The following is a 70,282-nucleotide window of genomic DNA, read 5'->3' as shown; positions in this document are numbered from 1 at the left end:
TGAGACACATAGTAATCAAATGGACAAAAGTTAAAGACAAAAATTACTGAAAGCAACAAGGGAAAAATAACATACAAGGAAACTCCCATAACATTAACAGCTGATTTCTCAGCAGAAACTCTACAAGCCAGAAGGGAGTGGCATGATATATTTAAAGTGATGAAAGGGAAGAACCTACAACCAAGATTACTCTACCAGGCAAGGATCTCATTCATATTCGACAGAGAAATCAAAAGCTTTACAGACAAACAAAAGCTAAGAGAATTCAGCACCACCAAACCAGCTCAACAACAAATGCTAAAGGCACTTCTCTAAGTGGGAAACACAAGAGAAGAAAAGGACCTACAAAAAAACCCCATAACAATTAAGAAAATGGTAATAGGAACACACATATCAATAATTACCTTAAACGTGAATGGATTAAATGCTCCAACCAAAAGACACAGCCTCGCTGAATGGATACAAAAACAAGACATATATATATGCTGTCTACAAGAGACCCACTTCAGACCTAGGTACACACAGGGACTGAAAGTGAGGGGATGGAAAAAGAAATTCCATGCAAATGGAAATCAAAAGAAAGCTGGAGTAGCAATACTCATATCAGATAAAATAGACTTTAAAATAAAGAATGTTACAAGAGACAAGGAAGGACACTACATAATGATCAAGGGATCAATCCAAGAAGAAGGTATAACAATTATAAATATATATGCACCCAACATAGGAGCACCTGAATACATAAGGCAACTGCTAACAGCTGTAAAAGAGGAAATCGACAGTAACACAATAATAGTGGGGGACTTTAACACGTCACTTACACCAATGGACAGATCATCCAGACAGAAAATTAATAGGGATACACAAGCTCTAAATGACACAATAGGCCAGATAGGTTTAGTTGATACTTATAGGACATTCCATCCGAAAACAGCAGATTATACTTTCTTCTCAAGTGCACACAGAACATTCTGCAGGATAGATCACATCTTGGGTCACAAATCAAGCCTCAGTAAATTTAAGAAAATTGAAATCATATCAAGCATCTTTTCCAACCACAGTGGTATGAGATTAGAAATCAATTACAGGGAAAAAAACATAAAAAACACAAACACATGGAGGCTAAACAATACGTTACTAAATAACCAAGAGACCACTGAAGAAATCAAAGAGGAACTCAAAAAATACCTAGAGACAAATTACAACGAAAACACGATGATCCAAAACCTATGGGATGCAGCAAAAGCAGTTCTAAGAGGGAACTTTATAGCAATACAAGCTACCTCAAGAAACAAGAAAAATCTCAAACAATCTAACCTTACACCTAAAGAAACTAGAGAAAGAAGAACAAACAAAACCCAAAGTTAGTAGAAGGAAAGAAATCATAAAGATCAGAGTAGAAATAAATGAAATAGAAACAAAGAAAAGAATATCAAAGATCAATAAAACTAAAAGCTGGTTCTTTGAGAAGATAAACAAAATTGATAAACCTTTAGCCAGACTCATCAAGAAAAAGAGGAAGAGGACTCAAACCAATAAAATTAGAAATGAAAAAGGAGAAGTTACAAGGGACACTGCAGAAATACAAAGCATCCTAAGAGACTACTACAAGCAACTCTATGCCAATAAAATGCACAGCCTGGAAGAAATGGACAAATTCTTAGAAAAGTATAACCTTCCAAGACTGAACCAGGAAGAAATAGAAAATATGAACAGACCAATCACAAGTAAAGAAATAGAAACTGTGATTAAAAATCTTCCAACAGGGCTTCCCTGGTGGCACGGTGGTTGAGAGTCCGCCTGCTGACGCAGGGGACATGGGTTCATGCCCCGGTCCGGGAAGATCCTACATGCCGCGGAGCCACTAGGCCCGTGAGCCACGGCCACTGAGCCTGCGCATCTGGAGCCTGTGCTCCGCGATGGGAGAGGCCACAGCAGTGAGAGGCCCGTGTACCGCAAACCATAATTCAAAAAGACACATGCACCACAATGTTCATTGCAGCACTGTTTACAATAGCCAGGTCATGGAAGCAACCTAAATACCCATCAACAGATGAATGGATAAAGAAGATGTGGTATATATATACAATGGAATATTACTCAGCCATAAATAGGAATGAAATTGGGTCATTTGTAGAGATGTGGATGGATCTAGAGACTGTCATACAGAGTGAAGTAAGTCAGAAAGAGAAAAGCAAGTATCGTATATTAACACATATGTGTGGAACCTAGAAAACTGGTACAGATGAACCAGTTTGCAGGGTAGAAATTGAGACACAGATGTAGAGAACAAACGTATGGACACCAAGGGGGGAAAGTGGTGCGGGGTGTGGTGGTGTGATGAACTGGGAGATTGGGATTGACATATATACACTAATATGTGTAAAATAGGTAACTAATAAGAAGCTGCTGTATAAAAAATAAATAAAATAAAATTCTAAAATTCAAAAAGAAATAGATATAGGCAATTCCAAGTTACAAGTGAACATGGAGAAATTTGGGACTGTCACTGCATTTCTCCCTTTCTTTCTGGATTAGAAAATATTCTTGTTTAGATTTAAAATCTAAATCTAGGTTTTAAGAAGGGCATCACTTGGAAAAAGGGAGGCTTTCAGCTAGGAAGTATCTCCAGTTTATACTCTAGTCATGACATAGCTGACTGAGAGTTTCCCAGTGGGCCATGCCCCGTGAATGCATAAATTCCAGATATGTTGACCGTAGGCAACCAAGCAGACAAGTCCCTCCTGCTAATAACATTCTATAGGTGAAGACTCTCCATTATCTGCCATCAGGAGGTGTGCTTAGCACATTTACAAGGAATAGGTTCTGTCTTTGAATCCTCCCTACTACCTGTTGGTATCCCCGGGAGAAAGAGAATGGGTTGCAGGCCAGCTGCTAATCTTTTCCTTTCTGGTGATGAATCATGCTTTGACTCTTAAAAAGGTTTCCATCTGGATATTAAGCATATCAGTTCTATTCACATTTCATTGACCAAAGCAGGTCACATGGCCAAGCCTGGAATCAAGAGGGTGGGAAGTATAATCCTTCCTTAGGGAAGGAAACCAGATATTGCTGAACAGTGATATAGTCTACCACAGGCAGCCAATCCATAGTCAGGAAGGGGGACCCTGATGTACAGATTTGCACTGTGGTAGGGTAACGCTAACTGCTGTAACAGATAAACCTCTCAATTTCACTTGCTTAACCCAAAGAATGCTTATTTCTCTTCCTTTTTCTTTTTAAATTTTATTGTTGATTACAATTTTGTGTTAATTATTTCTCTTACATATTATAATTCTATGTGATATTTGGCAGGCAGCTTTCTACATGGTAACTCAGGATACCAGTCTCCTCCCATTTAATTACCCTCTCCGGTGGCCTGAGTTCTCTTCTGTCTGGTTCACAGGGGAAGAAAGGATGCATAAGTGAGAACAGGTGCTTCCTAAGAGCTTTGGTTCATAAGTGACACACACAGCTTCACTTACATGCAAGGTAGACTAGGAAACGTAGTCCAGATGTACAGCTCCTTCCCAACCACAACTCTACACAGTGGAAAGGGAACAAAATCTCTGGTGGAAGCCAGTCACCTCTGCTGCAAGCATTAAAAGAGGGGGCTAGACAGATCTATCTTTCTCTAAGAAATTCCAACTGGCGAACACTAAATAATTTTCTAATTTGTGATAGAGCTGTAGCTAAAGGAATGTATTAGTTGGGATTGGGTTGAGTTGTGAATGGCGGGGAGGGGGGTGGGTAAATAGCAACTTAAAAAAAAAAGTTTATTTCTCATATGTAAAAGTCCCCAAATGAGCAGTCCAGGCTCTGCTCCATAAAGTCCTTGGGGATCCAGGCTCCTTCGATCTTGTTTTAGAAGACATGGCCTCCATTCCCAAGGAATGGTTTCCTCCTGGTCCTCAATGACAATTCCATGTCCAGCCAAAGTCTATAATCTAACTAATAAGAAGGAAGACAGGACAAAGAAGAGGGGAGAGGGCTCATACCTCCTGTCATTTTCCTTGAAAAGTTCCTGGAAGCTACCAGAGGACACTTCTGTCTATATTCCACTGGGCAGAGCATAGTTATATGGCCAAATCTAGGTGCAAAGAGAAGTCTTTATTCTGGTAGGCCAGAAGTTGACTGGTAGGAAGAGAACTACTCTTTTGTTTTACAAAAACAGCCTGATGGATGGAATTGGTTATGAACAAGTAGGCTCCTTGCAGATTAACCTAGATGGGAAAGAGTTAGTTAAAGAGAATTCAGTTGCTTTTCACAGTAAAATCAGAGAAAATTAGAATCTTCCTGTGTTGTGCAAAAGAGCAAGGTTGCAGGAATATAGGAGAGAAAGAGAACAGTCTTGGTAGAGGGTGGATCTGGGTACCATGGTGTATTGGTTTCCTAGGGCTGCCTTAACAAAGTACCATAAACTGAGTGGCTTAAACAACAATTTATTGTCTCACAGCTCTAGAGGCTTGAAGTCCAAAATCAAGGCACTGGCAGTGTTGGTCCCTCCTGAGGGCTCTGAGGGAAGGGTCCATTCCAGGCTTATCTCCTTAGCTTGTAGATGGTCATCTTCTGCCTGTGTCTCTTCTTATCATCTTCTCTGTATGTGCATCTGTCTCTGTGTCCAAATGTCCCCTTCTTATAAGCACCCAGACATATTGGATTAGGACCCACCCCAATGACCTCAACTTGATTTACTCTGTAAAGACATTATCTCCAAGTAAGGTTACATTCTGAGGTACTGGGGATTAGGACACCAACATGTCTTTTTTTTGGGGGGGACACAATTCAACATATAACAAATGGTAAGGAAAAGGATGGCTGGTGAGAAATTCTCTGGGGACGGATGACAAGGACCTTTAAGAATAGCAGTATTTAATATTCACTGTAATGTTCTGTGTATTTAGAATAAATATGTTCATTTAGATATAAATCCCCTCTGTTACCCCAAAATGTTAGTAAAAAGTCTGCTGCATATGAACAACATTCAGTTTAGGGGTGCTTTGGAGAATGGGATCCTCTGTCTGAGGAAGCAATCTCGCCAGCTTGTCCTCTTCTACACAAGGCAAGCCTGGAGAGTTAATGCCCTGGAAGCATCCCTTAGACACGTCCAGATAAGGTGTTAGTGAATAAATACCCCAACTTCCTTGCCCCCTGTTTGGGACAACTTTGAGGTTCCTTCCTTGTCATCTCCAGATGCCTCAGCGGCACCAACCCCCAATTGCCCACTTCCTTGCCCTCCTGACCTCATGCCCCTCACTGGTGTTTCCTGGAGTTGCCGGACAAGAAAACTACTTGTGATCAAACCTCAGTCTCGAGTTTGCTCAGATGATTCTAAAGCTAAACAATGACCGAAAATCTGAAAACTTAAACTGGAATTCAAGAGCTTTCTTACTTAGTAAGCTTAGGAAAAAGTCCTGATATTCTTTTTTTTCTAATTTTTTTAATTGAAGTATAGTTGATTTATAATATTGTGTTAATTTCTGCTGTACAGCAAAGTGATTCAGTTATACATATATATATTCTTTTTTATATTATTGATATTTTCCATTATGGTTTATCATTGGATACTGAATATACTTCTCTGTGCTATACAGTAGGACCTTGTTGTTTATCCATTCCATGTATAATCATTTGCATCTGCTAACCCCAACTTCTCACTCCACACCTTCCCTGACCCCCTCCCCGACCCCCTCCCCCTCGGCAACCACCAGTGTGTTCTCTATGTCTGTAAGGCTGTTTCTGTTTCAGAGATAAGTTCATTTGTGTCATATTTTAGATTCCACATATAAGTGATATCATATGGTATTTGTCTTTCTCCTTCTGACTTCACTTAGTATGATAATCTCTAGTTGCATCCACGTTGCTGCAAATGGCATTATTTTGTTCTTTTTTATGGTTGAGTAGTATTCCATTGCATATAGGTACCACATCTTCTTTATCCATTCATCTGTCGATGGGCATTTAGGTTGTTTCCATGTCTTGGCTATTGTGAATAGTGCTGCTGTGAACATAGGGGTGCATGTATCTTTTTGAATTATGTTTTGTCTGGGTATATGCCCAGGAGTAGAATTGCTGGATCATATGGTAATTCTATTTTTAGTTTTCTGAGGAACCTCCACACTGTTTTCCATAGTGGCTGCACCAGCTTACATTCCCACCAACAGTGTAGGAGGGTTGCCTTTTCTCCACACCCTCTCCAGCATTTGTTCTTTGTTGACTTTTTAATGATGGCCATTCTGACCAGTGTGAGGTGGTATCTCATCATAGTTTTGATTTTCATTTCTCTAATAATTAGTGATGTTGAGCATCTTTTCATGGGCCTATTGGCCATCTATATGTCTTCTTTGGAGAAATGTCTATTAAGGCCTTCTGCCCATTTTTTGATTGGGTTGTTTGCTTTTTTGTTGTCCTAATATTCTTAGTGAATGCCTATTGATGTCTTTGATAATCCCCTGCCCTGGAAAGTGATGCTGGATCAACATCTCTTGTTTCATTCATGAGCTTTCAGCATTAGATTTGAGAAGGTGGGAAACAACAAATAATTGTATTTTTGAAGTTCATTTTTATTTTGCTCTGTGCTAGTACCTTGAAACAGATGGTATCCATTCAAATGAAAATGAAGTTTAAAAGTGATTTTTATTAAGATTAACATTCAGTTTAAGCTTTGCTTTATTCATACCACAAATAACTATGTGAGTTCCCTGTAAATAGGTTGTATATATCACATAATTCATAATCATTTGTGCTCTACCAGTTACATTGAAATTATGACTGAAGTTACCACAGAACCTCAATAGTCATTACTATGTAATTTGCAGTTTTCCAGATTTGGGAGCTTTTTGGACACTGCAAGTAGCTAGCCAATTGTTTTTAGAGAGTACAGTAGTGAGTGTTATTACTGAGGAGTTGGATGAAGCTCCTTTTTATGCCCTGAAGATTACTTGATAATTACACTTGATGCTATCATTTTTTTAAAAAAGTAACCAACACATAAATAGACAGCAAACTAACTATAATAACAGTCCAATAATGTGGGCCAATATTGTTGGCTGTGAAAATTAACACACTCTTCCACTGTTTTTTATTTCTCTAATGGGAACACCTGCCTATACAAGTACATTTACCTTTAGATGGATTGCCTTGACTCATGAATGGCATTAGATGAACAATCAGTGGAATTAAAGGGAAGAGTTCTGAGATTGTGTTTATCGTGTGAAAGCACAAGAGGCCACAAAGATGACTCAAACTAAGTCAGCTCCCCTTACCTTACCCAAAACAAACCTGGTCCTGTCCTCCCTTCAAAGTTCCTTGACTATGGTGCCCACACCTACCACCACCATTTCGTTTCAGCTATCTGACCCCAGACTAGAATGTATTACTACGGCCCACATCTCAGAAAATATTTTCTATAGATGAGGCCCATTAAAAGAGTTCTAACTTTTAAGTACTCAAAAACAATATTTCTTCTCTACTTTTTTCCCTTTTAAACTAGGCCGTAGTAGACTCTCCCCAGATATTTTTTATTTGCATATGTTTTTATTATGTATATATTTTTCCATTTTTTATTGAAGTATAGTTGATTTACAATGTTTCAGGTATACAGCAAAGTGATTCAGTTATACATATACACATATATATTCTTTTTCGGATTCTTTTCCATTATAGGTTATTACAAGATATTGAATATAGTTCCCTGTGCTATACAGTAGGTTCCTTTGTTTACCTGTTTTATCTCCAGACATTTTTTTATGCAAGGAAACACACTTCTCATTCAAAACTGACCCCAGGCCAAAGTGTTAGGAATTTAAAGTTTGCTTTCAGTCCCATTAAACTCCTTTTCTGCCTTCTCCTCCTCTCAACTTTATACGTTCAATGCACATCTGAGCAAGGCCTGCTTTTATGATAGTCTCTGGTGCCAGTCCCTGTGCTACCTTTATTCGTGGTAATTGCTCTGTACATATACCTCTAGGGAGTGAATAAAAGATTCTTTCCCCATCTAAAAGTACTTCAACCAGGGGGAGGTCACATGAAATTCTGAAATCTGATGTCAAGTTACCTTCCTGCAACTATTAATATGTGTGTAGCCCGTGAAACTGCCCACCATCCTAACTTCCCTGCTGAAAGAATAGAAGTCCCTGCCTGAAAACAGCCCAGTGACGACGTTGAGATTGAGTCTTTGGTGCCCTCATTTGCTGCAGCAGCTATTCCAAAATAAAAGCTCTTGCCTTTCACTGGTAGGTCGCCCTGGGAACCACTTTAATATGTCTATTAAGATCTTTGTTCATGTGCTGTCTGGCTGCTGGTATTGGCTCCCATTTCTAATTTTAATAAGACTTACACTAGCTAACTCACTGAAACAGTCCTCTTATATTTTTATTCAACTGATTAACTCCAACTGTTTTATGACTGAACCATTTTATTTAACAGTCTCCAAAAGTACCCCATAAAATGCTCATGAGTCCTTTCTAGGGGCCTTTTTAACAAGCAGGACCTACTACACTTTCAAAATTCTTGTGATCAAACTCATCTACTTCTAGAAGGCTCCAACTGATGGAACTACTGCCTGTAGAAAATCTGCTGGCTGTGTGGGATGAAATGACAGACTGACAAGATGGATAGAAAGGCTGCGGTTAGACACTGCTGGGATGCCGCCCAGCTCTCCCTCTCTCAGGAATCCCCTTCCACAGAGCTGGGCACTGGCAGCCATGTTTATACTACAAGTCCCCACTGCCTGGTCACAGCTGCTTGGACCTGAGGGAAACTTTTAACCAAAGTCGGGCTAATCCAGTTCTCTAGCCCAGGAATTTGGAATTGAGACTGAGAACTTGGTTGGTCTGTGTATGTTTTGCAATCTCAGGAGCAGGGGCTGGGGGTGGGAGGTGCATGTTACCTGCCACCCTGTGGACAGGGGAAGCAAGAAAGCCAATCTGAAGAGGAAGGAGAATGAAGTGAACAGGAGAGAACTAGAGATAAAGGTGCAGTGTTTTGAGAGCGTTCCAGCCCCTGGGCTCAGCCCCGGCTGACGCTCAGCTTCATTTCTGCCTTCCCTAGGGTTCCATGAGCTCCCCCTGCAGCCTTATAGCAAAGCCCTAAGTTCTGCTTCAACTGGTCTCTTATCATGGCCTAAGTGATGCTTTTAAAATACATCCACAAATTCTTTGACATTCCTCCGTTCCCATGGTGAAGGATAAACTCCCTCCCCTGAAATGTGGGCTGCATTTAGTGACTCACTTCCAACAAAGAGAATGGGGTAGAATGGACAGTGTGTGACCTTCAAAACCAGGTTGTAAAGGGCATTGCCACCCACCTTGCTCTCTTGCGTCTTGCCCACTCTGGAAGACTCCAGTAGCTGTGTCTTGAGGGCACTCAAGCAGCCTATGGAGAGACTCAAGTTGAAAGGCACTGAGGCCCCCCAACCATCAACCAGCTCTTCTTGCCCGCCATGTAAGTGAGCCACTTTGGAAGCAGATCTTCCAGCCCCAGTCAAGCCTTGGCCAACACTTTGACTAAAAACTCATTAAATTCCTAGCCAGAGCCATCCAGCTAAGCTTCTCCCAAATCCTTCACCCATAGAAACCATAAGGGTAACAAGTATTTATTGTTTTAAGCCACTAAGTTTGGGTAACTTGTATGCGGCAGACTTCAAGGTCCCACACTGTCTGGGCTCCCTTTCAAACCTCATTTCTGACCCCTGCTCTCCTTGCTTTTTATGCTGTAACTACATATTTTCCTCCTTGCAGCCTTCACCCTAGTATTTCCATTACCTGAAGTCCTCTTCCCACAAATAGCACTTTCTCATCTTTTAGGTCTTAGCTTAATAGACAGTGCTTCCCAGAGACCTTACCAAGACTTTACCCAAACTATCCTTCTACCCCATTCTCTCACAGTATTCTGTTTTTTGTCTCCATAGATTTTACTGTAACTTATATATTTATTTGATTTGGGGTTTTCTTATTGATATTTGTCTTTCCACTGTAAGTCCAGGGCCAAGCACACAGTAGACTGTCAGTAGTATTTGCAGAATAAATATTGTAAATGAAGTGGGTCCCATTAGCTATGACTAAGGAGTCCTCACTAATAGCCCAACAGATGAACGCTGGGCCAGGGGACCCAGATTCTATTTCCTTGTTTTCAATAAACCAAATGCCCTTTTCAGGGTGTTTTTAGCTCTTCCAAGGTATCTGTAGGACAGGTGGATACTCACCTAATGAAGAGGGCCCCCAAGCCCAGAGGGTTAGCGGTAAGAGACCAAACTGTTAAAAAGCCTTGGATGAGCTGGCTGGCCACTGACTGAGAATCAGCGCCAGCTCTGACAGCCCTCTGTCCTCCCACTGCTTCAGCGTACCTGGCTTTCCAGCCATTTTCAGAGCAGCAGGTCTGACCCTAATCCCAGAGTGCTGGAAAGATTTCATTGTCACTGCACCTGGTGTGGGGTTCCTGATGTCCTTTCTCTCTCCTCTGCCGCCCCCCCCCCCTCAGCGCTAGAAGCTTTTCCCTCTCCTGCTGTCCTCCCTGGGTCCACAGGAGTGCGCTCTTCCCTCGTCCCTCTCATTCCAGCCTCCCCCTGCCGGGTCACACAGTGCCTCCCCGAAGGGCCTCACTCTCCACCGTGTTCTCAGACTCAGTGGTGCCAGTAATTCCCATCTCAAGTCTCTAATTTACCTCTTAGAATATTTATAGCTTCAGTGACCCCCATCCCGAGGGTCACCCACAGGTAAGGTGATTTATCCTCACAACGAGCCAGGATACAAAGCAGGGCCTAAACCTGAGGAGGACACAGGTGACCTCCTGAAGAGTAGCCATTTCTTGGGCAAAACCCATGGCTTATGTGGCTGAATAGGTAGCCACAGCCATCCCTCATCTTCTCTCTCTCTGTACCCCTGCTCCCCTTTCCCAAGACCCCTGGTCTCATCCTCCCTCTCTCACTCTTTCTCTCTGTGCATCTACTCTTCCTTTTTTTTTAGTCTCAACCAACTTCCTCTGTTAATTTATACAAAGCCCACCCTGTACTTCATTCCTACTTCATCCCACAGGTCACTGTAGATGAAGTGTACATCTGTATCCTCTGTATCCCTCTGTATCCTTCAGCTCTAATTTTCAAGACAGCTTGTGAGAATTCATATCATCTTTTCAGGCCAAGCTATGCCTATCCGAGGGCAGTGGCTAACCTCTGCACGGAGGCGTCAGAGGCCATCAGGGGCTGGCAGAAGGGTCCTCGGCAGACTGTGGGCAGGTACTCTCCCAGAAGGGTGCAGTGTGGGCAGGCCTCCTTAAATGCCACTGCTCCACCAAGACCTGCCTCTTAGGAGGGAAAGTGTGATTTGAGGGTCACCCAACAGCCTAAATACCTACTCTATCAACCTTTGGAATTCAAGGAATTTTCTCCAGAAAAAATACTGATACTGGAGGATGTTACACAAGCACAGCTTACGGTCTTACAAAATGGGACTTCAGAGACCAGGAATAGCAAACTTACCTCGTGCCAACTCAGCAGCATTGTATTACAAAGAATTGTGCCCTCATCATTCTGTGATGTTTAGGTGTGAGGATTTGCTGATATCTGCCTGAATGTATTGAGTCACTCAGCATCATTTCTTCGAGGAAACCACCCCTTTCCCAGTGTGCTGGACTGGAATGTCCCTTATGGTGTCCTGTCCCTTCCATCCTCAGTGGTGAGCACATGATCCAGGCTGAATCTGTTCTAACCTGGCCTCAGTGATTGGTACAGAGGTGGATATGGGACCCCCACAGGACCATTTAGTCTTTTCTCTGATAGATGTGTTTTGTTAAACTAACAAGCCCTGAGGCTGCCAGGTGCCCTCTTCCCCACGACGTGAGAAAGTCTGCAGGCAGGCTGAAGACAAGGAAAGTCCTGTAGAACACAGAGATGGAGAGAGAGAGAGGGAGGGAGAACCTTAATAATACAATTTGACCTACTGGATCCAACTGTGCCCAAAGAAGCCAATTCATTCCTTTTTTTCCCCCTTAAACTACAGTAGTCCCCCCTTATCTGCGGTTTTGCTTTCTGTGGTTTCAGTTACCTGTGGTCAACCTCAACCTCGGTCTGAAAATATTAAATGGAAAATTCAGGAAATAATTCATAAGTTTTCAGTTGTGTGCCTTTCTGAGTAGCATGATGAAATCTTACACTGCCCTGCTCCATCCTGCCTGGGGTGTGAATCCTCCCTTTGTCTAGTATATCCTGCCCTTTACTCACTTAGCCATCTCCCTTACCACTATGCTTGTATTCAAGTCACCCTTATTTTACTTACTAATGGCCCCAAGCACAGGAGTAGTGAGGCTAGCATTTCGGATCTGCCAAAGAGATGCTACAAAGTGCTTCCTTTAAGTGAAAAGGTGCAAGTTCTCCACTTAATAAGAAAAATTACATGCTAAGGTTACTAAGATCTTAGGTAAAAATGAACCTTTATGAAATCATGAAGGAGAAAAAAAATTTGTGAAGTTTTGCTGTCACACCTCAGATTGCAAAAGTTACGGCCACAGTGTGTGATAAGTGTTAAGATGACAAAGGCATTAAATTTATACAATAATATATTTTGAGAGAGACCACATTCACATAACCTTTATTACAGTATGTTATAATTGTTCTATTTTTTATATAGTTATTCATTTCTGTGCCTAATTTATAAATTAAACTTTATCATAGGTATGTGTATATAGGGAAAACTATAGTATATATAGGATTCAGTACTATCTGTGGTTTCAGGCATCCATTGGGGTTCTTGGAATGTGTCCCTCACAGATAAGCGGTGGGGGGGGACTACTGTAGTTTGAGCTGGATTTTCTGTCACATGCAACCAACAGAATTCGAACTAATAATCCCATTCATTTTACAGAGGAGACTGGGAGTCCAAGAGAGTAACTGATTTGCCTAAGACCACTCATCTAGTTAGTTATATGGCCAATCAGAAAGCAGGTTCTAAAAGACTGTGACATGAGCCATCTGTCCTTCTGGGTCAGAGAAAAAAACCCTGTTGAAAGCTACCTGGGTGCTGATTCTGTCACTAGCTCTCTCCTCCATTCCATGTCATTGGAAAATTTGATAAGCATCCTATAAATGTCTAAGCTACTATTAATATTCTTAAACAACACTAGATCCTAACCACAGAAACCTTCCCCCATTATGACAGTGACCCACTGACCAATCTTTTTTTTTTTTTCCTTTTTCGGTGTTAGAGCTCTTTCTTGATTCTTCTAGCAAACCTGACACCTACATAGTAATCCAGACACAAGATTTTCCACTGTATTTCTAACCTTTGGGTCTACAAACACTGAATTAAGTTTGTTTTGTTCTTTTCTGCTCCCTTAAAAAATGACATTTTTCCCATTTTTTAATGAAATTCTTTTATCCTATTTTTTTAACATCTTTATTGGAGTATAATTGCTTTACAATGGTGTGTTTGTTTCTGCTGTACAACAAAGTGAATCAGCTATACATACACATATATCCCCATATCTCCTCCCTCTTGCGTCTCCCTCCCACCCTCCCTATCCCACCCCTCTAGGTGGTCACAAAGCACCGAGCTGATCTCCCTGTGCTATGCAGCTGCTTCCCACTAGCTATCTATTTTACGTTTGGTAGTGTATATATGTCCGTGCCACTCTCTCACTTCATCCCAGCTTACCCTTCCCCCTCCGCATGTCCTCAACTCCATTCTGTACGTCTGCATCTTTATTCCTGTCCTGCCCCTACGTTCTTCATAACCATTTTTTTTTTAGATTCCATATATATGTATTAGCATACAGTATTTGTTTTTCCCTTTCTGACTTACTTCACTCTACTCTGTATGACAGACTCTAGGTCCATCCACCTCACTACAAATAACTCAAATTTTGTTTCTTTTTATGGCTGAGTAATATTCCATTGTATATATGTGCCACATCTTCTTTATCCATTCATCTGTCGATGGACACTTAGATTGTTTCCATGTCCTGGCTATTGTAAATAGAGCTGCAGTGAACATTGTGGTACATGACTCTTTTTGAATTATGGTTTTCTCAGGGTATATGCCCAGGAGTGGGATTGCTGGGTCATATGGTGGTTCTATTTTTAGTTTTTTAAGGAACCTCCATACTGTTCTCCATAGTGGCTATATCAATTTACATTCCCACCAACAGTGCAAGAGGGTTCCCTTTTCTCCACACCCTCTCCAACCAATCTTTTGATACAGCTGTTTAATTGCTTACTAACCTACGAATTGTACTATTGTGCAGTCTACACCCTTGCTATTCAAAGTGTGGAGTCTGGACTTGGGCAACATCCTGGAGCCTGTGAAAATGCAGACTCTCAGGCCCTACTCCAGACCTTCAGAATCTGCATTTTAACAAGATCCTCGGGGGATTCACTGCACAATAAAGCTTGAGAAGCATGGATCTTCCTTACCTGAGGATCCTTACCTTAACACAAACACACATACACACTTTTGCCGTATGTCTTCTGAAATTTGATGAACTTATACACACACACCCTTTATCTAAAAATCAGGCAACCCTGTTGCAATAAGGAATATAGTTAGTTTGGTGCATCTTTTTCTTACTGAACCTGTGCAAGTACATCTGGGTCCCTGCTGTTAAACCATAATTTTAATAAAAAGAAATATTGTTGAGGCTTATTGCCAAAATGCCAGAACTACAGATGAGAGCACCTTCTTTTTTTTGACTTTTTGAAAATTGGGATCATATTTGCCCATCTCAAGGCTTTCCAAAACCACTCCTACTATTCTTCCAACACATTCTTCACAGTTCCTTAAAGATGATCAATGGAGTTCAGCGATTTCATTAGCAAGTGTTTTCAATATTCTGGAACTCCTCTGAGTCAGGTCATTCAAGTTGATTTAGAGCATCGAGGTCAGTGGATTTCAACCCTGGCTGCACATAAGTGTCACCTGAGATAGCTTTAAAACTACCGGCAGTGGGACCTCTCAACAGGCCAATTGAATCAGCATCGCAGGGTGGAGCCCCAGCAGGGCATTGCTTTTTTAAGCACCCCCAGGTAATTCTAATGTGTCACCAGGGTTAAAAGCAATGGAACAGAGTGGTTTCTTTTAATCTAGCGCCCAGGGCCCATGGAATCAGAATCTCTGTGGCTGAGGCACAATCATCCAGTTTTAAGCCCCCCAGGTAACACTCAGATGCAGCCAGGACGGAGAACCACTGATGAGAAACTGTGGTCAGTTGAAGGCAGGTATGCGTATTCTTCTGTAAATGCAGCCTAACCTAACCCAAACTAATGCAAGTAGGGCTCACCATTTGGATAAGTTCCCCAGACATCCTCGAGCCCTCCTAGCCCAAGGTCCCCTGGAAAGCAAGGAGAAACGATCAATTCAAGGAAAAAGTACAAAAGACCCGTTCAGGAAAAATATATAGCTGCCAGATCAACTCAGTAACTGAAGGTTTTATCGTTATTGAGCTGAAAATATTCCTCTAACCAGCGCAAAGATGTTAAGATGGCTCTTTGCCTGACCAGAGGAAGATGATTTTAAATCTTACTGGATTTTTGGTCCAAGTCCCTGGAGGAAGCCTAAGGGGGCTGGGAGTCACAGGAAGGGGGAGGCTGGGTGGAGGGATGAGGGGAGGGTGCCCTGCCTAAGAGCTCCACCACATGTAGGCTAATCGCCCCCTATAGAGATGTAAAGATGCAGGGATCAATTCAAAGTGTCACCCAGATCCCAGAGCTGAATCAGTGAGGCCTCTCGATGTCACCTCAAGAACTAACCTCATGGCAGGGGCGGCACACATCAGTAAGAATCTCTAATTACTTTTTTCTTTTATTGATCTTAGCTGATCTGTTCATGTGATCCAACCTGCACTGAATGGAGGCTGGTCCATTTAGTCTCCTCCTGGCTGAGGGGCTGGCTTAATTATTCTTGCCATCCACTTTATCACCTTTGAGCCTTCCTTATGAAAGATGTCATTGACACCTCAGAGAAAGGAGTTCTTTATAATGTAGCATTTTTCGGGAGAGGATTTCATCTGCCAAGTGGGAAAATACAGCTTGTCAGGCAGACTGGCGGAGCATTTTTCATGCTCTGAGAGTTTTCTTTCAGCTGTTCAGCAGCCTGTGGTCTGGGTCATTTTCAAGATCTACTGAGAGCCAGTGAGTGGCTGTGCCTACAGACACACAAGTCACACAAGCCCTCCTGGCAACACACGTGTGCTCAGGCCCCCTTCAGAGATACCATGTCGCTTTAGAAAGAGCAATGAGCTGCCACTGGGTTCAGATTCTGACTCTGCCCCTGTGCGGTTGTGATGTGTAGTAGAAGTATGTATATTGGTCTCTGCCCCGCCTCCCCCACCCCCACCCCCACCCCGCAATCAGGCAGCTCTGGGTAGGCTCCTGGATGAGGGCTGGTTACCAGAAAGACCAAGCCCATGATTAGAAGCTTGGCATTATCAGCCCCACCCCCATTCTCTTGAGAAGAGAAAAGGGCTGAAAATGGAGTTAATGATTGATCATGCCTATGGGATGAGGCCACCATAAAATCCCAAAAGTATGGAGTTCGAAGGGCTTCCAAGTTGGCGAACACAACCACACAAGGAGGGTGACGTACTCCAACACCATGGGGACGGAAGCTCCTGTGTTCAGGACGCACCCCCCCCCCCCGACTTTACCCTTATGTATCTCTTCATCTGGCTGTTCTACTGTATCCTTTATCATCTCCTTTAATAAGCTGGTAAATGTGTTTCCCTGAGTTCTATGAGCACCTCTAGCAAATTAATCGAACCTGAGGAGAGGGTTGTGAGAACCTCTGTTTTGTAGCCAAATTGGACAGAAGTTGTGAATGATCTAGGGACCTACTACTTACAATTGACATCTGAAGTAGGATGGGAGCAGGCTTGGGGGACCGTGCCCTTAACCTGTGGGATCTGATGCTAGTGTCAGAATTTAGTTAAGTTGTAGGATACCCAGCTGGTGTCACAGAGAATTGCCTGGTGTGGAGAAAAACTTCCACATATTTGGTGACCAAAAGTAAAGTATTCTGGGTGAGAGTAAAGAAGGACACAAGAGTAGAGGAGAGACATATTTTTTTGAGGCAGGAACCCTCTTTGTCTCCCTTTGCCTGGCAAAGTAATAAAGCTATCCTTTTCTACTTAAAAAAAAAAAAGAGTAGGGGAGAACTGGATTTTTCCCAGTTCCTAAGAGGGGAAAATTGGGTGGGTTTTTCCTTTTCAGCCCCTCACTCTGACTTGGCCTCTAGGTGACACTTTTGGGCAAGTCAGTTAATTTCCCAGGGCCTCGGTCCACTTATTTGTAAAATAAGAAAAAGTATTCTTTAAGAAAGCTTTCAGCTTTAAAATACTATAATTTTGTGGTTTTTCTTATTAGAAATAGAAAAATGAAAACATCTATATTTTTCACTACACATGAGCAGTTATTTTTTATTACTCAAATAGCACACATATTTTGCCAGAAAGTAGAAATACTATTAGCAGAAAGATTAAACTGTAAATCTTCCATACTCTTACCACCCTTAATATTTTGTATATATCCTTCCAGACTTTTACCTAACCAAAACATGCTAGAAATCTTTCTGCGAAAATATGATCCCATCCAACCAACTGTTCTGTGGTCTGCTTTTTCACTGAGTACAATATATAAAACATCTTTCCATGTCAAAAAAAATATATGTATTTATATGCTAAGGATTACATAGTATTCTAAGAATGTAGCAAAATTTATTTAACCAAATTCCCATTTTTGCTATTATAAATATTGTTGTATTGAACATCCATGGATATACACTTCATCTCATTTCTTTTTCCTTAGGAAAATTCCTAGAAGTGAAATTCCTGAATTTAACAGTAAACTTCTTTTAGGGATATTATACATAAAATTGTCCTTCAGTAAGTTGTATAAATTTACATTCCTCAAACATGATTTTGCATTTTCCCCATCCTCTCCCTCAATCGTTTTACTTTTTGTCTTTTGTAGGTATATCCTATTACTTTTTTTTTTTTTTTTTTTTTTTTTTTTTTGCGGTACACTGGCCTCTCACTGCTGTGGCCTCTCCCGTTGCGGAGCACAGGCTCCGGACGCGCAGGCCCAGCGGCCATGGCTCACGGGCCCAACCGCTCCACGACACGTGGGATCCTCCCGGACTGGGACACGAACCCGTGTGCCCTGCATTGGCAGGCGGACTCTCAACCACTACGCCACCAGGGAAGCCCTATCCTGTTACTTTTAATTTTGCATTCTTTGATAACCAGTGGAATCTGTTCCCTCTGTTTATTTTTCTTGGAGATTTGTGTATTTTCCCCTAGAAAACTGTCTGTGTCCTATGTCCATTTTTCCATTGGGACTGTCTCTGGACGCACTTGTATAGGCATAGCTGCTGCCACCTTAAAAGTGACGGATGAGACGTGACAGGTGAAGGGGTGAAGAGGGAGGGAGTCACCATGGAAGGTTTCTAGGGTACCTGGGGCTAACAGATAGGCCCATGTGCCCCCCACAGCCCCACCCTGTACCCCTAGCACCTGGGTGACCCACAGCAGAACACAGAGGAGGGGATGCAGAGCTTAGGCTCCTGACGATGTGGGGGGAACTGAAGCAGCTCTCCAGGTGACTAATGGAACCTTGGCTGTCGTAGCAGGATCAGGGCACAGAAGGATCCAGAGCAGTCCAGGAGGCATCATTGAGAAAAGTCACCAGAAGACAATGAGTGATGCCTTGGGCTTGCGGCATCTCCAAAATATCTAGCTGCATCGCTGATATCCACCACACATTTCTGCTTTGGTTATTTGATAAATATTTATTGAGCATTTACTATGAGCCAGGGACTGCACTTGCCAAAATAAATAAATACACAACAGAAATATTGTTACGTATATAACTATTTGGTTTTTGTTTCTTCAAAGAGATTTGATTTTCAGCATTCAGGAGACTAGGGCTATTTCATTTGAAATAGTTAGAAAACATAATCAGAACACTAAAGGGAATAGGATCTGAATGGATGGAAATGGACTCCTCTGATTGATACATTGTTTTTATAGAACCATGTGATTAGACAGGACCTGGAGATGGCATGCCTTAAATGGTTTCCCTGGAGCAGGAAGAAGTGATATTACCTTATTCCCAGCCAACTCACCAGAGGGGAATATGCTTTCACAAAAGGCAAACTTATCAAGAGTTTGTGCTGGGTAGTGATGGAAATAGTACTAACAGTGGTAATGGAACATCTATCCGTTTTTACAGTGATGTGTGTTACAACTTTTTAATGTGAAAATCTCCAGACTGCTGACATGAGAGAAATGGAAACTTCCGGATGTTCCCTGTGGCAGCTGGCTAGTAATTCACTACGACTGAATCAGATTTCAAAGTCAGTAGAGTTCAGCCCCTCTTCCTTGCCTGCCCCCAAATATCCGGCACAATCCAAAATCAATAATTCAGTTATGTGGATTATCTCAAAGGTATGAAGTAGTATAATAAGCAAGTCCCTCATTTTGTGTGTCTCTGTATTTGTAAGGCAAGTTTCACATTTCACCCTGGGCATATCACTTGCCTGACCAGATTTTCCTTTCTGTGTGTTTTGTTCCATAGGACCAGCGGCTAAATACCACAGCTTGCAGGAGGTGGGAGGAGGTGGGTGGAGGTGGGAAGCAGATTTTGCAGTATCTGTAGCAATCTTCCAAATAAATAATAGCTATTCAGCAACATAGACCTTTGTTTCATCCGTTCAGGAGAATTCATTCTCAGTAGAGAAAACTCATTTGCTGGGGGCAGTGATTCACGCTGCTAACTTCACAGAGAATATTGCAGGAGCCAAATTCTTTCTCAGTTATGGAGGTCAGAGGTGAGGCAACCGTGCTTACAGGGCAAAGCTCTTTTATGGATTCCCTTAAAAGAAGCTTTCTGCTTTCTTCTTTACAGCTGATTAACACCCAATGGCCATTTCTTTAAAAAAGAAAAATTCAATTCCTCAGTTTAATTAACTTTCCTAATGCAGTATTCACCACAGCCTGCCAGAATTCAGATGATAACTTGAGAGACTTCATAATACTTGATTTCAGTTCAAGGTATATGGTTGCTGTAGTTCGCTAAATTCCAAATACTGTTTCAAGGCTGTGTGGTCAAGATCAGGCCTGGGCTTAACTTGTGGCTGGCCCATGTGAGGACTCCTGAGTAGTGCATCCATTGTAGGTGATTTTTGGAGAGCCTGAAACTTTTTGTCTTGGTTTGACATTTTACCTTGACTTCATGGTCAAAGCTTTTTTTTTAAAAAAAATTTATTTATTTGTTTGTTTGTATGGTGGGTCTTAGTTGCAGCACGTGGGATCTTCATTGCCATGTGCGGGATCTTTAGTTGCGGCATGTGGGGTCTTAGTTACGGCATGCGGGATCTAGTTCCCTGACCAGAGATTGAACCCAGGCCCCCTGCATTGGGAGCTTGGAGCCTTAACCACTGGAAACAGGGAAGTCCCCAAAGCTTTAAGATCAGTCTTCCAACCCTCTCCAACGCATTCACTGCCAGCGTGGGTTTTGTTATTGTTCATTTTAAAACACTGTGGAGTACTTTTTTCTACCGCGTTCTTTGAACTATCAATAAACAAATGTTTATTGAGAATCCAGGGAGCATGGTTTACTTTGTACATTTACTGAGTAGCTGTGTATTTAGACAATCATATGCATTTTTATTCTTTTAGTATAGCTCTTCAGTATTATATGGTAGAGGCAATAAGGTATAATGGTTAGGCTGCATGAATGCGAAGTCGAATTGACTGTGTTCAAATGTAGCTCTGACATTTCAAAGGTGTGTGATCCTGGGCAAGTTAATTGACGGCTCTGTGCCTCAGTTTCCTCATATGTAAAATAGGGATAATAACAGGATCTACCTTGGGGTTGTGAAGTTGTAAATTAGTTGATAAATGTAAAGCAGTTAGAACAGTGCTCTGGCTTATAGTATGTCTTCATAATGCTCACTCATAGTGAGCATTTATTAAAGAATATCACTACTGAAAGATCATTATTTCATTGAGAAGGGAAATTGTAAATTGTCTACAACTAATTGTCCTGTCAACTATCATTCATCTATTACCTGTTTTGTGCAAGGCATGAAGCCGGAGGTGAATCCTACATAAATTCTACCCTCAAGTTGGCTGGGAATCTTGCATGTACATCACAATTGTGTAATGAGTTGCTGCGTGAAGAAGTCGCTCCCTCGCACCAGCTGGGCTATGACTGAGTCAGGACCCTGTACATCACACGATAATATGAAGTGTCACGGGGCTCTGATATCTAACTCATTATTTCCTTTAAGGCTTTCTAAATTACCTTACCTTTGTTGGTGATCTCTGCTCTTGGGGAAAAAAAGCCTGGGGCACAAGAAAAGAAACAATTCCTAGTGACCTTTAAAAAGGTGTTATTGTATGTCACTGATTCTAAGGCACACATTTTTTTCACCTTTTTCACCTCTGAAATTGGATGCAGCTAGAAAGCTTTGCCATTGCCTTCTCATGAGCAACGGTGATCAAAGGAGCTCGGCTGTCACTTCAGTTCAGTTAGGTACGTTGTCAGTACCATAAGGCTTGAAATTGATCACTGTTAAAATGTCTTCAAAAAGATTACACTATGATTTAGATCAAAAGTTACTGTACAGGGACTTCCCTGGTGGTCTAGTGGTTAAGAATCTGCCTTCCAATGCAGCAGATGCGGGTTCGATCCCTGATCAGGGAACTAAGATGCCACGGGGCTACTAAGCCCACGCTCGGCAACTACTGAGCCTGCGCTCTAGAACCCACACGCCATAACTAGAGAGCCCGCGTGCCGCAACAAAGATGTGACAGAGCCAAGTAAATAAATATATATATATTTAAAGTTACTATACAAACAGGAAGGCACAGAAACAGAGTACTGCAGTGTATGATAAAAAAAAATTGTACCTAGCAAGAATAAAAGAGAACTTTCACTGAATACAAAACAAAATTCCAAGTGCTAAGAAAGAATGGGCCATAGTTTAGTTAGCAGCATTCTCTGTTTCTTCATGATATATTATATAACGGTTCATTGTACAATTAAAAGCTTCTTAGATTTGATGAAATGTAGTACATTTCAAAGCCCTGGAAATAATTAGAAGCTCCTAAAATAGTTACCTTGAAATTTTCCCCAACATTCCAAATTTTCAATTTGGGACAGAACCGAAATTCCACCTATATTACTATTTAATTAATTTTTAAACTCATCTCATTTTTTAAACCTGAATACATTATTTTGAAAAAAAATATTATAAATATGAAATGAAGGTTTTGATGTGCTAGTCAAATGGTTTAAATATGAATTACAATAAATCCATAAACATTAAAATGAAAAAGACACATTTGACTTTTTACCACCTAAAATCATCTTAAAATAGAATGCAGGATCCCTTGGGGGAAACCCCACATTTAGATGAGATTCCACCTGCTCAGATTCGTCACTTCCTCCCAGCCACTGAGCCATTGCCAGACTTCATTTGCATTTGTTTCCAAGAACTCCACACTGAAAAATCATGCCCAGTCTGAACTCACAGAGAGCGGCTGCCAATTTAGTGTTTGACTCCTCAGTACCCATAATTCCCATGTTTACTTTTGTTACCAAGGGACGGAAAGTTGATGCCCTACTTTGGGCCGTCAACTGTAATGACCGACTCTCTAAGGTTGCCTGAGACTTTGCCATGAATTGTTACCAACGTTTTGACACATTAATTTTGCTACTTTGGGGGAGGAGTCTGATTTTAGCCTAGGGATATCATTTTCAAGGTTGGTACTTGTTCTTCAATTTACTTCCAATTTGTAAACCCAGTCATACATCTTCTTTGACTCAATAGAGCATCTCTCACATATGGGCAGAATTCTTGTATCTACAAGATGAGGAAATTCTATTTATCAGCAAGTGACACTTTCCCCACTTTGCACTTCCTACTAATTATGGCTGTTAAGGTTTCAGCATCCTATCACAAAGAGCAGCTCATTAACTTTAATTATTTTTGAAATCCGTTGGCTCCAGTACAGTGAAGCTAGCAGGTGCCAGAGGGTTAGAGTTGCACAAATTAATTAACAAAGAATGAAAGATCTTATTAGCTGATGTTTTTTGCTATCTTCCTTTTTCTCATTTAACCAGTTTAGAGTGGATCTAAGACCCTTCAATCTGGAGGTAGATAAAAGTTAAGAACTGAATGTTCAAGACCCAAGAAACCCAAGTCTCACGCCTCGGCCAGGAACAGAGTAGAGTACTTGGCTTGTCTTTTCACCATTTTCCAACTAGTGTATCACTATCTAGTCTGGATTTAGAAAATACACAGATCAGTTGGGTTCAAATCACCTCTAGCTGGTGTCAGTGTTTAGTTGATTCCAGATAGAAGTTAACCCTTGAAAGCATGACTGGAATCCCTCTGCATGGCAGCCTGTTAAAACTAGATTTCAATGGCCCATGGAAGTCCTCTTCTCTGTGAAGATGTGGTACTTTGCTGTTACTCTTTAAACAGCAAACTAGTTAGAATCGATTGTGGTAGATTCCACTATTAAGTTCATGTCTGTTCTAATTTCTCTTTTTAAAAGTAATTTCCTGATGTGGCAAAGTAGTACTCTCCAACACTGCTAAAGGCAGTGTAAATTGGTACAATCTTTCTTTTTGTACAATCTTTCTTGAAAGCAAGATAGCCAAAGGCATAAGATGCCATCAAATGCACATGCAACTTGACTAAGATTCCGACAAGTACTTTGTCCAAGGAAATAATAAGAAATGTGAGCAAAGACTTACCAACAAGGAAGTTCATCGCAGCGTTAACTATAGAGTGAAATATTAGAAAAACCTAAACATCCCAGCCACCTGAATACTATACAGCCTGCAGAAGTGATGTCATAGAATATATGGCATAGGAAAATGTTTACCTTACGTTGTGAAGTGAAAGAACTATGTCACAGAACTATATAGTGTTATTCTAATTTTTAAGATTTGTATACATTTGTAGCACTTATGAGGGGTAGAATTACCATATATTTAAATTTTCATCTCCATATGTTTCTGTATTTTTCAAACTTTCTACATTGAACAACTACCACTCTTGTAATCAGAAAAGAAACATTAAAGGCTTTAAAAAAGAAAGCAAACACCTCCTCGAGGCAGAGCACAATTGTTGTAATTCAAAGTTTATCAAAGTCAAGTCCTTATTCTTCCTGAAAGTTCAGGAGGGAGGAAACTATGATTGGCCATGTTCTTGGCACTGTGCTAGGACATTTTGCATATTATCCCACTTAATCATCACAATAGTCTTAAAAGGTAGACACTGTTATCTTTATCCTTATGGGTGAGGATGCAAAGTCTGAGAGAACTTAAGTAGCTTAACTTACCTCAGTAGGCTCTCAGTTGGTTGAGAGCCAATAGCACAAGGGCACCATACTGTTTACATTTTAAAAACTTTGTGTAGATAGTGTCATCCTATACATTTCCTTGCTTTTTTGTTTAACTTTATACTTTTGAGATCTAACTGACAGTCAGAATTCAGAGTCAGGTCTCATTCATATTCATTCATTGATGTATTCATATATGTGTGTGTGTGTGTGTGTATATATATATATATATATACACACACATATATATAAATACACATATATAATTATGAGGATGGCTGAAATAGTTCTGGCATATGAAAAAATAGATAATCATATAACAAACATAGAGAATAATTTAAAATATCCATATATTCACTTCCCAGCTTAAGAAGTTAAATATTTTAGATACAGAAGATGATGCCTATGTACTTATCCCTAATTCCATTCTGTTCTTTTCTATCCAGAGGGAACCGTTATCCGGAACATGGACTTTATCATTCCCATGCAAGTTATTGTTCCTTTGCTACATATGTGTATATCCATAAACTATACTGAATCAGTCACTGTCCAGTCAGGAAAACAGAAACTATGTAGTAGACACAAGGGAGGTTTAATACTGAGATTTGGTTATAGAAGTATAGAAAGGGCTGGAGATGTAAACGGAATGAGGAGACTATGATCAGTTTCATCCACTTGCCCCTCCAGGTCAATTCCGCACCTTTCTTTGAACTCAGAAAGCTGAGCTGTACAGACTGCCCCACTGGACTCTTAACCGGATTTCCAGTCAGTTTTGGACAGTGGAAAGTGCTGGCCAGAAGTAGAGGTAAAGAGGAAAATGAGATCAGAGTATCTACTTACCTGCCTTCTTCCCTGTTGGGGTGCTACAGGTTGGCACTGCCACTGCTAAAATAGCCACCGATACTACTGAAATGCTCATTTTCAGTCACCCCCTGCTATTGCTGCTGCCACGTGTGCTGGAAGCACTGCCAGGAATGGAAAGGAAAATGGCATCTCCCTTTCTTTGGTTTTGCCTGGCACTGGCAAAACCTAACTAGAAGCCAGGTGACAAGGGAACCTGCAACATGGAGTTCACAGGTTTCCAGCCCTTTGCAATACAGAAGGGTGCACAGAAAGGGCTGGAGTGGGGTTGAGAGCCAACAGCGCAAGTGCACAATATTGTTTACATTTTAAAAACTTTATGTAGAGAGTGTTATGCTATTCATATACTTGCTTTTTTATTTTTTTGGTACGAGGGCCTCTCACTGTTGTGGCCTCTCCCGTTGCGGAGCACAGGCTCCGGACGCGGAGGCTCAGCGGCTATGGCTCACGGGCCCAGCCGCTCCGCGGCATGTGGGATCTTCCCAGACCGGGACACGAACCCGTGACCCCTGCATCGGCAGGCGGACTCTCAACCACTGCGCCAGCAGGGAAGCCCCCATATACTTGCTTTTTTGTTTAACCTTATACTTTTGAGATCTATCCATGTTGATATATGTGGCTCTAGTTTATTCATTTCAACTGCAATATTGCATTCAATAATGGTATTTCTGCAAGGGAACAAGTGAAGATAGAAACACGGCATTGTCCAAAACTCCTAATTTATCTCCCCCACTGCAATTTATTTCCCCTTTGGTAACCATAAATTTCTTTTCTATGTCTGTGGGTCTATTTCTGTTTTGTAAATAAGTTCATTTGTATCATTTTTTAGATTCCACATAGAAGTGATAACATATGATGTTTGTTTGATTTACTTCACGTAGTATGATAATCTCTAGGTCCATCTATGTTGCTGCAAATGGCATTATTTTATTCTTTTTTATGGCTGAGTAGTATTCCATTGCATGTATATATATACCACATCTTTTTTTTTAAGTTCTTTTTTTTTTACATATTTATTGGAGTATAATTGCTTTACAATGGTGTGCTAGTTTCTGCTTCATAACAAAGTGAATCAGTCACACACACACATATGTTCCCATATCCCTTCCCCCTCACATCTCCCTCCCTCCCACCCTCCCTATCCCACCCCTCTAGGTGGTCACAAAGCACCAAGCTGATCTCCCTATGCTATGCGGCTGCTTCCCACTAGCTATCTATTCTACGTTTGGTAGTGTATATATGTCCATGCCACTCTCTCACTGTGTCACAGCTTACCCTTCTCCCTCCCCATATCCTCAAGTCCATTCTCTAGTAGGTCTGTGTCTTCATTCCCGTCTTACCCCTAGGTTCTTCATGACATTCTTTTTCTTAGATTCCATATATATGTGTTAGCATACGGTATTTGTCTTTCTCTTTCTGACTTACTTCACTCTGTATGACAGATTCTAGGTCCATCCACCTCACTACAAATAACTCAATTTCGTTTCTTTTTATGGCTGAGTAATATTCCATTGTATATATGTGCCACATCTTCTTTATCCATTCGTCTGTTGATGGCCACTTAGGTTGCTTCCATGTTTTGGCTGTTGTAAATAGTGCTGCTATGAACATTGGGGTGCATAGATCTTTTCAAATTAGAGCTTTCTCCAGATATATGCCCAGGGGTGGGATTGCTGGATCATATGGCAACTCTATTTTTAGTTTTTTAAGGAACCTCCATACTGTTCTCCATAGTGGCTGTACCAACTTACATTCCCACAAACAGTGTAAGAAGGTCCCCTTTTCTCCATACCCTCTCTAGCATTTATTATTTGTAGACTTTTTAATGATGGCCATTCTGACTGGTGTGAGGTGATACCTCATTGTAGTTTTGATTTGCATTTCTCTAATAATTAGCGATATTGAGCATCTTTTCATGAGCCTGTTGGCCATCTGTATGTCTTCTTTGGAGAAATGTCTACTTAGGTCTTCTGCCTATTTTTTTGACTGCGTTGTTTGTTTTTTTGTTATTGAGTTGTATGAGCTGTTTGTATATTTTGGAAATTAAGCCCTTGTTGGTCACATCGTTTGCAAATATTTTCTCCCAGTCCATAGGTTGTCTTTTCATTTTGTTTATGGTTTCCTTTGCTGTGCAAAAGCTTTTAAGTTTAATTAGGTTTCATATGTTTATTTTTGTTTTTATTTCCATTATTCTAGGAGACAGATCCAAAAAACATGTTGCTGTGATTTATGTCAAAGAGTGTTCTGCCTATGTTTTCCTCTAGGAGTTTTATAGAAAATAAAAATTAGACATTGTCACAAACATCTAATTGGGAACTATGATATTGCTATTAAAATAGAAGTATGTTCATCACATATTAAATGAAAGGAAGAGGGAAAGCAAACTGCAAAATCTGGTGTATAATGTAACCCTTTTGTGTGTGAGAGAGAAGAAAAGAACAATGCATGTGTATGTACATAGGTTTGTATCAGTTTGTATTTGTCTAGAGAAAGAAATGGTACTATACATACCCAAATCTTAACACTGGTTATCTCAGAGGGGTAGAGTTAGAGTATGAGAGTTAGTGAACTTTTTATTACTTTAATTATACACCTTTGTAGTATTTTTAAATGAGCATGTATCACTTTTATCATCTGGTAAAGTAAACAAAACGTTTCATCAGATGGGAGGTGGTCAAGGGAGGCTTCCTATAGCGAGGCTTGAGCTCAGTTTAAAAGATGAGCAGTAGTTCACTGAAGATAGAAATAGTAAGAAGGGCTTTCTCAGCAGGAAACAGCAAAAGCAAAGGCAAGGAATATATTAGCATGAGAACTCATTGATTTTCTCTACCTGGACTGAACTTTCTCATTGAAAGAAATTTCCCTCCAGGATAGGGCTGGAGAAGCACTTTCTGGCTGACCAGCAGAGACATACCCACAAAGAGAGAGTCTAGGCCAATGGTGGGGGTGGCCTAAGGAACATGGCATCCTTGGCTCATGCTGGAGGGGGTTGACTGAGGACATAAGCTCTCTGGGGGCATGGACCCTCCTGTCCCTGCTTGGAAAACTCCATCCCTCAGAGTCTGCTTAATGGCTGTATAAGGTGGCACTCAAAGTCAGAGGGAGACCCTTTGGGGTGCTCTGCCCTGAGGGTCCTTAACTCTTCCCCCTCCACCCATGCAAATGTCCACCATGCTAGTGTCGCTCTCTTCTCTCCTCCTGGTCCCCACTCCTCCCCAATATTCTAATCCTTTGCCTATATTACACAGAGCAGTTCACCTTTCCCAAGCCCTTCCCCCAATCTGCACATCCAAACCCATCCTGATTTGGGAAATCATTGAGACTTTTTCTTTTTTTTTTTTTTTTTTTTGCGGTATGCGGGCCTCTCACTGCGGTGGCCTCTCCCGTTGCGGAGCACAGGCTCCGGACGCGCAGGCTCAGCGGCCATGGCTCACGAGCCTAGCCTCTCTGCGGCATGTGGGATCTTCCCGGACTGGGGCACGAACCCGTGTCCCCTGCGTTGGCAGGCGGACCCTCAACCACTGTGCCACCAGGGAAGCCCTGAGACTTTTTCTTTAGCATAAGCCAACCTCTTACAAAGACTCTGTACAAAGACATATAATTTGAAATTATATGTAGCAAAACATTTAGTTTGTTTTGAATCACAACTCTGGTTATTTTCTCTATGAAGAGTTTTCTGATTTTTTTCTATCCACATTCCATCTTTTCACTCACTGTTGACCTCTCAATATTTTTTAAAAATCATATATTTCATGGAAGAATTCTAATTTTCTAATAAAACAATGTCTCACTCAAGAAGTCCAACTGATATCTTATAAAATACCCTCCTATGCAGTTAGATACATATGAGATGGAGAAAAGTATGCCTGTAGCCAAGCCGACACTTTAAGCAGGAATTGTAATCAATTTTCTTCCCTTATCCCCACTCCCTGGCAAGGACAAATCTGTTTTCTGACCCTGTAAAATCATCTTATCCAGAATGACATATAAATAGAATCTACAGCTTGTAGCCTTTTACATCTGGCTTCTTTCACTTAATGCTTTTGAGATTCAACCAGGTTGTATCAGTAGTTTGTTCCTTTTTATTTCTGAGTAATATTCCACTGTTTGGATGCACCACAATTCGTTTATCCATTCACCAGTTGATGAACATTGGGTTGTTTCCAGTCTTGATGATTATAAACAAAGCTTTTGTAAACATTTATATATAGGTTATTGTATACCCATTTTGTCTAGACATTTATCTTCTGTAATTATCTAGGACTGAGATCACTGTATCATAAGGTGTTTGTTTAACTTCAAACGAAACTGTCAAACTGTTGTCCAATGTGGCTGTACCACTTTACATTTCCACCAGCAATGTTTGAGCATTGCAGTTACTCCACATCCTTGCTAGTGCTTGGTATTGTTAGCTCTTTTTATTTTAGCTACTCTGATAAGTATGTAGTGGTATCTCATTGTGGTTTTAGTTTTCATTTCCATAAAGCTAATGATATTAAGCATCTTCTCATATTCTCATTTGTCATCTGTACATTTGTGTGTGTGTGTGTGTGTGTGTGTGTGTGTGTGTGTGTGTGTGTGTAATATCTGTTCAAGCCTTTTGGTCTTTTAAAAAATTTGGTTGTTTTCTTATTACTGAGTTACTACAGTCCTTTATATGTTGTGTATATATTTATTAGGTATGTGTTTTGCAATATTTTCTTCCATTATGTGGCTTATCTTTTCTTTTTCTTATTAAGTGTCTTTGAAGAGCCAAAATTTTAAACTTCGATGAAGTGTTATGTACCATTTTTTTAACGGTTTACATTTTTTTGTGTCCTATGTAAAAAATCTTTACTTATGTTTTCTTCTAGAAGTTTGAATTTTTAAAGTTTTGCACTTAGGTATATTAGCTATTTTAAGTTTGGCACATAATGTAAAGTATGGGTTGAGATTCTTTTTTCTTTCTTTCTTTTTTGGATGTCCAATATGGAAGTGCAATTGTTCCAGTACCATTTTGTGAAAAGACTATCCTTCCTCCATTGAATTTCCTGAGTACCTTTATCAAAAGTCAATTAACCTTATATGTAGGTCTCTCTATTCTATACCACTGATATGTGTGTCTATACTGAAGCCAACATCACTGTGACTTGATTGCCAAAGCTTTATAGTAAGTGCTTCATGGGCCCTTCCCTAGTCCCAAGGGTAAGTACCAATTTGTCTAAATCAAGTCTGGTATTTCTATTCTCTTTGTCAGAGTCTGGTTCAGGCGTGATACAACCTTGGCTGATAAAACATGTGTTCTGGATGGCTTCTAAGAAAGTGTTCCTTGGTCTTAAAAAAGATACAAAGCCAAAATATGTTCTCTTCTCATATGCTGTCACATGACAATGTAAGGTGTGGAGCTGCCACCACCATCTTGTTTTCACGTGTGAAAAACTAAGAGAAGCAGAGAGAAGCTCACCTTCCCTGTGCCCTGACATCACTGAGACCATGTGTTAACCAACTCTGGAATTTCTCTGTCTCCAAACTTCTTATTATATGAAATAAAATTTCCTCAACTTATAAGCCACTTTTAGTTGGCTTATGTTACTTGCAACTGAAAGCATTCCAACACAGCCCACACTGAGGCAACACGAAGGAGAAATACTTTACTGGAAACATTGTAAGAAACATGAGGACAGGATTAAGAAAAGCAAGAAAAATGAAACAGAGATGAACAATGATAAAGAGGATTCAAGAGAAAATTATAGATATAGAAAACAGCCAAGGAATATCTAAACACGTAGACATTTAATGTTCTAATAATGAGAACTAAAATATTAAATCTGAATGTATATTTGAATAGATAGGAAAAAATTAAATATTACTGAAGGATACCAAATGAGCATTAACCAAATAGTCATTTCCATTCTATGATAGAAAGACTCAACATCATAAAGGTATAGATTAATTCTCTCTAATTGATCTATATATTTAACAAGATCCCAGTAAAAATACTAAGATTTTTTTTAACTAGGCAAATGAGTTTGTCTACTTCAGGGGCCAGCAAACTATAGCCTATGGGCCAAGTCTAATGCATCCTGGTTTTGTAAATAAAGTTTTGTTGGAACACAGGCACATCCACTGACTTACTTATTGCTGATTGCTGCTTTCACTATACAATGGCAGAGATGACTAATTGCTATAGAGATGTAGTGGCTGCAAAGCCTAAAATATTTGCTCTCTGGCCTTCTATGGAAAAAGTTTGCCACTCCTTGATCTGGTTCATATGGAAAAATAAACAAGCAAGGATAGAAGGAAAATTCTGAAAAGAAAGAATAATAAAGTGACCACTCTAGCAGCTATTGAAATATATTGGAAAACTCTAGTAATTTATGCAATGTGACACTGGTTCATGAAAAGACAATGGAACAAAATAGATTATATACAAAATAGAATGAAATATATATTGGGAATTTAGTATTTGGTAAAGGTTGTATTTCAAGTTATATTTCTTCTGGGAAAATGTGAATAATGCACTAAATAGTTTTAAAACAACTGAGTAACTATTTGGGGAAAAATTAGGTTGGATCTGTTACTACTTTCATCAAAATAAATTACATCGAGTGATTCCAACAGGATACGCATTGGTTGCCTCCAGGGAAAGGAACTTCCTGGGTGACTTGGCCACAGTTGTCAAAGGGAGACTTAGTTTTCACTGTTCATTCTTTTTATCTGTTGAATCTTGTTACAAATGAGCGTATTACCTATTCAAAAATTAATAAGTAAAAGTTATTTTTTTAAAGTAATAAGATCTAAAAATAATCACAAATGACACAGGGAAGTTGGAAAGCCCAAAGCCCTCACAATTTTGTATGTATTTCTAAAAGAATAATTATTAACCTACCTAAAAAATTTACAATAATTCTTTTTTTTTTTTTTTTTTCACGGGTCTCTCACTGTTGTGGCCTCTCCCGTTGCGGAGCACAGGCTCCGGATGCACAGGCTCAGCGGCCATGGCTCACAGGCCCAGCCGCGCCGCGGCATGTGGGATCTTCCCGGACCGGGGCATGAACCCATGTCCCCTGCATCGTCAGGCGGACTCCCAACCACTACGCCACCGGGGAAGCCCGACAATAATTCTTTAATATTATCAAATATCTAGTCAGTGTTCAAATTTCCCAGGTTGTCTTATAAATGTCTTTCCAGTTAGTTTGTTCAAATCAGGAGCCAAACAAGAGCCACGCATTGTGTTTTGTTTATATACCTCTTAAGTCTTTTTTTTTTAATCTATAGGTTTTCCCTCCCCCTTTTTTTTTCCTTGCATTTTATTCGCTGAAGAAACTAGGTTGTTGTCCTGTAGTTGCCCACAGTCTGGAGTTTGCTTGCTTAACATGTTCCTCAGTGTGCTGTATTTACTGAAAATGTGTGGTTAGTTTCCAGAAGCTTGATCAGAGTGGAGGGTTTTTTTCTCACAATATCTTAGAAACATCAATGTAGCAATATTGCCAGTAACATGTTCTGACCAAAACCTAAATGTAGTCTCTGAACTTTTCTAAAATGTATTCTATGGGAATTCCCTGGCTGTCCAGTGGTTAGGACTCCATGCTTTCACTGACGAGGGCCCGGGTTCAATCCCTGGTCAGGGAACTAAGATCCCCACTAGCCATGTGGCCAAAAAAATAAAATAAAATGTATTCTTCAATAACAGGGCTTCTCCAGCTAGTTCTGAGGTTTTGAAAATGTTAATAGTGAGGTCCCTAGTTTAACTTCCCTATCCTGCTGCACACAGGACTATGAAACAGGACAAAACCTGCAGCTACCTTCAGTGTTCTCCTATGTAGCCCTGGGCTGAATTCTCCCTCCTCCAGCTTGGAAAGAGAGGTAAGCATGTAAACTCAGCTACAACCCTTTAGTTCCACTTCCATTCCAGGAAGAGGCAGCATGGTGTAGCTAAAGGGCATGAACTTTGAAATCGATAGGTCTGGATTTGAACTCTGATTTACCATTTACTAGCTGTGGAATCTTGGGCAAATCACTTAACTTCTCTGCAACTCAGTTTCTAAAAAAATGAAGTTACCACCTTTCATTAACAAAGTTATTTTGATGATTAAAGATAATGCTTATAAACTGTTAAGGGTGTAAGATATATACGGCTGTCATTCAATAAATGAGGGCTACTATTAGTGCTCTAATTGTTAGTGCTCTAATTATTAGTGCAATGGAAGGATTTCTGAACATATGGTCAAAGACTTTGGTACCACATCTGGTTCTGACACACCAGCTGCTTCAATTTAGGCAAGTTACTTAGCCTCTCTCTTCCTCCACCTGTATCCAGCCCAACTCATTCCCTCCATAAACAAATGAGTTTGTGGCCCCTGGTTACATCAGTAATATGTTACTGCTCCTAAAGTATCAATATTTGTAAATGACATTTTATATGTACTAAAGTAAGATCAAAGTTTTCCTGGAATAATATTACTCCCAGCCACTTAGATTTCAATACACTTTTTAAAAAAAGGACTTGAGAGGTGTGGCCAAGATGGAAGAGTAGGAAGACCCTGGGCTCACCTCCTCCCACAGGCACACCAAGATTACAACTGTTTCCAGAGCGGTGATCTATGAGAATCACTTGAAGACCAGCAGGAAAGATTTTCTACCACTAAAGATATAAAGGAGAAACCATAATGAGACAGATAGGAGGGGCAGAGACACAGTATAGGTGAGACCCACACCCCCAGGTAGGCAACCCACAAACGGGAGGATAATCACAATTGCTGAGTTTCTCCCCCAAGAGTGAGGGGTCCAAGCCCCACATCAGACTACCCAGCCTGGGGGTCCTGCATTGGGAAGAGAAGCCCCCAGAAAGTCTTGCTTTGGAGACCAGTGGGGCTTGAGTATGGGAGAGCCAGAGGCCTGTAGGAAACAGAGACTCCACTCTTAAAGGGCACATGAAAAACCTCACACACTCCAACTCCCAGCACAGAGGTGTTAATTTGAAAGGTGCCTGGGTCAGAACCATCTACTGATCTTGGAGGACCTCCAGAGAGGTAGGGGGCAACTGAGCCTCCCCTAGGAACAGAGATACTGGTGGCAGCCATTTGGGGAACTCATTCTACCATGAGGACACTGGTGCTGAAAGGCTATCATTCAGATTTGAGGAGAGATAAAGAGCTTTACAGACAAGCAAAAGCTGAAAGAGTTCAGCACTACTAAACCAGATTTACAAGAAATGTTAAAGGGACCTCTATAAGTGGAAAAGAAAAGGGTACTACTAGAAATATCAACATTACAAAAGCAAAAGTCTCATTGGTAAAGGCAAACATACAGTAAAGGTAGTAGATCAACCAACTATAAAGCAAGTAGGAAGGTTAAAGGCAAAAGAAGTAAATCATCTATATCCACAATAAGTAGTTAAAGAATACACAAAACAAAAAGATGTAAAATGTGATCTCAAAAACATTAAACATGGGGGGGAGGTGTAAAAACGTACAGCTATTAGAATATATACAGATAACATTTTATCCAAAAGCAGCAGAATACACATTCCTTTCAAGTCAACATGCAACATTCTGCTCGGTAGATCATGTGCTAGGCCACAAAACAAGGCTCAATAAATTTAAGGAGAATAAAGTTATATGAAGCATTTTTTCCAACCACAATGTTAGGGGACTAGAAATCAACTACAAGAGAAAAACAGCAAAAGACACAAACACCTGGAGGCTAGACAATATGCTACTAAACAACCAATGGGTCACTGAAGAAATCAAAGAGACAAATGAAAATGGAAACACAACAATCCAAAATCTATGGGACTCAGCAAAAACAGTTCTAAGAGGGAAGCTTATAGGGATAAAAGACTGTCTCAAGAAACAAGAAAAATCTCAAAACAACAATCCAACCTTACACCTAAGGGAACTAGAGAAAGAAGAACAAACAAACTCAAAGTTAGTAAAAGGAAAGAAATAATAAAGATCAGAGCAGAAATAAATGAAATAGAGACTAAAATACAATAGGAAAGATCAGTGAAACTAAGAGTTGGTTCTCTGAAAAGATAAATAAAATTGATAAACCAGACTCATAAAAAAAAAGACCCAAATAAATAAAATAAAAAATGAAAGAGGAGAAGTTACAACCAACCCCACAGAAATAAAAAGACTCATAAAAGATTACTGTGAATAATTATATGCCAATAAAATAGACTACCTAAAAGAAATGAATAAATTCTTAGAAACATATAATCTCCCAAGACTGAATCAGGAATAGAAATAGAAATAGAAATAGAATATGAATAGAAATAGAAATAGAAAATATGAACAGGCCGATTACCACTTATGAAATTGAATTGGTAATTTTAAAAACTCCCAAAAAACAAAAGTCAAGGATCAAATGGCTTCACGGGTGAATTCTACAAAACATTTAAAGAAGAGTTAACATCTATCCTTCTCAAACTATTACAAAAAATTAAAAAGGAAGAAATGCTTTCAAACTCATTCTGTGAGGCCAGCACCAGCCTGATACCAAAACGAGACAAAGACACCACAAAAAAAGAAAATCAAAGGCCAGTATCACTGATAAACATAGATGAAAAAATTCTCAACAAAATATTAGCAAACCGAATTTAACAGTAAATGAAAAGTCTCCTATACCATAATCAAGTGGGATTTATCCCAGGGATGCAAGAATGGTTCAATATCCACAAATTAATGAACATGATAACAGCACATTAACAAATTCAAGAATAAATATCATATGATCATCTCAATAGATGCAGAAAAAGCTTTTGATAAAATTCAACATCCGTTTATGATAAAAACTCTCCAGAAAGTGGGTTTGGAGGGAACATACTTCAACATAATAAAGGCCATATATGACAGACCTACAGCCAATATACCCAGCAGTGAAAAGCTGAAAGCATTTCCTCTAAGGTCAGGAACAGGACCAGGATGCCCATTCTTGCCACTTTTATTCACATAGTATTGGAAGTCCTAGCCACAGCAATCAGACAAAAAAATAAAAGGAATCTGAATTGGAAAGGAAATAAAACTGTCACTGTTTGCAGACGACATGACACTATATATAGAAAATCCTAAAGACACCACCAAAAAAGTATTAGAACTAATAAGTGAAATCAGTAAAATTGCATGATACAAAATTAAACACAGAAATCTGTTGCATTTCTACACACCAACAATAAACTATCAGAAAGAGAAATTAAGAAACCAACCCCATTTACAATTGAATCAAAAAAAAAAAAAAAAAACCTAGGATCTAACCAAGGTGAAAGACCTGTACTTGGAAAACTGTAAGACATTGATGAAAGAAACTGAAGATGACACAAACAAATGGAAAAATATACTGTGCTCATGGATTGGAAAAATTAATATTGTTAAAACAAGCATACTACCCTAAGCAATCTGCAGATTTAATGCAATCCCTATCAAAATACCAAAGGCATTTTTCACAGGATTGGAACAAATAATTCAAAAATTTGTATAGAAACACAAAAGGCCCTGCATAGCCAAAAGAATTTGGAGGATTAATGAAACCCAGAATAGACACACAAAATTGCGTATCAGATGCTTCTTCTTCCAGAAAAATAGATTTCATCTCATTTGACTTTTTTAAGTCTGTAGATATTTGCTTTTGCTGGGCTTCATTTTTCTGCTGCCTGTGATATTTCAAAATACCAACTTGCCTGCAGCAGATTCCAACTTCAGTTGAGACTGACTTGGACAATAATTTCCCATGTGTTCCCCTCCATCATGTTATATTAATTTATATTAGCTTTGGCAACATCGTTGGTTGTTCTTTTATTTATTCTATTCGCTTCCCTCTGAGCGTATTTCCCAAGTAAAAGAGGAAAATGAGTGGCACCAGGAAAAACAGGAGCAATGGTTATCACATAGTCTCAATCCCAAATCAGGTGAGCCTTGCACCTCACCCCCTACCAATTGCTGATAAAGAAGTAACACAGGTTTTGATGAGGCACAAATAGGAACAGCAGAGGTAACTTATTAACTGATCCTGAAAAAGAAAAGGTTTGGAAACTCTTCAATCACACACATTCAATTCAAATCAACAAACAATACTACCATGTTCCCAACTCTCAACGAGGAACTGGTAATATAAAGGTGAAAAATATGGTCCCCACCCTGAACGAATGGACTATAAATGGTGGAAGACAGGCCTGTGATGATGATGATGCTACCAGAAATGAAGAATTAACTATTCCAGGAACTCAGAGTAAGGAGAGAGTCGTTCTGAATTTAAGGATAAATAAGTAACATTTGAGATAGGCCTTAAGGGATTAGTTAGAATTTTCTGAAGTAGAAAATGTAGGAAAGAGCATCCCAAGATGTATGGATGAGCTTGAATAAAATCAAGAAGGTAAGAAAGTAAATGGCTGAGACACATTATAGCTCTAAGGAAGGGCTGGAGTTGCTCATGGGCTACTTCAGGTCCACAGCCAGGGTTCTGCAAACCATGGCTCGTGTTAGACGTCTGGGAAACAAAAATTTTGACCACTCAACATAGCAACAGCTTATGACCCCACCATGAAGAGGATTATAATTGCCAAGCAGAACAAGAATATTATCATCAAACCTAGCTCTTACACGTATTCCTTTGTGTCAAATTCATTAATTTGCATCAAATTCATTAAATTAGCTGGCAGGCACTCTGCTGAGTATTAGAAACACAGAGCTGACTCCACTGCATTCTCTGTCCTTGACGAGCCTAATAACTGGAGAATTCATTTATGTATGTACTAGGTCTCCTAAAAACCTTGTATTCGTTTATTGACAGCAAAGAAAGAAAAATGATTTTTTATTTTTAAATACTCTTTTATTGTTACAAAAGCAGTCCATGAGCATTTTAGAATGTAGAACCAGCAGAAACAAAACATCTCTGTCACCACCCAGGGATCACCACTGTAACCCTAACCACATCTTCATATACATACTATGTATTAACACATTTTATTTACAAAAATGTTTTCATATTGTTTACAGACATATCCTGTCTTATAACCTTTTTTTTTTAGCCAGTACTTTCCACTTTTCCATGACAGTAAATGCTTTTCTTCAAACACTCAGTATTCATATTTTCCCAGTTGAGCCCAGAATGTCCTTTACAGCTAATATCTCCAAATCAGCCCCCAACTCAAGACCTTTCATTTCATCTCCTGGTTATGTCCTTCATATCTCTTTTAACCCAGTACAGACCCCCCTTTTTTTTTTTTTTTTTTTTTTGCGGTACGCGGGCCTCTCACTGTTGTGGCCTCTCCCGTTGCGGAGCACAGGCTCCGGACGCGCATGCTCAGCGGCCATGGCTCACTGGCCCAGCCGCTCCGCGGCATGTGGGATCTTCCCGGACCGGGGCACGAACCCGTGTCCCCTGCATCAGCAGGCGGACTCTCAACCACTGCACCACCAGGGAAGCCCAGACCCTTTCTTATTATTCTGACTTGATGAAAAGAACTGGCCAGCTGTTCTAAAGAACAGCCCGTTTCTTTTATTTTTGTCTGGTTGTTTCCTTATGAAGTCATTTTACTTGTTCTTCTCTCCTTTGTATTCCTGTAAACTGGAAGATCTAAATAAAGGTATGAGAAGAGCAAGTTAAACATTTTGGTCTGGCATACTTCATGGGTGATAATAGTTACTTCACGTTGCTTCACATCAGAATACACATGTTCTGATATCTGGTTGATCCACCGTTAGTGATGGCCAAATTGACCCCTGGGCAATAACTGGGAATTTTGGAGGGAAGGGACCAAAGGAGCAACCGAGTAGGAAAAGTGTGAATACAACTTGGCTACCTAAAGGAAGTGGAATGGGGAACCCAGCAGCAGGCGGTGCAACGCCAAGGTCATCCAACTGTGTTTCCCACTAGGGCATCGCTCAGGTTGTGATAGACTGATCTTGTTCTCACAATTAGGGAAACAAAAAGAACTTTGGTGGGTCCTCCATAACTCTTTAGGATATTTTCCTTTATAAAACTGAGCTAAGCGGAGCGGACACGGTACTCCGCCCACGGAGAGCCACTACCACAGTCTTCTGCGCAACCTGGGGACAAGACCTAGAGGTTCAGAAACCCAGAGATTAGGGAGCTCGCTGTGTTTGCATCCGCCCCTATTCTTTTCAGCAGGAGCCCCTTCCCGGCCTCTGGCCACCAGGGGGAGCTACAGTCAAGCGACCGTTCTTTCGGGAGAGCGGGAACGCGTCTAGATGAATCTTGTCAAGCCCAGGGACCCGTAGTAAGGTGTAGCGACTGGATGAACCGTATTTCTGCTTTCTCGCGAGCACGAATAGGCCTCTCCCCGCCCTCCACTCCAGCCCTGCCTCCCGGGCTCAGACCCCTCCCGGTGGCTCGCGCCAGGTGGCGCTGTCTGCGGCGTCGCAGCGGCCCTGGCTGCCGCGGCGACGATCTCCCAGCGGGCAGTGCGGCCCGGCTCTCCTGAGGCTGCGAGTGCCACGTCCCAAGTGCTACGCGGAGGAGCGGAGAGGGCGGTGCGCGGGGGGGCGGGGAGCAGCGTGGAGCCCGGCCTGGCCGCCTTGATCGCCCGCCGCCATGGGCTCCTCGCAGAGCGTCGAGATCCCAGGCGGGGGCACGGAAGGCTACCACGTCCTGCGGGTAAGGGCTTCGACGGCGGCCCGGGGGCGGCGGGCTGGAGGCGGGGCCCGGCCGCAGGGAGGCGGAGGCTCCGACGGGCTTCTTCCCGGGGCAGCCAGGCCTCTCCCGAAGGAGAGGCGACCGCGGGCGCTGCTTTGGCCGAGGCCGGCTCAGGAGGCCGCTCACAACCCGCCTCCCCGGAGCGCCCCGGGCCCGGGTCCGGGTCCGCCGCTCCGGGAGGACGGGCTGGGACCAGAGGAGGCAGCCGGCGACTTGGCCAGGAGCGGCCCAGGCGAGAGGGCAACCTTGACTCCTTTCCTCTTCACGGCCTTCTCTGCCCCCACCCCTTCATTCTTAGCTCCCAAAGTTAGGGAAGGCTCAGGCGCAGTCTGCAAAAGAGGTGATGGTGAAGGTAGCATTTGAGTTTTCCGAGAAAAGGAAGCCTGGAACCCGCAAACTAGAGGCGGTGGATGCGACGGCAGGTGTTGATTCTCCTCCGCGCTGTCCGGGTGTCCGAAAAGGCCAATTAAGCAAACAAAACGAAATGGCCTAGAAGTAGGTTTGACGGACTTAAATCTACTTGATTTTGACTGTGGTTTTTTCTCTCCTGTGTCGCTCCTGACCTTCCCAACCCTCCTCTTCCACATTTCCTGGCGGTGGGAACTTCCGTTCTCTTTTTTCTAAGGCTGCTCAGGGTGTGGTGGAGATTAAGGTTTAGATCCACAGTGTAAAAGAGGTAATGGAGAGGAACGTTTTTTTTAAAAAAAAAAACCCAGGTAAATAAAGGAAAGCAACTTCGGTCACCAGGATGCAGAGAAACATAGTATCTCGAAAGGCGTTAGCTAAGCCCCAGTTATGAACAGCCTGGGTTGTACGGAGCGTGTGGTCCTTTCCTCAAGGAACTGGGAGCCTTTAAAAGAGGCAGTGTTGGTTGTGTGTTGTGACACCTGCGTTGAGTGATAACGTGATGGACTGTCAACAGAGTGGCCCCAATCTGTAGCACCATTTCAGGACATAATATAGTGTAAATAGATAGCTCCTCACAGGCAAGAGCATTTTCACTGAAAGTGGGAAAGTGCACTTCCTGGTGCTAGTCATCTTCTTCCTTAGGTCCCATGTTTTAGGTGAGACAGCATTCTTAGGGCCGTTATCAATCACCTTTCTGATCTTCAGGATTATCACGTCTAATTGTCTCTCCACTCTGCTAAAAATCCCTCTTGAAGCCATACGCTTGGTGGGAAAGGATGGTTTTCCCAGAAAATAAAGAGAATCTATAAATAAACCATAATACCTTCCTGTTCTGTTTAGCTAAACCAACCCCCAAGTGCCACACTGATAGGGGAAATGGAAGGAGAATTGTCAGATCCCAGATGTGAAGTTAAAGTTAGTGGCGGTACTTTCTCTATTCTCTGGTTTGATTCTGAGTTCTCTGCTTTGCAGTATGTTATCCAGTATTACTAGCTGATTCTCACAGTTGCTGATTGTGGCCATGAATCCTTGGGGATTCGTGATATTTTTATAATTACGCGCTAGGTAAAGCACAGTATTAATGAGTGTTAAAAGTCTGTAAGAAAGGTGTATGTATCAAAAGGATTCCAGTTCAGTGACTTCTGTTGACTTTTGTTAATGACTACGTTCGTCGTTAAACAAGTTGAAGTGTATTTCTTTACATAGGTGCACCTCCGAAAATCAGCACTCATACATATTCAGTAGTGCAGATGCTGTTATTCTATAAATATGATTTTTAGAAGCACTAGGGGCAACCTTAGTTTCCAGTCTGCATCTGAAGCATAAATGTTGCAAAAGATGAAATAATTCTTTTTTCATTTGAATTTTATTAGAGGGAACTTTAAAATAGTAATGATCATCTAGTTTAGGAGAATTTTTAAAAATGTTTCTGAGTTCCTAACCCACTCTGCCCTGATTCTGTACTTGGTTTCTTTATCTTTGTTTTTAGAGGGGAAAAGTACTCTGTTAAATCTCAACATATAAAAATTTTCTTTTCATTTGTTATTGCCTAAATTATGGTTGTATATTTCATCTCTGGATTACTGAGCTTGTAAACCAGAGTAAATATGGCAGGATAATCATGTAATAAAATCACCCATGTTTAACAAGTTCTAGAATGATTTAATTAGAAGTTAGTTTTCTTTAACAATTCCCTGGCCATTTCCTTGCTAGTGATAAAAACTTGTATGATTGTGTTTTGAAATACCAATTTATAGTGACACCCATATACACTGCTGTTTTATTACTGTTATTTTTAAATTGTATTCCTACAATTCAGAGATTGACCTTTATGTTTTCTCTGTTATTTTTTCATATCCATTATTAGATTCTGCTTTAAAAAATATTTAGGGGACAACCTTGAAATGTTTCCAGATTTTCTGCTATGAACAGTGTACTTACCTTTTTATCTATTATGTATTAATGCACATTTTCATTTTGTGATCATATTATATACCCAACTCCCCATACTCACCCTAGAAGTAACCAACATAGTTTATGTATCATAGTTTATGTATCCTTTCAAAAATGTTTTATGAGTGTAAAAGAATCCACCCCACCACCCCACCACACCCCCCCCCCCCCCCCCCCGCAACCTTTCACTGTTTCTTTTTGTTTCCTTTTGTAACTGTTAGAATAACATGCTACATATGGTTAAACACCCTGGTGTCTTTTTTGGCAAAGTGTCTTGTCTATCTTTCCATAGCAGCGCACAGAGATTTGCCTCTTGCCTTCACCTAGCTCCATAGTAAGTCTTTTATACCATAGTTTGGTTAAGTACCACCTCCTGGTGTTAGACATTTAGTTTTTCTAGTCTTTTGCTGTTACAAATACATATCTACAACCTTAAATCCTACCTTTCGTTTTCACTTAAAATGTATTTTCCCATATTATTGAATTGTAATGTCTTTATATAAACATTGGTCTTCATTTTAGTAAATTACTACATTGTTTTCTGATTATTGGCACGTGTTCATTAGAGAGCATTTGGATAAGTTCAGAAAGTATAACAAAAAACCTAAATTACCTGTAATCCTGCCATCTAAAGGTAAATACTGTTGAAGTATTTTTCCTCGTCTTTTTTTTCCCCTGTGCCTACCATTGCCCTTTAGCCATGTTTCACAAAGATTTTGAGTAATATGATATAATCAAGTACAGTATGGCCAAAAGTTATCATAGGATGTTGGCTTTACAACCTAAATATCCAACAAATGAGGAATTGTTAAATAAATCAAGGCCTAACTACAGATTGGAATTCTGTGCATTCAGTGAAAATTATGTTTCAAAACACTCTGTGGTCACAGGTATGCCTCTGTGTGTGTGCATGTACATTTGAGTGCCTAGGGAAATAAAATGGAAAGGTAATAAGCCAGGATATTAAAATGATTATTGGTGGATGGTGACATTTTTATTCCTTTTAAATTTTAATATATTACCCCAAATTTTCACAGTGACTATGAAATATTTGTATATTTACAAAAAATATAGTTATAAAAATTATTTTTTGAAAGTGGATTCCTAGTGAAAGATTTTAAAATTTGTTCAGAAGCTTTCTTTTGAAAATATCATTATAGGGAATTCCCTGGCCGTCCAGTGGTTGGGATTCCTTGCTTCCTCTGCAGGGGGCACAGGTTGGATCCATGGTTGGGGAACTAGGATTCCACAAGCCGCAGGGCATGGCCAAAAAAAAAAAAAAAGAAAAGAAAAAGAACGTTGTATTTCTGATTCCCTTATGCATTGGGTCCGGTTCCGCATTCACCATGCATACCACTTTTATTCCCATTCTCTAATCCTAACATAAGGCAGGAGAAATGTTAGCCAGGACTTCTCAGTTTTGTTAGAAGTTACTACAGTTGCAGTATGTTGAATACAGAATTCTTGTCTAGATTTTCTATTAATTATCAAGTAAACCCAACAAGACCATTTTCAAAATTACGTTTTTGGAGTTGCCTCATGGATGCCCATTATAAGATGTTTCTAAATTAAAATATTCAAATTAATTCCACTCCACACTTAATATTCTTTGAAATGGAGGATATCTGAGGACATTCTGGAACCAGTGTTCACACCAGTATGGGGATATGAAAAATGTCATGTTCACTGTTCCGTATAATTTCCTCTGAGAGAGATTTTGAGATGATGGATGTTTTGAAGGAAAGGCCATTGAGATGAATTGTGTCTCCAGTGTAATAACAGGTTTTTATCTTCTGAGCCATTTGCTGCAGACTGGGCAGCATTAGGTACTCTCCTTAGAGGAGAAAGTGAGAGTAAGTGGAATTATTTCTATAGAAAACAGAATACCTAGACCGTATCTACTATTATATAGATGTGCTCTTTTTCTTTTTTTTTAAGAGTTGCCTATACTTTTTAAAAAAATTAATTGATTAATTAGTTAATTTTATTTTTGGCTGTTTTTGGGTCTTTGCTGCTGCGCACAGGCTTTCTCTAGTTGCGGTGAGTGGGGACTACTCTTCGTTGCGGTGTGCGGGCTTCTCATTGCGGTGCTTCTCTTGTTGTGGAGCACAGGCTCTAAGCGTGCGGGCTTCAGTAGTTGTGGCACATGGGCTCAGTAGTTGTGGCTCACGGGCTCTAGAGCACAGGCTCAGTAGTTGTGGCGCACGGGCTTAGTTGCTCTGCGGCATGTGGGATCTTCCCAGACTAGGGCTCGAACCCATGTCCCGTGCATTGGCAGGTGGATTCTTAACCACTGTGCCACCAGGGAAGTCCCTAGATGTGCTCTTTTTTTAATGGAACCTAAGTAATCTACATGAAATCCTGCAAGATTTCAACTGGGTACTTGTTCTGAGAAAGTGAAATCCCATTATTTGATAGTCATAATTTTTTTTTATTCTAACCCAGTGTTTCTCTAACTTTTTAAACTCATGCCCCCATTTGAAAAACATAAAAATCTCACTATTATCCCTTATCTTCTCACTTATTCTGAAACAGTGGGTATAAAAAGAAAACAGTTGGGTTATTTGATGTTTTCCAAATATAAAGTTATAATTGAAAAAGCTTTATAAACACAATTTGAAGATTCTAACCTGCTCCCAAAATTGATCTCTTCTAATAAAAGGCTGTGAAATTGTGTAATACACATTCTTTGATATTGCTTTCAAATGTAGGAATCAGAATACTTCATTTTATTATGAAAGAATGTTTTATTAATGCCATGAAATACAATGTTTGTGAACCTTAGGACACTTTTAGGAATTGTCAGTATAATTAGACATAAACTTTAACTGATATTAATAATCCTTGAACAAATTAGTAGTGTCATGTTGTTTGTATACCCTTATATATTTTTGTGATGAAGTGTGCTTTAATGTATGGATCTTCAGGATCCTCATTTGGGGAGACCTGCTCTTGGTGGGTAATTATGGTTTCTGTCTCTGGTCAGTAAGTAGTAGAGTGCACAGAACTGGCTTCAGTGCCTTTCTGGGTCAGATACTGACAGGGCTTTTTAATAATTCCCCTGAAATTTTCAGAAGAATTGAACTTAGAATAACTACTAATATCAGTACATTCATTTAATATTCTACCAAAAGGATTATATTGATTGATTTACTAATAAAAAAGCAGTTAACAATCTAAACTAGAAAATATCCATAAAGATTTGATATGTGCTTTAGAATCTGACTGTAGATTGCCTTGGGAGTTGTGATTATCAAGTAAGATGACTTCTTTCCAAACAACATATGCAAAAACAAAGTAGTTACTTTGAGAGACTGTATAGGTCCTCTTGGCATCGCGTATCAATTTACTACAGCATGAAGAGAATAGTGCTGGGGTTTTTTGGGTTTTGCTTGTGTGTTTGTTTTTTTAAGCATCAGTGAGGGATCATGTAAGCACATTATCCGCAGTAAGGAACCTTGTCATCTTGTGGACATGCGTACATTGAGAGACTATCATAGTAGACCACTGGAGACCACCCTTGTGAATCACTAGATTCTAGTGTCACTCCATCACTTCATTGTCTTCCCTTGGGCAAACCTTTGAACTTCTTTGAGCTTCATTCTTTTTATCTGAAAAGTGGGGATAAGAGTAGTGCCTCCTCCACCTTTTGTTTTTGATTTTGTTTTTTTTACTAAAAACCACATTAGATAGTATACATGAAAATATTTTGGAAAAAAATTGAGCACATTAAATTTCTTTATTAAAAAATGCTGTCTACTTCATTGGTTATTCTGAGGATTAAATGGCATATTCCATGTAAAGCACTTAACATAGCATCTGGAATATGATAAAAACTCAATAAATGTTAGCTGTTACCTTTATTATTAGCATTTACGTTATTGTGTCACCTGTTGAGAACAACTATTATAGTGCCAATACTGCTTAAAATATACTTGTTGTAAACATTTTAATTAATATTTCCATTTAATTAGTCATTCAGCAGCTACTTTTTGTCCATGTACCTAACCCTGTACGTCACTGCTGTTTAAGTTTTGGATCAAATCTGACCCATTAATTTTATAAATGTCCCTGTTAATTTTTAAAGATCCTCATTTTTGAGGAAATTTTACATCTGTATTTTAAAAGATAGGTGAGTGCCAGTGTCCTTTTCATTGCTTTGCCACAGTGTTACTAAACACCTGAACTAAAATGACCTACAGTCTGTATAATTAAAAATGATCTTGTTGGGTTTGATCTACACTGTAAAAATCTATAGATAGCTTAACAACAGACTTCTTTCATGGTGAGTCATTCAATCTTAGAGACTATCTAGTCAGCCTCCTCACTTTACAGCTAAGGAAAAGGAGCACAGAAAGATTATTGCCTGAGATCACACAGCAAGTTTTCTTTCCATAAGAAACAAATACCCGAGTTGGTATTTGAAGAGTATAAAATAAGATGGCATGTTGCCAGAGTTTTAGTTTCTTTTGAAGCAGACCAGTTTCTTTCAGCATCATTTTTCTGACATGCAGATCTTTTCTAGGAAGCTATGATGTAGTGATGGGTTTTTATTTCATTTAATTAGCATTAGAATTTTATTTCAAATTTCTTCATATGTCACAAGTTACAGCATTGGGTCAGAATCAGGAGAACATGCTCTTTGATATATTTTGATAAAACATGTGAAGAGAATGTTTTAACAGGTGAGCCTTGAACTCCTCCAGTCTAGCTTGGGGCTGTTACAGATAGTGCTGCTGTGAATGTTACATTGTGTATGCCTTTGGAGAACATATGTATTCCCATTCCTACTGGGTATACTAAATAGTGGAATATTTGCAAAGATGTGTGTATTTTAGTATGGATATTGCCAAATAGCTTACTAACGTACATTCCCACTAGCAGCAATTAAGGTTTCTGATTGTTCCATATCCTCATAACACTTAGTATTTTCCCTTTTTCATCTTGGCCATTCTGATAGGTGTGTAGTGGTATCCCATTGTGGTTTTAATTTGCATTTCCTGATGACTTTTGAAGTCGACCACATTTTCATATTTATTGACCACTTCAGCATCCTCTTTTGTTTAGTGTCTGCTACAATCTTTTCTCCATTTCGTTAAGTTGTCTGTCTTCTTTTTTAAACAGCTTTATTGAAATATAATTTACATACCATTAAATTCAGTCTTTTAAAGTTTACAGTTCATTGGTTGTTTAGTATATTCACCGAGTTGTGCAGCCATCATCAGTATCTAATTCCAGGACCTTTTTGTCACCCTAGAAATAAACTCCCTACCCATTAGCAGTTGCTCCCTTTTCCTCCTTCTCCCAGCCCCTGGTCACCACTAATCTACTTTCTATGGATTTGCCTATTCTGGACATTTCATATAAATGGAATCATACAATATATGGTCTTTGTGACTGGCTTCTTTCACTTAGTGTAATGTTTTCAAGGTTCACTCATGTTGTAGCATATATCAATACTTAATTCCTTTTTATTGCCAAATAATATTCCATTCTGTAAGTGTACCACATTTTGTTTATCCATTCATCAGTTGAAGGACATTTCCACTTTCCAGCAGCTATGAAATTTGTGTATAAGTTTTTACATGGACATGTTTTCATTTCTTCTGGTTATATACCTAGGAGTGGAATTGCTAGGTCATACAGTAACTCTCTGTTTGACATTGTGAGGATCTGCAAAACTGTTTTCCACAGAGGCTGCACCATTTTAGTATGAGGGTTCCAGTTTCTCCACATCCTTGCCAATCCTTGTTGTTGTCTTTTTTACTTTAGCAGGTTTTGTGAACGTGAAGTGGTATCTCATTGTGGTTTCACTCTCCTTAATGATTTGCAGTAATTCTGAATTTGTTCTGAATACAGTTCCTTTGTTGGATATTATGTTGTATCATTTCACTCTCTTAATTGTGTCTTGATGAGCAGAAGTTCATAGTTTTAGTAAAGTTTATCAGTTTTTTAAAAATTTATGGTTAGCTTTTTGTGTTCAGTTTAAGAAGTCTTGGGACTTCCTGGCGGTCCAGTGGTTAAGGCTCTTCCAGTGCAGGAGGCACGGATTTGATCCCTGGTCAGGGAACTAAGATCCCATCCCGCATGCCATGCAGCGTGGCCAAAAAAAAAGAAAAGTGTTCATACTTGGTGATCTCAAAGATAGTCTATGTTTTTCTCCAAAAGCTTTATTGTTTTACATTTGACCTTTAGATCTGACGTCCATATAGAATTGATTTTTGAGAGACAACATTTTTTAAAATGATTTATCTCCTCTTCCTAGCTGACTGACGTTCTATGTCTTTTTCTCTTTTTTTGTTTAAGAGGTGAGAGATAATTAATACATGGTTAGAAAAATAATGTAGTGTCCAGGAATTAATTGGTTATAAAGATTTGCCCTCAGGTGGTGATTGTGGAGTTAGGAAGAGGAGTTTAAGATTTGTAGGACTCCTATCATATGTCAGAGACTTCACTAGGCATTTTGTGAACTTAAATTCATTCAATCTATACAATATTCTCGTAAAGTAGCTGGCATTTTCTCTTCCTTGCAGATGAGAAGATTGAGGCCCAGGAAGATAAACTTTCCCAAGCTCAAAAAACTAATAAGTAGGCAAACCATGACTCAAAATCAAGTCAGTTTGGCTCTAAAATTCTATTATCTTTTCACTGTACATTTTTTTTTTTTTTGCGATACATGGGCCTCTCACTGTTGTGGCCTCTCCCGTTGCAGAGAACAGGCTCTGGACGCGCAGGCTCAACGGCCATGGCTCACGGGCCCAGCCGCTCTGCGGCATGTGGGATCTTCCCAGACCGGGGCATGAACCCGTGTCCCCTGCATCGGCAGGCAGACTCTCAACCACTGCGCCACCAGGGAAGCCCCATGTAAAATCTTAATTATTAAACTTTCAAAGTTAATCTATTCATCTTAAATTGCTGTGATATTTGGCCCAATAATAAATAGCCCATGGAGCCGGGTATATATGTTTTTTCTTTTTTTTTTTTCTTTTTTTAAATTAAGACGGTTTGAAGGAAACACGAATCAACAATCATGAGACCTCATAGGGGACAAAGTATTGAAGTGGTAATCTGATGCTTGAGAGATTAGGTGCCTAAGAGATTCTTGTCAGTGGGTAGTACTGCCAGAGGAACTTACCTTTGTGGATGTTTAATTTGTGGTGTAGTAGAATTTATTTTCCATGCTATGAAATATAGGAAATTTTCTTTAAATGAATTAGGGTCAAAGAGAGCATTTTCTAGGGCTCCCTCTGCTGGCTTCCTAGTAGTAATTAAGATACCTAGATGCCAGAATTGTGCTGGTACTAATGATGTAAATAAATTTAGGAAAGAAATTAATTTCAGGGTCCATTAGAAACAGAGATATCGATGTTTCTAGCAAATGAAAATAGAGAAAGGATTATTTACATTTATTTATTTATTTTAGAATCCAAATTTAGCTATTAAATCTTTTTAGAGTTATGGGGAAGAACAATTCTAATGGTATTGGAAACTTTCCATTTCAAACAAATAGTGGTAAAACTTGATACTTGGAGGGTGGCATGATAAGAATCAGTGTGTGGGATCTCCTTTCTTGGTTGGTGGTGATATTACAAAAGTATTGCCTTTAGCCCTTTTTAACTAAAAGGTAAAGTGTTGGCAGCCTCAGTGGAGAAGTCTGAAATTGATCAATGGACTAGTTGGTTTCTAGATAAAATGATCATTTGGAAACATTTCCAGTCAGAGAATTAGATGATTAGATGTGGACCCCATTAAATGAGAAGTTCCCTTCTGAGGGGGCTCCTAGGGTCTGTGCTAATTATTCTCTTTTCACACCTCAGGCATTTCGAACCTAATTGATAGGAACCTAATAGGCAGGCATCTTACACCTAGAGTATTATGACTTTTTTTGCCAGCTAGCTGTGACTTGATGTCTCTTTTCTTCTCATAATAGCTCCAGGCAGCCACCATTTTCCTTTCAGAGTTGCCATTTGAGGAGAAATCTATCTGCCATTTTGGAATATAAAATAGCCCCCATTTAAGAAAACTGAGTATAAAGAAAATAAACAGTATATACTGATTATTTTTATTAGAGAGCCAACACCTTTAAATAATAAGTCCCTTTGATATTTAACTCATTTAATTTACAAAAATGATTTAATCCCACATTTGCAGGAAATTTTACATAAAACAAGGTCAAACAGTTTTAGCAAGTTAAACATTGAGCCATCTTTATAATGGACAACTAACTATTCCTTACTGTGCAAATGAAGAAAACCTAGTTTTACTTCTTCAGAGGCAATGATAGTATAATTTGGCTTTAAATGAATAAAAGGTAACATTAATACAAATAGTAATGAATGTATCATTAATCCAAGATCAAGTCTCATTAATCCAAGAAGTCCAGTATAAGAGGGACATATTCTGGGAACAATTTGGGTTCCATTTTGAAAGCATTAAAATGATTTGTTACTGTGTGAATAACTACAGATTGATGTATGGATGGATGTGGATCTGTTACTTGCATTAGCCTCAGAATTGACTATTAGAACTGTTTAGACTATTATATAAGTTCAGCCTACAAATATCAATGCAAACTCTTTTCATGGGATAGTTTTGACAGTATTTAGTAACATCAAGCAGAATAAAAATTCCTTAAAACGTTATGAAAATATTTTAGAGGAAATGCAAAATGTTCTGTGTTAACTTTTTGCTCTTTTGTCATATTACTACCATAACTAGCTACCAATATTTATATTACTGCAAATTTAGGAAATTTAATAGTTTATTTTAATCCATTTCAAATTGGGGATGCTAAACATTTGAGTTGTTGAGAAACTAGGTAATCTTAATCTTCCATGTAAAATCCTCTGTAAGTCTAGCTCCATTCTTTCCTTCCAGCCTTCTTACTGGACTAATAGTTATATACTTTTGAGTTTCACCTCTACCACTACCCAGCTGTAAGACCATAGGCAAGTCATAAGATGGTTTCTTCACCTGTAAAATAAAAGAATTGCACAAAATCCATGGTTTTAACACTTTATTTGGATTGAGGAGAAACCCTTTGAGAATCTGAGGAAAGCCATGGATCGTTACACCCAGAAAACTGCTGATTCATACAAAATGTTGCATATAATTTATTTCTATCCCATACCACCCTGTTGGCTCTAGGTATACCATATTATGATCCTCATTTTTCAGGCTCCCCCTGGGTTTTTACTCATATTATGTCTTTAACTTTCAAATGTTTTTTCTCATCCCCTTATCCATCTGCACCTTTGAAAGTTCTACCCCCCCCCCTTTTTTTTTTTTTGTTTGTGTTTTTGCGGTACGCGGGCCTCTCACTGCTGTGGCCTCTCCCATTGCGGAGCACAGGCTCCGGACACGCAGGCTCAGTGGCCATGGCTCTCGGGCCCAGCCACTCCGCGGCATGTGGGATCTTCCCGGACCGTGGCACGAACCCGTGTGCCCTGCAACGGCAGGCGGACTCTCAACCACTGTGCCACCAGGGAAGCCCTCTACCCCCTTTTAAAGCACAATTCAAATGTCATTTTTTTTCTGTGAGACTTCTTCAGTCAGATTTAATCTTCCCCTTAGAACTTTGTACCTCCATTATAACCATTAACATCTTTGGGCTTGTATTACAGCTATTAGAGGTCTGTGTCCTCCATCTCTCCTTCTTCTTGCCTGTTCCTCAACAGATTATAAATGTCTTGATAACAGTGGCTATGTTCCTACATTAGTTTTGTAATTGAATAGTGCCTTGCTAGTAGTAGTCATGTAATAAGTAGAATAAATTAATTTGAATTTGCCACTCAGTTGTAATGATTAACTGTCTGCTATGCCATGCGCTAAATGCTGGGAGGATTGTCCCCCACCCCCCAAAAAGCAGAAAGTGGTGTGAAATAGAACCATAGAGGAAAAACCTCATGTACGAGATGAATTTAAAGAATGAGTAGAATTTAGGGAGCTGCAGGGACATTATCTGGGAGATAAAGAGAAATAAGAGAACTAGTGGGTACCTGTATCAATGAAATTAATCTATTTTTACTGAAAAGTGATGGGTATTAAAATTTAGCTTTTGATTCATAATTAAGCTTTGCATTTTTCATTTTTGGCATTTTTGTTTTTACAGGTACAAGAAAATTCCCCAGGACATAGAGCTGGACTGGAGCCCTTCTTTGACTTTATTGTTTCTATTAATGGTTCGAGATTAGTAAGTTCAGCTTTTTATAGTAACGCCTATGGTATTTTGTAATCTTTTGAAAATGGAATTTTTCAGATTATCTGGGATCGATATTTATTCATTGGTTACAAACATTATTTAGAGTATGATACCAATAAAATAACCCTGTGTTAGTAAACATGAGAATGTCAAATATAGAATACTATACCTCACACTCCAGTGATAATCTTCGGAGAAGAAAATCACTGGAGACTTTTACTTTATATGTTAAATATTTAATTTTTCTAAGCAGAAAGATGTGGTTTTGTTGCTCTTTTGCTTTTTCAAAGATGTCAGACTTTTGTAGGTTATTGGCAAATGGATTAGTAAAGACTCATTCTCAAGTAACTTGTCAGTTTTCTTGTTGCTCAATTCCCTGATATATCAATAGAAATAATGTTACAAAACTATACAGAGATGTGTTCCAGAAGTGCACAATTAAAACCACTTTCTATGGGCTTCCCTGGTGGCGCAGTGGTTGAGAGTCCGCCTGCCGATGCAGGGGACATGGGTTCGTGCCCTGGTCCGGGAAGATCCCACATGCCGCGGAGCGGCTAGGCCCGTGAGCCATGGCCGCTGAGCCTGCGCGTCTGGAGCCTGTGCTCCACAGTGGGAGAGGCCACAACAGTGAGAGGCCTGCGTACCGCAAAAACAACAACAACAACAAAAACCCACTTTTTATAAGTTGCTTTCAGTTTACATGTAGTAAAGTCCAATAGGAAGGAAACTATAATTTCAGTAAAGGAAATTCTTATGACAATGGCTGCTTCGTTGGTTTATTTTTTCACAACAGTCTTAAGTTTTTGTTCATTACTACCAACATCACCTACGTAATGGCCTTTATTCATTTATTTAATGAAATATTTAACATACTGTTTCCGTTTTCTTTTCCTGCCAGTTTGTAGTAAATAAAGTGTATATGTAGGAGTAGAGTCTAAAGTTAAACTTCAACTCTAGCAGATGTTTTAGATTTTTAAAATCAAAGTCATACCAACTCTGTTAGTAATATGTCTTCTTGTGGAGTATTTTGGTTTTTTATCATTGAAGCCCTGGATCATTTCAAATAATGTTGGCTTGCAAATTCTGTAATTCCATAGTCAGCTATGGAGTTGTTCCTAATGTTATTTGAACACAAGTTCATGTGCCTGACGCACAGTGGGGCCAGACAGTACCGAAATGTCAGAGTCTGGAGCAGAGAAAGGTTTATTGCAGGCCCAAGCAAGGAGAATGGGTGGCTCATGTTCAGAAAAACCTGAACTCCCCGAAGGGTTTCAACAAAGCATTTTTAAAGGCAAGGGGAGGGGAGGGGTGTCCCACGGTATGTGATCAGCTCATGCACAATTCTCTGGTTAATGGTGATCAATCCTTAGCCACCAGTAGGTCTAGAGGCTACCTGTTATGATCTTCAGGTAGTTAATTTCTTCCTTTTGGTGGTGGTTTTTAGTATTTGAAAAACTCAGGAAATATGCATGAGATACTATTATGTGGGTACTTCAGAGAGGACTACAGCAGAGGATAGGGGGAAAGGCCTGTCCCAGGAAGGCCCCATAGGGTCCTGCTCTGTTACACTAACATAAGTTCTTAGTTTCTTGACATTCTTTTACTTTGAGGAGTATTTGAATGTTAATGAAACCTCCACCTATTGAATGTTTTATTTATGTTAATAATATTATTCCAATAGGGCCATGGGATGCTTAAGGTAAGATAATTAACATTAGATTTTTACTGTTAAGTAAATGTTTTTTATTAAGAAAAATTTCTATGTGTTTACAGAATAAAGACAATGATACTCTTAAGGATCTACTGAAAGCAAATGTTGAAAAGCCTGTAAAAATGCTTATCTACAGTAGTAAAACACTGGAGCTGCGAGAGACCTCAGTCACACCAAGTAACATGTGGGGTGGCCAGGGCTTGTTGGGAGTGAGCATTCGTTTCTGCAGCTTTGATGGGGCAAATGAAAACGTTTGGCATGTGTTGGTAGGTATCAACTGTGAATTGTTACTTGCAGTTTAAGAAACAGTATAGAAAGATGTTTTAATAGTGGTTTTCTCCAATTTGGTGAGATTGTAGGGGTATTATTAGGCTATATTTAGTTTCTGAAAATCAGAATTGATTGCTTTTAAAATATGGATTAGTGAAAAAGAAAAACAACTTGAGGAAGAGAAGCAAATATGATGCCTAAGAACTATTTTTCTTTTTTCTTTTTTTTTTTTTTGCGGTATGCGGGCCTCTCACTGTTGTAGCCTCTCCCGTTGTGGAACAGAGGCTCCAGATGCGCAGGCTCAGCGGCCATGGCTCACGGGCCCAGCCGCTCCGCGGCATGTGGGATCTTCCCAGACCGGGGCATGAACCCATGTCCCCTGCATCCGCAGGCAGACTCTCAACCACTGCGCCACCAGGGAAGCCCAAGAACTATTTTTTAATGATTTATCCATTAGAAAAAGGTATTTTAAAGCAAATAGCTACAGGAACTTCCCTGGTGGTCCAGTGGTTAAGACTCCACATTCCCAATGCAGGGGGCCCGGGTTCGATCCCTGGTCAGGGAGCTAGATCCCACGTGCCGCAACTAAAGATCCCGCATGCCACAACGAAAATCCCAAGTGCTGCAACTAAGACCTGGCGCAGCCAAATAAATAAATAAATATTAAAAAATAAAATAAAGCAAATAGCTACAGAAATGTTTTAAATATTTGTTAAATATTGTGGGTTGTTTAATGCTTGGGAGATTAAATATATATATATATCCTATAGTTTCTGATCTGACATCTCTAACAAGAGAAATATGGGGGGGTTAAATTACTGTAATTAAGGACTGAACTATACAATTTGGAAGATTATTTTATATGCAGTAATTTGATGGGGGGTTGTTTTTGTGTCATCCTAGGAAGTGGAATCAAATTCTCCTGCAGCACTGGCAGGTCTTAGACCTCATAGTGATTATATCATTGGAGCAGATATGGTCATGAATGAGGTAATTTGTTTGTTTATTAATACTAACAATTATTTAACATTTTCTCATTAATGGTTAAATTCAGAAGTGTATTTGCACACTTCACATTTAAAGTTGAAATTTAGGTCTTTGCTGATCAAGATAGCTTACGCTCCAGGGTGTTAAACAGAAATCTGGGAGGTGTCTTACTAGGTACAGCTGTGAGGAAAAACATACACTCTGGCAATTGCACAGATTTTGTGTATGGTATATATTAGAAATCTCTTGTACCTCAAGATTAAATCGAATCCTCGTCTTGATTATTGATTTCCTTTTCTCTTCTCCTTTCTAAGGTAACAAAATTGGCTTAGCTGTATTAGTTGGATCCTTTTCCTTGTCTGTTAGCTAGTGGAAGTATATATTGCTAAATCACAAATGAGAGAAAAAATAAGGTACCCAGAGAACCAGGTCTTAATAATGGATAGTAAGCAGAATATGTAGAATTTGGGTATAGAAGACTTTTACTAAAATTGCTGACTAGGTCTTACAGAACTGGACATGAGGCCTTGCATTGTGTAGATAGGTAATATATTGAATTAAACCTCGTTTGGAGTATTGGTTTTAAGAAATGATTTTTATGTCCAGCAGCAGGGCCCAGAATCTGGTTTTTGTGTATGTCGTTTTTTTTCATTCTTGTTGTTTTAGGTGTGTTTTTTGTTGTTTGTTTTAGGTTTTTGTTGTTTTAGATATTAGTCAGGTTCGAGACCTACTATTCTAAAGTTCAGTAACAAAAACATTTTTCTCCTGTAATGCTTTTGCAGTCTGAAGATCTGTTCAGCCTTATTGAAACACATGAAGCAAAACCATTGAAACTTTATGTGTATAATACAGACACTGATAACTGTCGAGAAGTGATTATTACACCAAATTCTGCATGGGGTGGAGAAGGCAGGTAAGGTCATTTTTTAGACTAAGTTATGACTACTTAAATTTACCAGTCAGATGTGTTGTAAACATTGTTTTTATTTTGAAACAAGTTATTGGTTTATTGTAAGACTTCTCTTGAGAAAAGGAAAGAGCTGACCTAGAATATTGAATCCAATAATTCATATTTTTAAAGCACATATTTATTGAGCATGGTACACATACCCAGTCCTTTTCTTTCTGATCTAACAAACTTTTTTGTTTTGTTATTTTATTAAAATAGTTTTCAGTTTTATTTTATTTTCCCAAAATTCCCTCCTCAGCAGTGGGACAATACAGTATAACTTTCTCTAGCTGCTGGGGAAATTTCTTAGCACTTTGTGGAAACTGTTACCTTTTAGAAATGGACAGGCTGATTTTAACCAAAAGTTAGACAAAATTGCAACAACAATAAAAAACAATTTAGAAAGAGGATCAAGCCAAGCAGAAAAGCAAACTTTATAAAATCAGTTTTCTGGGACTGTTCATCAAGTCAGTTCCCTAATTTCAAAAGGCCAGACCAAAGCAAAGCATGCTGACTTAACATGGTATCTTTAGGTCTTCTGTCTACTGTTTAAATTGAAATTTTTCATTGTTTTGAAAGTTCTAAGAACCTTTTTTAATTTGAGGAAATTGTTGAGTGTAAACCAGAATTATAGGAAAGCCTAGAGTTTGGAAACTTCTACCAGTGTTTTATAAAAGTTCCAGCACTTGCTGGGAAAAGGATGACTTAGCTGATGCAGATGGAGAAAGCCTGGTTGCTCACAGTACCTTTACCCACACTACCTGAGGTTCTACAGCTAAATGTATATTGCCACCAGAATGCTAACTTGTTGCAATTTGAGAAAATGAGATAGAAAATGTGGCCTGTCTGGGGGCCATACTTGACCAAGTTATCGTTGTCCTTTGTCCAGGTTTGTAAACACACAGAAAGATGATCTTCTTAAGGTATTCAAAGTTGATTTCATTTCAGAGGGACTGACTCATATAAACTAAATTTGCAAAGAAGCTTCTGTCATCATTAGAGAGGCAAATTTTCAGTTTACAATAGAAAAATACCCCCTCTCCAGTTAGAATAATACTTAGATCCTATTACTACCACAAGATTGCTTGGTGAGCATGAAATCAAAGTCTTAAGGAAGAGATTCTAGATGGTGAAGTTCAGCAGCAAAGAACATTACTAGTTCATTAATTTTTAATTACGCTGACTAAATACTGCTACATTCTTGTTCTTGGAGCCCTTCTTCTCTAGACTTTAGCAGTTATTCCTTTTCTATGGAAGACATTTTTCCTATTGACGTGGTTTAGTACCACTGATCAGCCGTTGCTTTAGACAGGCCCATACAGACCACTTTCCTGAGTCCGCCCCCATTTGGCATATGTGTGCCTCTGGTTTTCATTCCTTCCTCAGAGGCTGACTACATTACTTTCATTACAGCACATTTTTCTTAGCTTCATTCTTGGGCTGTCTTTAAATTTATGGAGATCTCCCTCTTGCCTCAAGTGCCTCCTCTACCACCACTTAGTTCTTTTGATTAATAAGCACCTTGTTTTTAAATGTAGCTACCTCTGAAAGGCTTGTATTTGATCAGTATAAATTATTTAATCTTTCTTTCTTCCTCTAAATCTATCTGAGATCCAGTTCAGTAAAATTTGCAGCTTGATGGTATAGGGAGGAAAAGTGAGAGAAGAGGGAACAAGTAATTTTTTAATATGAAGCATTGTTATGAAATCACATTTGGATAAGGAAGAGCCGAAGTTGGCCACTGCCTGCTCTCCCCGCTTTTGGTGGTAGTAGTACCCATGGAAATAACAGATGCCCTGGCAGGAGAGAGGCACAGTGATACCTGTGCACGTCCTACTCAGAAAGTGCAAGTAGTTTGGAAAATAAAGGCAATTGTGATGGAAACATAAGTTGGAACCTGATTGTGAAAAGCCTTAAATACCGTGGTCAGGAATTTGGATATACTTCGGGCAGTGTTAGTTATATAATATTGTAACAGTGAGGGTTCTTTGGTTCCAAGTAGTAGAAACCAGCTGCAGCAGACATGAATTTATAGCTACGGAGTCACTCATATAATCAAAGACTCACAATGGGAAAGGACAGGACTCAGACACCCTTAGGGATTTAGAAAGGAAGAACTAATTGGCAATTTCATCACTTTCTACTGAAGGGATAAAGCCATTTTGGTTTTTTCTGTCGCTTCCAAGATTTGCAGCCCTGGGCAAGAGAGGTAAATTGGCCTGGCTCTGGTCATGAGCCACTCCTTGTTTTGGGCAGGACAGGCCCCCTGATTGACAGTCCCACCCGTGCTGCACAGAACGGCAGAGGAGTAGTTCTCCAAAGGGAAGAAGGAAAAGGGAATGTTGGGAAGACAACAGACTCTGGAAAGAAGACAACAGACTATGGGAAGATCACTCTAGAAAGTGATTGTATCTTATTAAAAAAATACCTCTGGTGTCATTGGGAGGATGAATTAGAAGGAATCTGGATTAATTTGGATTGATATGTGTCAGGTTCTGAAATAGACCTATAGGTTGTGTAAATGACATCAACATGCAAAAGTGCTTGGAGCTCTTCAGTGGAAAGGCTATATGTCATTCATTGAGCAAATAATTATTTAGTGTCTGCCATGTGCCAGGAACTGTTAAGGCAGTAAACATAACAAGGTCTCTGCCTTCAAGGACCTTACCATTTTATTGGGGGAGACAAAATAAACAAATAAATAGGCAATGTGTTGGATGGTGATAAATACTTGAAGAAAAATAAAGGAGAGTACGGTTAGTGTCTGTGGTGGGAAGAAGGGTGCTATTTAATAAAGGGTTGTCAGAAGAGACTTCTGATAAGATGACAGTATTTAAAAGAATGGAGATTTGTTTTTCTGTTTCAAAACCTCAAAAATGCAAGCTGTGATGATAACTTTAAGAAAAAAATATCTTCATAGCCTAGGATGTGGCATTGGATATGGTTATTTGCATCGAATACCTACACGCCCATTTGAAGAAGGAAAGAAAATTTCTCTTCCAGGACAGATGACTGGTACACCTATTACTCCTCTTAAAGATGGATTTATGGAGGTAAGATAACTTTACTGCCTGATTATACCATAACTTTCCACCCAGATGAATAGATGTGTGGGGTGGTAGCACTTATTTGAGACTGGGCAGATGATGAGTTAAATATTGACATGTTGGATTTGAAGTTCCTGTAGGATATCCAAATGAATATTTTCTGGTTCTAGATTTCAGGAAAGAGGGCGAGGCTAGAGATACAGATTTGGGAATCAGCAGAGAGAGGGTAATTTAATCTAATGATCAAAATGAATAAAAATCATCAAGGGACTGGGCCTGGGTGGGTCAGAGGACCGAGGCCAGAATCTTGAACATCCCTAGTGTTTAAATGGATGGGCAGAGAAAGGGCATTCAGCAAAGGAAGCTCAGGAGAAGGCCAAAGGGAGAGAACAGAGCTTCAGGAAAGGGGGCATAGGCAACTATGTGAGATACTGCAGAGAAGTCAGGTGAGAGAAGGAGTGAAAAAACATGTCCTGGGCTAGAGCAACTTAAGGCTTGATGGGATGCAGATACCAACTTACAGGAGATAGAGGGTGAGTGGTGAGTGATAAGGTGATGATAACTGCTGCTTCCTATTTCAAGAAACTTGACTGGGAAAGCAAAGAGAAGTAGGGGTGTGGGAAGTATTACAGGATCAAAGTGAGGCTTTTTAAGGAATAAGAGGTATTTCTGCAGGCTTATAGGCTTTTAAAATGTTTCCTGTGCAGGCCTTACAGGACAGTTAACTCTTATGCATGACTAAATAAAAACCAAACATTCAAAAAGAAAATGCTACAGTTGTAAAGAAAGGGCTGCTGCCACTGTCATTTTATGGTGCATGGTTGGGCCATCCCCAGTTCTAGAGGAAGTGAAGGGGAGCTATGGGGAAGTGTAACCTCTCCTCACCCCCACCCACCATTGGCTCATAACCAGAACCAGTGTTGTTGTATGTTCAGACTCCTGCTATCATATCTGCTGCCCCAATCAGTGCTCTCTGCCCCAGACGAGGCGCTATGGGCAGTCTGAGAAGACCAGAGGGTGAAATGGCAGCTAGGGAGAAGGGCCAGAATACAAGTTATGTTGGAATGTGCCAGAGGGCACTGGAGCTGGCATAAGTTGGAGGATTCAGAGGTGAAATCACCCATCCACCCATCTGTAAAGTCCATATAGATTCATTCCCACCCCCACCCCATGCTCCCAGAAGGTAGAGATCTGGCTGCCACATTCATTCATTGATGAGGACTCATGAGGTTAGACATCTTAAGAAATTTTTAAGGAATCTATCATGGTATTAAGACTTCAGCTGACTTCTTCCATGAGCAGTGAAAATTAAAAACACAAAACTGGCTGAGAATTCAAAGAAGAAGAAAGCAGTGGTGCTTTAAGGGTTGAGTATAATCTTTTTTGGCTGGCTAGGAAGGAGGAGAGAGAATCTCCTCCTGGTGTCGAAGTGGCTATAACAGTGTGTATGATGGGCTAGATGCCATGTGTTAAAAGACTGGAAGTGACAGGAGGGGGAGATGTTTACAGTGCGTGGTCCTTGGCACGTATGAAAATTAGGAAGGAGTGTCTGAAAGCCAAAGTGCCAGGTGAAAACTTTTGACAGTTAATACATGATCGAAAAAGGTATCTGTAGGACCGGTGAGAGCCAATATTTACATTTTCTTTTAAGTAAATTTGAGTAATTTTCCTTTTTTCTTTCTTTTTTTTGGAAGGTCCAGCTGTCCTCAGTTAATCCCCCGTCTTTGTCATCACCAGGAACTACAGAAATTGAACAGAGTCTGTCTGGACTTTCTATTAGCTCAACTCCACCAGCTGTCAGTAATGTTCTCAGTACAGGTGTGCAGAAAAATAGATTCTGTTTTCAGTCTACTTTGTTTTACACGATACTGTTTTCTGTCCCAAGCTGTAGAATTTTAAAAGTTGATGCCAGTGTACTTTGAAAACTGTAAATGTGCTCTGCATTGACAGGCCCTGTCTGAAAGCTGGTACTGAATCATCACAGGCATTTGAACCTCTTTTCAGACAATTTTAGATCTTGGGCTTATCTTGTTGTAGAGTCAGGATTCTACCTTTAATTTCTGTTTAATAGCCCTATTTACTCAACAAATGTTTGCATATCCCCTAAGTAGTAGACACTGGGGATACAAAAGTGAGCAGTTTACCATTCCTTTCCTAGGGACTCAGTCTTGCTCAGGGGACATACGCCTATCTCCTCTTTTTCTGTACTCCTTGTTCTACCTAATATACTCCTTTTTTGTTTGTTTGTTTGTTTTGGTTTTTTTCAACAGCTTTCTGGAGATGTGATTCACATAGCATTCAATTTACCCATTTAAAATATACAATTTAGTGGGTTTTGCAACCATCACCTCAATCAGTTTAGAACATTTCATTACCTGCCAAAAACACCCTGTACCCCGTCACTCCCTGTTTTCCCCCAATCCCACAGGCCTAGGCAATTACTAATCTACTTTCTCTTTCTAATCTAGACATTTCATATAATATGTGTGGTCTTCTGTGACTTTCCTCTCTGGCTTCTTTCCCTTAGAATAGTGTTATCCAGGTTCATTCATGTCATAGCATATATTAATATTTCATCTTTTTTATGGCTAAATAATGTTCCAGTGCATGGATATGCCACATTTTGTTTATCCATTCATCGGTTGAGGGACATTTGGATTGTTTCTACTTTTTGGCTATTATGAATAATGCTGCTATGAACATTTGTGTACAAGTTTTTGCATGGACATATGTTTTCATTTTTCTTGGTTATATACCCAGAAATTAGAATTGCTTGGTCACATGATACAGTTCTTAACTTGGTATGTTGATAGAGTTTATTTTTCCCTTTCCTTTATTTATTTATTTATTTATTTTTAACATCTTTATTGGAGTATAATTGCTTTACAAGTGGTGTGTTAGTTTCTGTTTTATAACAAAGTGAATCAGCTATACGTATACATACATCCCCGTATCTCCCCCGTCTTGCGTCTCCCTCCCACCCTCCCTATCCCACTCCTCTAGGTGGTCACAAAGCACCGAGCTGATCTCCCTGTGCTATGTGGCTGCTTCCCACTAGCTGTCTGTTTTACATTTGGTAGTGTATATATGTCCATGCCATTCTCTCACTTTGCCCCGTGTCCTCAAGTCCATTCTCTACATCTGCATCTTTATTCCTGTCCTGCCCCCAGATTCTTCAGAACCATTTTTTTTATTCCATCTATATGTGTTAGCATACAGTATTTGTTTTTCTCTTTCTGACTTATTTCACTCTGTATGACAGATTCTAAGTCCATCCACCTCACTACAAATAACTCAATTTCGTTTCTTTTTATGGCTGAGTAATATTCCATTGTATATATGTGCCACATCTTCTTTATCCATTCATCTGTCAGTGGACACTTAGGTTGCTTCCATGTCCTGGCTATTGTAAATAGTGCTGCAATGCACATTGTGGTACATGACTCTTTCTGAATTATCCTTTCCTTTTTTTAAATCTCCTGTTTCCTGGTTTTCTTTCTTTATACCAAGAGTATATTATATACTCAACTAATGTTGAGTAAGTGGATGAAATACTGTGACATGGTTTAGTTTTATTTCATTAATAGCCTTTTATTCTTGAGCTCTTTTTTTAATATTTATATCCCAAATTTGATCATATTCTACTTTGTTCTAGAATGGATTTAAAACAGCCCATCAAGATGCAGTTAAGGTCAACAGTATGATCCCTGGAGCTTGTCCCCTAGGTTCAAATCTCAGATCTTTTCAGAGTCTTTGTTTTATTTCCCAAAGATATGTATGAAATTTAAATTTTTTATTTTTTACAATTAAAAACTTGAAACATATTCAAAATTAGATGACTATTAATAAAGATTCATTTGCGTAACAAGTAGAACAACCAGCCCCCACCGCCCAGCGTCGCCAGTTATCAGTATGATAACGTACCTCCCTACCCCCTGCTCTTTGCTGGGTTTTTTTCCCAGCTTTATTGAGGTATAATTTGCATACCATAAAATTAACTCACTGCAAGTATAGAATTCATGATTTTTAGTAAATTTATGGAGTTGTGCAGTCATCACCACAGTCCAGTTTTAGAGTATTTCTTGGATGACATTAAATATTAATGTCATCAGTATCAAGTCATGGATACATTTGGAAGAGATTTTAAAGTTTATTTCATTCAAGCAGTGTTTGAGTTCTTTTTATGATATTAAGATTTTTTTCTTACATCCCATCAGATGTAAGAAATGTTTTTTTAGTTTATTCCTGGATAGACTTCCCAAGACAGCAATCCAATCTGTGTCTGATAACTCTCACCTGGCTTTACAGTGAGTGTTCCAGTGCAAAGTGTTCTGGCTTTAGGAGATAGCTGACATCTCTCTTCAAGTTCCAGTTTCTTTTGAGAGGCATTTTAAATCTTCCCTAATTACATTACAGTTATACTTATATTGTCATATATGCACATGCACTGAGATCCCTGGTCTTATTACACTGTAGAGAAATGGTTTCTTGAGTATTAAAAGACAGAGACATAAATTAAGCAGAAATTGCTCAAAGGAGACTGAAAGAAATCAGCATTTTCACTTTGAGTAAATAAATTTAAAAACACTCAGATGTTCTAGCATTATAACATGTGAGAACCCACTTTTTGTTAGGCATTTATTTTTCTGTCTTTGCTTTAATTATATTGCTGCAAAGTAGCCCAAACAGTAACTGTAGAAACAAAGTATGTGCTTTAAAAAAACACCTCTGTGGATTTGAAAATTTTGGATTAAGAAATTTTCAGAAAATGAATATATCATTTTGAAATGACATTAATCGATGTGACCCTCTCACACTTCCTGTCTCCCTTTCTTTTTCTGCCCCTTATCAGAATGTAAATTTCCAGAAGGTAGTGATTTCTATTTTCTTTATGCTGTAAAGTTCCTCAGTGCCTAGAACAATGTCTGACATATAGTAGGTGCCCCCCCTACCCAAACTTTAAAGACTGAACACACCAAGCAACCATCCAGCCCCTTTGAGAATCTGATAAAACAAAGAACCCTCTCCTATTTTTTCATGGCTCCAATTTCTGCAAAAAAGTAAACACATGACTAACTAAATTTTAAAAGCTATCTGAAAATGGTTGCTTCATACTTTCAGGCACAATTCATTCTTGCTACCATATTTAAGCAGATCTCTGTAAGACAAAATCTAGAATCCATGTGCAGTATTACTATTGTTTGGACATCAGCGAAACCTCCCACATGAGTAGGTGGTAAACATTAATAGGTAATCTTCATTAGGTGGTATCGTAAGAGTTACTTGAATGTAAAGAACATGACCACTTCAAGCTAACAGCAGTAAAAGTGGGAATGTACTAGACTTCAGAGGAGTGTCACAGAACCTAAGGTCAAAAGGAAATGAAGATTCAGGAAGCCAGGTCATTCTCCCCGTCTCTGGAGGTCCACATGCTCTTCTGTCTCTTTCAGGCCATCTACATCATTCTCTTTCACAGACCAGAATTCACTGTTTCATGGGGCACATAGCCCCCCAGCAGCCCCAGGTGTACGTGGCCTTTTGGGTCAGGAGCCCAATAGAGACTGATTAGGATCCTTGTATCCCATTTCCAAATTTCCAAAACAGTTTTCTAATCCAGCCCCGCTTAGGTCAGGAGTAAAACTCTTACCCGGTTTTACTTAGCTGCGGAGGGCTTGCAGAGCCCCCCGCCCTCTTGGCTCACGGTCTGCTAACAGCCATTGCGAAGGGCCAAGGGCAGAGCAGGTGGATGAGCTGTGGCAGTGATGCAGCTAGAGACCAGCTGACTAAAGTCACACTGAGTGAAGACCTGACCATGGCAGGAGGGAAGGGACGGAAGACTGTCCGAGATAGTCTGCTCACTCCTTATCAACTGAAATTTTTAAAAGGTTGTGCATTTATTTTAGGTGTACCAACAGTACCATTATTGCCACCACAAGTAAACCAGTCCCTCACTTCTGTGCCGCCAATGAACCCAGCTACTACATTACCAGGTAAGTAGCAGGAGACATATATGTAATAACAATAGCTTTACTGATATTTTGCATCTTAGAAAACAATGAAAAAAATTTCTACCTATGTGGTGACTATTTATGTCTTTTACTCTCATTCTGTCTCTGCTGTAACTTTGTGTTAAGTGAGACCAAGTGGCAATGAACTGCTGTCACCAGCTAGTCAGCTGCTGAGCCTTGGGCTCCTTAACCCCAGCCAACCATCCTCCCTGCCCCCAGTGCAGCCTGAGGCAGGAATAAGGAGTATATAGACTGTCCGTCCTTCAGCACAGGGCTTTCTGGTTGTTGTTTAGTGAATAAGACATTGTGTCCTGGAGGAGAGCACTCCTTACTTGAGTCTTCAGTAGCTCCAATGTTAGGTTAGATTTTTGTTTATTTCACTTACTGTTCCCAGTGAAGACCAAGTCCCTTTATCCAGCAGATAACGATCAGATATTATTTCAGTGATCAAATATATACTTGCATTGTGAGAGCCTTTAATTGTATGGCTAAAGATGTCATTACACAGACATATTAAGCCATTAACCAAATGTGTGCACACAGCAAGTGTGGTAAAATGTTAACATTTGAGAAGTTAGAGTGAAAGATATACATGGGGATTCTTCATATAAATTAGCAACTGTAAGTCTGAAATTAAAAAGGAAAAAGAAAAAAAAAAGCCTGAGAGACTGTAAACCTCAACCATCAAAGAAAATCAGTTCCATGTTTGCTGAGATAAATCAGCCCCTTCTCCAAGACATAGGCCAGCATCATTCTTGCTTTTGGGTTCAGAAGTATGTGTTTGTTTTAACCCTTACCCACTTAGCCTTCTAATCACTTAGGTATAGAAGGATGCTTCACTTGGGAGAGATTTTGTTATTGTTACTGTTGTTATGATATAAAACTGCCACACGGTAAGTGGACTTCTGGTATTCTCACTTTGAAGTGGGTAGTATTTTTTTCAATATGCAAGGATTGGATGGTTTATCTTTTGTTCTCTGCCTTCTTTTCAGGTCTGATGCCTTTACCAGCAGGACTACCAAACCTCCCTGCCCTCCCCAATCTCAACCTCCCTGCCCCGCACGTCGTGCCAGGTGTCAGCTTACCGGAACTCATGAACCCGGGTATGTTGCCCATCTTGCCTTCCTAGGACCCTGTCTAATAAAAAGCTTTATCCAGGAAAGGCAGTCCTCTATTTCAGTCTTTTCCTGGCAAGGGCAGATCAGTTTAACAAATTTCAGCTGCTTCAAATAAAAATCAATCTTTTTTATTTAAAAAGCTTGAAAAAGAAGAGGAGGAGGAATGTCTTTGTGCTGCTCCCCTGCCTGGCTGCCTCTCCTCCCCCTTTCTCCTCTCCTGCACCTGACAGCTCAAGCACCACAAAGGCCAGCTGTAGAAATAAAGAGCAGTGGCGTGGCCTTGCTGGGCTGAGTTGGATGGGAGGCGTGCGCAGTTCACTCAGCGGGGGCAGATGAACTCCCTGTGATTCTCCTCATGTTTTGGGCAGCTGCCACCCGCGGAGTAGTGACACCTGTTTTGTGTGGCTGAGGCTAGCTGGGCTTGCTACTTGATAAATATTCTTCGTTATTAACAAATTTTTTATAACAAAAACTGTGAGAGATTTTAGCTACAAATAGTTAAGTTCACAGATATTCAGAGTGTTTACACTCGTATTCTGTGCACTGATGAAAGTGAAGCAGCAGAATGTCCCCACAAGTCTGCTCTTCTGGTTAATGATTGCCCAGATTATCTTTAGCTTTGAGATGGCCACAAGTCAGGTCTGACTTTTAATTGCTAATCTCAGGAATTTGGCCCATCAGTGATGTCAACGAGTGATCTTATTATACAGTGGCATTGTCACATTTCTAACGGCCCCTGTTGTAACACTCATCATCTACATGTATTCGTTACCCATCCTCATTAACCCATTTGCTTTTCAGTGCAATGGGTTAAAAAACAAATGAAGTCAATAAGTTCAAACTAATGTTTACTGTCTCAGTGCTCCCTTTGTCTTTTGTTTTGTGCCCTGTATTCTTGGCTTCTGGCTCTGCCCTTTCCCCAGATTGACAGACTCTAAGAGTATTAAGGGTTTCACCAGTCCCCAGGTTGCCCCAAACCTGTTTTACAGCCTGCTTTTCCTTTGTTTCTTAAAGAAGTAATACTCTTTCCCTTCATCTGCATTTTAAAATCATTACAGTAAACCCGCCAAGTGTACTATAAATAGTTATACTATAAATATAGTTATAAAGGCTGAGTACTTCTGGTGAGGCTAATGCCAGGGGCTACACAGCAGGCCCTTCCCTTGCGAAACCTTCACAGGAGGCCTGGCCCCTGTGTCTCCTCTTCCTCTTGTCTGTCCAGAGGGCGGCTTAAATCCACCTGCAGCTTGCCCCCGAGAGTGGAGTCCTCCTGCTGGGCACTCGGTGTAGCTGCATCGCAGGGTGGGCTCCTGTCCATCCTGGCTGGGAGAATCATTTCCTCCCTGAGCTCTGGGCTGAGTCACATGAGGGAACCTTTCCTCCTGGCCAGCTGGTCCTGCAGTGAATATTTAACTCTGTCCTGGCCTCCAACTGAGGATAATCAGAAGTTGTGATTTGTATTGTCTCTCCTCAGCTTCTGTTTCCTTAACGAAATGCAAATTAATAGTCGTGTGATGCTGACTGCTGCTCTTCTAGTGCTGGGAGGATGTGTGATCTATGCCGTTTTTGTCCTAGGTTTGCCACCTCTTCCTTCCCTGCCTCCCCAAAACTTACCTGGCATTGCACCTCTCCCCATGCCATCCGAGTTCCTCCCGTCATTTCCTTTGGTTCCAGAGGTCTCTTCCACGGCAGCCTCCACAGAGCTGCTGTCCTCTCTCCCACCCACCGGCAGCCCACCCTCCGACCCTGTCCCGACCACTGCAAGGGCAGATGCTGCGTCCACGCTCACCGTGGGTGTGACGCCCCCCACTCCCAAGGCCCCGGCCGCTGTTGAGGACAGAGTCGGCGAATCCATCCCAGCCAGCAAGAAGCCTGTCTCTGCGGTTACGGATGCAGATGCCTCTGAGTCACCTTAGCTTTGGACCGGCCTTCGGAATTGGCGTGGTGCGCTTATTTCACCACAGGAGTGTGTCTGGAAACGCAAACTACCGTTAATTTCATACTAGTTTGTACCGTATCTGTAAGCATCTTGTAAATAATTCTGAGGGGAAAACTAAGCAAGAGGACGTGGGTTTGTATCCTGCCAAGTGGGGGTGGGGCTCATGGGCCGGGGAGGGAAATGTCAGGAAGTGCTTGTATTTTAAAACAACCAAAAAGAATTGTAAGGGTGGCTTGCTGCCAGGTTTCCACTGCCATTCTTGAGGGCATGCGTCCTTGAGAAAGGTGGCGACAGGGTGTCCACTAGGCTCCCTGTCCTCCTGCTGCCCCTTCTGTAAGAAAATGAAATACTTCACGCCTAATACCCACATGCGGCATTTCTTGTATTTTGTAAATCATTTGCGAGAATGCAGACCACCTCAGTAAACCGCGAAAGGAAAAGATACTTTACTTTTTGGTCTCTGTGAGTCACATCTCTATTAAGGTTTACACGAAAATTCCAATGAAAGATGTTGTTAAAGTTACACTATGTGCACTATTAATTGAACATCTTTTTATTCAGCCTATACACAGGTCTTTGTTTTGAGCTCTCAAAAGTACTCAGACAACATTTTGTAACTGCTGCCGTTGTTATACGTCCACCAAAAAATGGCATTTAAAAAGAAATAAAGATGATGTTCCACAGTTTTAAACCAGAAGGTGGCACTTTGTAGCTACTTATAATATTATAGCTATACTGGGAAGCATAGATACAGCAATAAATTATAGTAGTTTTGCTTTTCTTCTTGTGGTACATTTAAATTACAACTCCTGATTGCCATGGTGCATTCGTTCCTCTCCAGTGCATCACACTGCGTTCATGTAATTTTTCATGTCTGATGTTTGCTGTCTCCTGAATTTTCTAAGAGATGGTAAGTTATGTGGAATTGATTTATTGAATGAAATTAAATGCATATTATATCTCTTTTTTAAATAAGATGAAAGATTGATCGGTTATTGACTTGGCACTAGCATAAACGTTGCCAGGGGAGCAGCGCGTGGAACTGGTCTGTGATCACTAGCTGGGAACTACAGTTATCAGCGCCCACCCAGTGCCAGCCAGTTTTTAGGATAGGTCCATTTCTGGAGCCAGGTTCATACTTAAAGCTAAATGATAAAAGAAGGCTCCACCTCTAATCATAGCTCCTTCTGTTTGCATTATAAATATTTCTAGAATATTTCTCGCAGTTAACAATCCTGTTTTTTGAAATGGAGCTTATAATAGGTAAGGAAAATATTCACAAGCATACTTAAATGTTACAACTTTTTACTTTCCAGTATAGGAAAAGTTGAGCAAGTTGTTATTACTTTCTAAAAGATGTTCATATTTTTTTAAAATGTTAAGGAGATACTTCATGGAAAGCAAGTAAGTAATTTTTAAGCTTTAAAGACAGTTTCTTTAACAGTAGTTTTTCCAGTGCAGTGATTCTTAACTCTTGTGAGGTCACAGTTCGCATCTGAGGATGACAGCAGCCCTGATATCTTCCCAGTAAAATGTCTATAAGCATATAAAAAATACTAAGCTCTGGGGAGAGAGAGGGATTCTTAGTACTCACTTGGAAGATGGGCACACACTTGGCCTAGATTGGCTCATTGGATCTTGCTGAGGTGGAAAACACTTTAGATATTCTCTGCTTCCTTCAGAAAAACCAGTTTCGGTGTTTATAGACAGTAGCATATCCTTTACCAGTGGCCAGAAACACGGATGTAAAAGATAGTGTCCCTACCAGTGGACCACTCACTGTGGCCTTGTAGAGGGGACAGCTCGGGTGGTCAGTGCTCAGGGCACTCGAGGATAGCGCTCTAACCATGGAGA

At 39.9% G+C, this 70,282-nt stretch overlaps 1 protein-coding gene across 4 annotated transcripts; it reads left to right on the top strand.

The window, feature by feature from the left end:
* Positions 1–39,644: 39,644 nt before the first annotated feature.
* Positions 39,645–69,209, top strand: GORASP2 (golgi reassembly stacking protein 2). 4 transcript variants are annotated; one of them, XM_060152666.1, is made up of 11 exons: positions 39,664–39,798; positions 42,491–42,532; positions 52,310–52,390; positions 54,173–54,376; positions 55,284–55,370; positions 56,150–56,280; positions 59,237–59,369; positions 61,058–61,181; positions 65,267–65,353; positions 66,364–66,474; positions 68,164–69,209. In XM_060152666.1, the coding sequence occupies exons 1-11, from the start codon at positions 39,736–39,738 to the stop codon at positions 68,403–68,405; spliced, it is 1,305 nt and encodes a 434-aa protein (XP_060008649.1). In that variant the 5' UTR covers positions 39,664–39,735; the 3' UTR covers positions 68,406–69,209. The 4 variants fall into 4 exon arrangements, with proteins under 4 accessions (XP_060008648.1, XP_060008649.1, XP_060008647.1 ...); XM_060152664.1 differs by having other exon boundaries at positions 39,670–39,798; positions 68,065–69,209; XM_060152665.1 differs by lacking the exon at positions 42,491–42,532 and having other exon boundaries at positions 39,645–39,798; positions 68,065–69,209.
* Positions 69,210–70,282: the final 1,073 nt, after the last annotated feature.

Source organism: Lagenorhynchus albirostris, chromosome 6 (assembly GCF_949774975.1).
Source record: "Lagenorhynchus albirostris chromosome 6, mLagAlb1.1, whole genome shotgun sequence".
Classification (NCBI taxonomy): domain Eukaryota; kingdom Metazoa; phylum Chordata; class Mammalia; order Artiodactyla; family Delphinidae; genus Lagenorhynchus; species Lagenorhynchus albirostris.
The sequence above is the reverse complement of the archived record's forward strand: the minus strand, read 5'-3'. Positions and strand labels throughout refer to the sequence as shown.

What these genes read in the sequence shown, in the direction of transcription:
- GORASP2 (XM_060152664.1), top strand. Translation starts at nt 39,736, where the DNA reads ATGGGCTCCTCGCAGAGCGTCGAGATCCCAGGCGGGGGCACGGAAGGC. An exon ending in TGCCTTCACCTAGCTCCATA is followed by an intron (nt 42,533 to 52,309) that starts GTAAGTCTTTTA and finishes TTGTTTTTACAG; the next exon opens with GTACAAGAAAATTCCCCAGG. An exon ending in GCATGGGGTGGAGAAGGCAG is followed by an intron (nt 56,281 to 59,236) that starts GTAAGGTCATTT and finishes ATATCTTCATAG; the next exon opens with CCTAGGATGTGGCATTGGAT.